At 45.1% G+C, this 66275-nt stretch overlaps 1 protein-coding gene and 1 pseudogene across 16 annotated transcripts; one reads left to right on the forward strand and one right to left on the reverse strand.

Annotated features, from left to right (window-relative positions):
- The first annotated feature begins 20822 nt into the window (after positions 1 to 20822).
- Positions 20823 to 25097, forward strand: LOC306670488 (large ribosomal subunit protein uL13-like; annotated as a pseudogene). Its single transcript has one exon. The product of its transcript is annotated as a large ribosomal subunit protein uL13-like (transcript).
- A 3787-nt stretch (positions 25098 to 28884) lies between these two features.
- DZIP1L (DAZ interacting zinc finger protein 1 like) lies at positions 28885 to 60523 on the reverse strand. 15 transcript variants are annotated; one of them, XM_079100893.1, is made up of 18 exons: positions 60201 to 60331; positions 58212 to 58348; positions 55654 to 55771; positions 52832 to 53416; positions 51054 to 51138; positions 48651 to 48772; positions 47768 to 47929; positions 46829 to 46957; positions 45347 to 45412; positions 44026 to 44166; positions 43551 to 43581; positions 42877 to 42930; positions 40272 to 40405; positions 38852 to 39041; positions 35842 to 36058; positions 35181 to 35371; positions 32369 to 32508; positions 28886 to 30763 (listed from the first exon to the last, which is right to left on the reverse strand). In XM_079100893.1, the coding sequence occupies exons 4-18, from the start codon at positions 53333 to 53335 to the stop codon at positions 30602 to 30604; spliced, it is 2328 nt and encodes a 775-aa protein (XP_078957019.1). In that variant the 5' UTR covers positions 53336 to 53416; positions 55654 to 55771; positions 58212 to 58348; positions 60201 to 60331; the 3' UTR covers positions 28886 to 30601. The 15 variants fall into 15 exon arrangements, with proteins under 15 accessions (XP_078957021.1, XP_078957028.1, XP_078957020.1 ...); XM_079100905.1 differs by lacking the exon at positions 55654 to 55771; XM_079100906.1 differs by lacking the exons at positions 55654 to 55771; positions 60201 to 60331 and adding an exon at positions 59949 to 60062.
- Positions 60524 to 66275: the final 5752 nt, after the last annotated feature.

Consider the following 66275-nt stretch of genomic DNA (forward strand, 5'->3'; position numbering starts at 1 on the left):
GGCTACCCAGACCTCACTTTCTCCCCAATTCCCAACTCCATTTCCTAGCCAGAAGAAAACTAGCTTCAAGATTGGCAGCTAGTCTGGGTCAACCAAACCCTCCTGTGTGAGGAAAGATCCAGGGCAGTTCCCAAATATTCATCAACAGGAACTCATCACCTGCCTCTTATAAAGAAGTGGCTCAGCAAGAGCTGGCATATGAAATATTCAGATCCAAGGATGACTTTGGGGATTTCAAAAGAATTTCTCAGGTTTTCTAAAAGATCATCTCAAAGTCAACTGGTGTTGCACCACTAGACTCATCAGAGACATTCACATTCAGGGGAAATTCAGCTTTTTTTTTTAATTGGATAGAGCAAAACTTCTGGAACCCAGGTTTATGTGAAAATTAGGGAAACAAACTCCACCTCCTGGAACAGACATTAGAAATGAGGAGAAAGCACTAAAAGCAGAAATGGAAGATTAGTGAAAGATTACTTTGAGCCTTTAAAAGTACTGATAACTATTAATGTTAATATTGCTATCAATATCACCAACTGAGAATCTACAAGATCCCAAACATTGTTCCAGGCCCTTTCTGTACACTCTTTCCAACCCTCAAACTAGCCCCCATTAGACAGGTATTGTTATCTCTGCTTCACAGACAAACCAAGATTCAGAAAGGTCAAGACTCTTGCCTAAGTGAGATAACAAACCATCCCAATCAAAGTCCTGTGTCCAGGAAACCTCAGAGCTCTATGCAAACCAGGACAGCAATGCCAAGCTACACAGCTGATGGACAGAGAATCCTGGATCCCAACCAGGGTTCTCGGGCTCCATCTCTCACTCTTTTCCCACAATGCAGGTGAGAATGCCAACAAATGGGCAAAATAAATTTATAAATACATACAAAGATTTAAAGAAAGGAAGAACAGAGGCAAAGAAGGAGGGGGAAAGAAAGAAGGTTGGAAGGAAGGCGTGTAAATGTACTTCAAAGAGAAGAGTTTTCCTGTGAAGCCAAGAAGCAGGATACTTAAAAAAATTTAACTAAAACTTCAGTTTTTAGATTTCTATTTTCAAAAAGTGCTAAGAGCATGTTTATTGTAAATGGTGCACTGACAGATGAAGGGAGTAGGGGAGGACTTGGGGCATTCAGCCTCCGCAAAGCTGTGCTCTGTGTCTTGTGTACTCTTAAGGGATTCCAGTTTAAAGAGAACAGTGATGTGTTGGCACACAGAAAGGCAGAGAAAGCCCCAGGACCCACAAGGGCACTGTGTTTAGGATAAGTACCTGTCTCCCCCAACAGTGCCAGCCAAAGCTCCCCCGACCCTCCTGAGGTTGAGTTTGGGATGGGGCTTCTTTCACCCCAGCAATCCCCTTAAACCAGAGCTTCCCCCACAGCATCTGGGATCTGTGTTAGTTCCATCAATACTGAGAGGTTTTCCATTCCTTTCTTGTCTTAAGTGGAGTTGAACATGACCTTCTCACTTTGGTTTCAGTCTGTGTTGGCCAGAGCAGGTTTCCCCATGATCAAAGCTGCCGCCCCAGCCCTTGCTGACAATAAAAGCTTATTTATTTTGTTCAGTGAGCCAAATTGAATTCCCCCAAGGAATTTTTTGAAAGTTTAAAATATCACACATATTAAGCATGTAGGACTTTGCCACCTGCACTTGTGGCCCAAAGGAGAGAGAGAGGTTGCCAAGGCAACACCTCTGGTGAAGAGGATGGAGTCAGCCTGAAAGGTGAAAATACCACGAAGGGGTACGAGCTGCCCAGCCAGCCAGCAGGCCTCTTATGATGCTGGGAGTGTTTGCCTAAGTCTTAGGAATTAAGGCATAATTGAAAGAAAAAAAATGTCCAATGTAAACAAACATATTAAGAAGCAGAGGTGGGGTCAGAAAGTAGATGGAGGAATTTTCAAAGTCAATAGTGAATGGATGTGACTATGTCTTCTTATGAAGGCTTTTGTGCAGAGACCAGTCCCCATCCATCAGCAGAGGGGCACAGTCAATGGAAGAGAAAAAAACTCAATAGGAAGGTCACTACAGTTCATCTGGTGTCAAATGACCCTCATTGGTAGCATGTACCAAAACCCCACCTCCCACCCATTCATCCTCTGTGATCCAGTCATCCCTTAGGATTCCTTAATAACCTGCCCACAGGAAATCCTCTTCACTCCAAAAATGAGTGTGGCAACAAAGATCAAGTGCACAATTGTTTTTAATTCCATAGAACTAAAAATACAAAGGAAAACTTTAATTCTAACAATAGAGAGGCATTAAACCATGATGCAGTCCAATAATGAAAGATAATATCGACAATAAAATCGATGGTTAAGATATCTTTACAATACGTGAAGAAAGTCTCCTCCTTTTTACATAAAGATAAAATTTATTACTGCAAATACAACATGATTTAAATCATAGTGAGAACAGAAGAGAAACTGGAAGGAAACATGTCAAACCATTAGTAGTTTTTGTCTTTTTGTCCTGAGACTGGAATGAATTTATTTTCTTCTCTTCGGTCTTTTTTAAGTTTCCATAATGGATGTGTAATTTTTATGTTTACAATGACAGTAATCTTCTTTTTACATGTCAGTTGTTTATTTAAAAAGTTTCCCAAAAATATTTAAACAATTTATTTACAAATCACAAGGATGACCCAGTAGAAAAATAAGTAAACGAAATGAAAAGGTAAGTCCTAGAAAGGGCAATAAAAACTAAATATCAAAAAATACTGAATCAATAAACTGTGACCTATCCAAACAATAGAATGTTAACAATGAATATGAACGAATCCTAGTTACATATATTCCAGTACAGATAAACCTCACAGTGGAGAGGGTTCAAGCAACTTGCAGAGGAGCCTGCAACAACGTACAGTAAGACTGCACATTAAGAATACACAATCTTAAACATTATCAAAGTAGCCAGGAGGAAGCTGATATTCCACCAGAGCAAATCCACATGGCTGGACCTGCTGTTTATGACCAGTATCTTCATGAATGGTAGACTATGAAAGTAGCAGAACTATAAAGAAATGCATGTGTATGATAAATACCAAATTAAGGACGGCAGTTACCTCTAGGGAAGAAGAGATCACAACCACATGACTAATATTTCATTTCTTAACTAGGCTGCAAAGTACTTGAGCACTTAACAGTAATCTTTTCAAAACATCTGCATGTGTTGTCCCATGCCTTATCCATTAGCCACAGGGTAGAGTTTCACTGAGCTTTTCTACCACTGTGGCCATGACACCGGGCAAGGACAACTTAGAAGAGGAAAAGTTTACCTGGGGATTACAGGTTCAGAGGTCTCAGACCACAGAAGGCTGACCCAATTGTTCCAGGCCCAAAGTGAGGCAGCTCATGATGGGGGAAGGGCCCACCACAGGAAAGTGCACAGCTGAGGGCAGCAAACAGGCAGAGGCAGAGCCAGAGCCAGAAAGAGGGTGGGGAAGGGTCACAGGGATGAAGCACCTGCCAGGGCATGACCCCAGTGACCCACCTCCTCCAGCCACGCCCCACCTCCTCCAGTGATCAGACAGTCCATCCAATTAGATGGACTGATAAGGCGACAGCTCTCCCAGTCCCACCTCACTTCTGAAGAGTCCTGCACTAGCAGAGGCGCCTGTGCGGGCACACCTCGCATCTGGTGGACAGCCATAACAGGCTGTCATGCTCTCAACGTGGGACACTGAGGCAGGAGGATCACACACTGAGGCCCAACCTGAGCAACTGAGAAAGACCCTGTCTTCCAAACAAATAAATAAACCCAACAAAAACAAAAACAGCAAGACACCAAAACCAACCCCCCAAAACACTCCAGGAATGACAGGGGGCTAGGGAAGTACTTCAGTGTAGAGTGCTTGCCTGACACCCGAGGTCCCGAGTTCAGTGGGCGGTATGTCCAAAGGACACCAAACACAAACCCAAAGAAACAACAAGCGGGGCTTGAGAGAATGTGGTCACACTCCTGCCCTCCCCATCGGGTGAGGATACGGCACCAGGGCACTTTGACCTTGGACTTGCAGGTCTCCAGAAAGGAAGGAAGTGGATCTGTATCATTAATAACCTCCCCAGTCCAAGGGTTCTGTTAAGAGTAGCAGGAAGGGGCCCGGTTGTGGGGGAACACCTCATTCCTTCCCCTGGTGGTAAGGACACTTTCGTTCTAGGATTGTTGACTTCCGTATTTGACCCCTCATCATTATGAACTTGCCAACCCTCCACCTTTTGCATTGCAGGGTTTCTAGAGAGAAATCTGATGAGGACCTTGTGGGGAAATGGTGACGAATGCTCCCTCCTCTCAACCCCATAGCGTCTGAGGGGGCAGATGGTTTTGTTAGCGCGTGCCGATGTGACTGAAGCGCTACCGTCCTGCGGACCCCATTACTGTGAGTCAGAAAAGAGGGGAATTGGATATTAAGTGTAGATATGATGAGGTCTTTCAAAGCTGACGTTTATTATGGATGTTCAGACTCCAAACGGAAAGACCACTGAAACATGCTGCCGGTTTTCATCCCTAAAACATGTAAATATCAGACTCCATAACCCACGGAAACAAAAGCTTCGGGGTCCTTACCACTTCTTATCATGAAAGTCAAAAAGGTCCTGGAGGCCCCCATTGAGATGACCCGTGGGGGCTGTGCCCAGGTGAGATTGGGTCATTTCTTGCTCTGACTTCACAGGAAGCCAGCGTGAGATCATCTCAAGCTCTATGAGAGAGAGGCTGTGGGGGGTTTGGCCCTAAGTACAGGAAGCCCTTGGTGGTGACCTGTCTGACTCTCAGATAGTTTATCTTGTTTGGTGGTTGGTGTTTGTGGTGGTTTGCTGTTGTTTTTTTAAGATATTTGTTTATTTTATGTTTTGCTTTATGGTTGTTGGTTTTGGTGTTTTTTTTTGTTGTTGTTGTTTTTTTTTGTTTTGTTTTGTTTTTTTTAAGGTAGCATCCTTAGTTGGTGTTCCAACTTAGAATGCGCAGAGAGAATAGTAAGAGTAGTGTGGTGGCTGAGGGGCCCAGCTCCTGCTACAAGGGGGGCTCTCATGGATCATTATCACATCCTGAAGACCACTGGGGAGGGGGGCTTCATGCAGGTGGTACTTGCCCACCATCTTCTGACCAGGACAGAGGTGGCGGTGGAAGTTGTGCCAAAGACAGAGGAGATGGAGCCCGTGCTGTGCGAACAGGACTGGTTGATGGCCCTGGACACCACAACATGATCCAGCTCTTCCAGGTCTTCGAGACCATGGACAGCATGTACCTGGTCATGGAGCATGAAGGTGGGAGACAGCTCTGGCATCGCATCCTGCTGGCCGGTGGCGTTCCAAAGGAGAAGGTTCCCAGAGTGTTAGGGAGATGGTGCGTGTGGCACTTTACTGCCATGAGAAGGGCATCATTCACCTGAACCTGAAGCCAGAGAACTTTGTGCTGGATGCCAGGGGCCACCTGAAGCTCATCAACTTTGGACTGACCACCAGCTTCATGCCCGGGCAGAAGCTGACCAACTTCAGGGGCACTCTCCAGTACTGTGCCCCTGAGGTCGTCCAGATTTAAGGGGCCCCCAGCAGACATCTGGAGCCTGGGTGTCACTCTGTACTTCATGCTTACAGGGAGCAGGCCATTCAGGGGAGCACCACTGAGGGGCTACAGAAGCGGATCTTGCAGGCAAGCAAGACGACATTCCCCCACACTTGTCCCAGGGAGCACACAGCCTCATCCAGCACATCCTGACGGTGGCCCGCCCTAGAGCAGGTAATGAGGCACCACCCATGGCTGAGCCAGGGCGAGGACTCTTCACCCAGCTGTCCCAAGAGACCCAACCCAACCATCATGACCATCATGTTTGACGTGGGTTACAACCCCTATAAGTGCCTGGGTGTCCCTGGCAAATCACCAATTCGATGAGGCCATGGGCATCTACCTCCCCAGGTCCTGCAGCAGATCCTCCCAGCGTCCACCCCAACAAGTGCACCAGTGAACCTGCCCTTCCCTTGTCCTGTGAGCAAGAGCAGCCTGAGGAGGCCAGGCCACCAGGGCAGAAGGGCACTGCACATGCCAGCGTGCCAGCCATTTCTCTCAGCTTCTTCCAGGTGAAGACCCCCGCTCCCAGCAGGACCTGGGTTCCAGTGGTGTGTGTACCTCAGGCCCAACCCTGGTAGGTGGGTGGCAGAAGGTGGCAGGCCAGCCTCCCAAGGTACCTCCACAGGGCCATCCCATCACCGAAGCAGCAGCTGGAGGGGGGTCACTAGGAGGATCGCAAGGTGCCTTCAGCAACTCTGCTGCTGCCTGCCCAGCTTCTGCAAACCCGCCTTCAGAAGGACAGTGGCTCCGATGGACACAGGCCACAGACCTCCTCAGTCAGGCAATACCGTGGCTCCAGAGAACATACCCAAGTGAGACAGACAGACCAACGGACAGCCCGAAGACCCCGAGCTCCCAGTATCCCAACATCACGGTGCGGGCGTCGCTCAGGAAGCAGCCTCAGCTTCAGAAGTCAGGCGTGTCAACTGGCTCAGGCTTCTCCGTGCAGATTCCAGCCAGGAGCGCATCGGACACACCAGGACTCTCCTCTGCCTCCACCTGCCAGAGACCTCACAGATCCTTTTCCCTTGGACACTTGCCCTGCCCCACTCTTCTCTGCCATAGCAGAGGTGGTTCTTAATAAATTTCTTGTTTCTAATATTGTGTGACACAGTTTATGTTCTAAAGCTTAAAAGAACAGGTTTTGGAAAACAAGGGAGATTAAAAAAAAAAAAAAAAGAGGGCAGCCTCAGGGCAAGGACAGGAGCCCAGCAACCACCCTGTCCAAGACCTGGACCACTGTCCTTTGCCCTCCAGTTCAGTGTAAATAGACTTCTGTTTCTTGAGCCAGTATAGAATGGGACTCAAAAACCTTGGGCCAGTGTAGACTGGGACTCCCGCTCCTTGGGACAGTGTAGATGGGGACTCTCTTGCCTCAATTCCATTTGAACTGATTGCTTTGACCACAAAAATCCCTGTCCCTGCGTTCGGGCCCCTCCCAGAGGTGTGTGCAGAGGGTGGGCGGCAGCCGTTGGAGAAGATGCAGGCGTCAAGGCCCTGGCGACTCCAGAGGTTCTGTGGCATCATCTCCATATTCCCATGGGCAGGCACGTGAGAGGTGGGTCAGGGACAGGGCTGGGCCTTCCAGCAGCAGAGGTTGGGTGCTTCAGCACAGCCCATACAGCCTCTGTAGCCCCAATCTCCTCTTGGTCTCTGCTAGAGGTCAGGGAGTGTGAGCACATGGGACGTGAGGTCGGGAGATGTTAAGCCATCTCAGGAGCTACTTACATCAAAGCCAAGTGAGCCCAAGTGGAATTGCTCTCCTCTGGGTTCTAGGGACACTGAATTTTGTAAAGTGAAGTGCGCGCAAACCAAGAGCAAGAAACCTTCAGGTCAGTCAAGATGGGAGGCTTCGTGCACCTTCGAGCCCTGGCATCTCCACAGGGTTGGTTCTGGCAAAGCTGCTCTGGCCGTTTCTTCCTGCCCTTCTTCCTGCCCTTGGAATCCTTACCAAAAAGAGAGAGAGAAAAAGGAAAAAAAAAAATATGTCCCATTTGTCATTTTAATCATCTGCCATTTTCTAGGAGGGCCTCTAGAATTGTAAAATTATTAGCAGCTGAGAAGCTTCTGAAAAGGAAAGTCTTTGAATATTTTTCTAAACAGAAAGAAGAGCATGGTCAAAGCCCCTTAGGGAAATCCCTTTCCCAGCTTGAAGCAGGGGCACACTGTGTGCAGCCAGGGAAGGGAAGATTTTGGATACAACCTTGTCCTAGGACTAGCTTGTCTAATAGCTGCCTGAATGTGCAGAAGATTCTGGGAGGCAAGAGAGGCATAATGAAGGGAATGGAGGAGTGTGCCCAAGGAGGAAGCCCAGGGTCAGCTGGACAACTCCAGGCCCACAGGGTGACAGCCACAGAAGATATGCAGGAAGCCTGAAGAAGGGAAAGGAGGCAATGTAGAGGAGGAACACCTTGGGTGCACCTTGTGTGCCTTTGTCTGGGGAGCTGGAAGGAAGGGATTCTTGGGCTCTGTTCCTCTAGACCTGGTGCTGGGCAGGGCTGGGACTTGTCTGATGGATACTCTCCTAGGTGCTCCTACAAGCAGAAACTGGCCTTCTCACTGTGCACACCTTAACACTTCCTGTCTGAGAGCATGAGAAAGAAGGGCTGTTTTACTTCCTCCATTACAGTTATGTGAAGGCTGAGCCCCTTCATGCTGAGGCCCCGCCGCCAAGTAGCCCTAAACCAAGGGCTCCATTTCTATATCCAACATGCCCTTTCCCACCACCGGTCCCAAATGCCTGTTCTCCCTGAGTCCTCCTTTGGTTCACCAGTTCCTAAGGCCTCTTCTTACCTGCCATTCCCAAGTGCAGCCAAAAGAGGATGGGTGTGTGGGTCAGTGGCCATCCACAAGTCACAGAAGTTTATGGGTAGTAGTCAAGAACCCCAGCAGTGACAACCATCTTCACAGACCTGAACAGAAGTAGGTCTCAATGTGCTCAGTGAGAGCAAGACCACTGTGCACAGGTCACCCAGGAGGCCCAGCGTAAGTGAACCTGAAGACCGATCAACAGAAGTTGCATGAAGTAAAAAGCAAAGAGAAGGAAGTTCGTTGTTATTGTTGCTGCTGCTGCGCGTGCCATTCTTATTTTAATGAATAGAGTTTCAGTGACCTATGAGATGGTCTAGAGATCCCATATGAGATGTGAGAGATCCCAAAGAGAGGATGCACTATGGCACAGAAAATAAGTAAGGCTCAACTTCCCAAATGTGGTGAAAGACATGAATCTACAGACTAAAACAGCTTAGCAAACTTCAGCAGGAGAAACTCAGTGAAACCCACACCCAGGCACAAGGAGAGCCCTTACCAACTTTGGGTGAAGGAGAACACTTGCAGTCCACCAGAAGAAATGAGAGCTTATTAACAGACATGGAACCACTCAAACAACTGTGGAGTTCTTATCAGAAATTATGCAAGACAAAAGGCAGCAAAAATAACATCTTTGAAGTGCCCAAAGAAAAGACAGAGTAAAAATGAAGATTTGACATTTAGAAAAGATTCTTCCAGAAGGTAAGTAAAATAAAAATAATTTCATAGAGAGACAATCTAGTGGACTAGAAAAGGGTGACAGGACAAATATATGATTGTATGGGTTGATGCAGAATAATTACAGGACCAGATTCAACACCTAATGATAAAATCTCTCAATTAAGTTGGAGCAGGAAGTGTTATGGATTAAATCATATCCCTGGAAACAGGTGTAGGCTCAAAATGCACATCTAAGGAAACATATTTTTTGTTTTGTTTTGTTTTGATGAAATGGCATTATTATGGTGTGATTACCTCGATGAGGTCATTAGGGGCTAGGTTGAGCTCATGTTCTGCCTGTCTTGCTTCCTTATAAGGAGAGCAGAGCAAGTTTTGATTCAGTGTGACCTATATCATTCTGCCACTCTTTTCTCTTCTGTTTAGTTGATGTTTGAGGTGAAACATTTAATTCTTGTACCTCTCACTTTGTCCTATAGGCATTTCTTTCTGGTTCCCACCAGGGGTTGATGGGAATCTGCAGCAGGCCAACTTCCACAGTGTAGAGGACGCTGCTGCTGTGCCTCTCCATCCCCACCCCTCAACTGCTGGTGTCACATGGCACATGGGCAGGCCCCATGTGTCCAATACCACAGAATACAGCTGGGGTTTTCTGCAACAGGAATCTCTTACATCTCGTAGAAAACGAAAGTGGCACTAGCCTTTATGATTGTCATGAACTTGCTTTGCCAGAGATCTTTCTGCCTTCGTGGAGATCTGAGTTCCTAATCGGGTGTCCTTTGGGTCAACCTGAAGGACTCCCCTCATGCAGGGCACATCTAAGGGGGAACCAACTCCCTGGGCTCTTGTTTCCCTGGTGCTGTGGCTGGAATGTGTGTGTTGCTGTTGACACTTGGGCCTCATCCTAACCACATTGAGAGATGGGCCTTGAGAAGGTGGTTAGGCCATGAGGCTCCAAGCCCAGGGATGGGATGTGCACATTAACAGTGCTTCTCCCACATGGGCACTCCCCCATACACACACACACACACACACACACACACACACACAATTATATTTGTCAAGTTAGATGTGGTGGAATATGGCAGTATTTTGTTTTGCTTTGGTTTGGGGGCCTGGGGATTGAACCCAGGGGTGCTTAACTATTGAACCACATCCCCAGACCTTTTAAAATATTTTATTAGAGACAGGGCCTCACTGAGTTGCTAAGTGCCTTGCTAAGTTGCTAAGACTGCATTTTAACTCGCAATCCTCCTGCCTCAGCCTCCTGAGCTTCTGGGATTACAGGCATGAGCCACTATGTCCAATTCTTGCCTGAAGGTAGAAGAGGAAAAGCTCAAATTGTCACCTTTTCAGCAGCTTTTGCAGATAGTGAAAGCCACAGGACACAATTCCAGCCAAGTAGATGGGTGTGAAAGTCTAAGCCCTGCCCTTTCCCCCTCCTCCTGCCTAGGAGGCAGAAGTAGTGACCTGGGCTGTGTCTGGTGATTAACTGGAAAAGCCAAAAGGATGACAGAGATGCTGTTCTTAAAGCTGTCAAAGATCTGCACCAATGCCTGCCTCAAAGCTCTTAACCGTTGTTAGAGCTTGATGAAAAGGGTCAGAGGAAGCAGCATGGCAGTAAGGCCAAGGGCAAAGGTTTTCAACCATTAGGTCCATGAGGGAAGATTTTATAACTACCAACGCCCAGGTTTTAACTCTCCAGAATGTGATATAATTGGTCTGTGATGTGTCTTGAGCATCGGAAATTTTTTTTTTATGTTCCATAAGTGATTCAGACAGATTGAAAACCAACTCCTAGGGGCATACACAAAAAAAGTCAGAGAGCAACTAGGATACCCATTATCCAGTGATTCAGATTTCTTATTATGTGCAACCAAGAAATACTACTGTCACTGTCACTGAACTTTCTCTTACTAGAAATTGGATGTATTCCTAACTGATGCAATTAAACTATGTGCATACATAGGTTTAAAAATGGTAAAATTCCACAGCCCGTAGTAGTTACATATATATTTCTATTTCTCTGAGTGGAGAAAACTTTCCCACCTTGAGATCACACCTGGTCAAAGACCAAGTTTATGTGTAAAAGTACAATTTTCTTGCAAGACAGAATCCCCAAACCTACAATTCCATACCCTTTTGTTCCTTCTATGCTTCTTTTGATATTGCCCAACTGTGGCAGAGACCATGAACTATTGCAAAACTTCCATACTATTCCCTGACCCAGATCTCAGGTTCCTCCCCTTCATGTTAACACTTGGCTGCAACTCAGAACTGTACATCTCCCTGCTTAGAGTGTGGCACATCAACCAGCACTTTGGTATTACCTCGGAGTTTGTTAGGAATGCAGAACTCTGATGCTCATCACAGGTGAAATCAATCAGAATCTGCATTTTAACATGATATTTAGACAAGATGCATGCTCATTAAAAGCTGAGAAACTCTGCTGTAAGAAACAAGAACCGACGACTGCGTTTAAAGCAGTGAGTGCTCTAACACACTCCCCTTTTGGTCCTCTTCTGCTGTTTGCAAAAAAAAGAAAAAAGGGGGGGGAGGGAAGGGAAGGGAGAAGGAAAGGGCAAGAGGGAGGCTGGGTTGCTCACAAGGGTTGTGGCCAGCAGGAAGTGGGCGTAGCAACTCCACCTGCCTTGTGTCATCAGCAGACTTTAACTTCTCCCTCCAGCAAGGGCTGAGACTGGGGATCTCGGCCCTCTCCCCATGGGTACCCCCATTCCAACCATCCCAAATACCTTCAAAACTGAAGGTCAAATACAGTTTTTCCATAAAAGGAAACCAGGAAAATTCATTGTCAGCAGATCTGCCCTATTCCTCCCCCAACACACATACACACACACACACACACACACATACACAAATTGTTAAAGGAAGTTCTTCAAACTAAAGGGAAATGGTATCTTCAGGAAGAGATGAGGGAGATCAGAAACACACCTTGTCAAAAAGCACCTTGACCGTCAACACGTAAAGCACCAGCCGAAGAACTGTAGGCTGCCAGGCGCTGGACCTCGCTTTCCCCATCACACAGTTCTGAGCCTGTCAGCATTCCCACATGCCTCATAGTTGGCCCTCCCTATCCACAGGCTGCACATGCGGGGGTTTAACCAACTATTGATCAAAAATATTCAAGAAAAAAAATGACATGTATTTTTAAACGTACAGATTTTTTTCTAGTTATCATTCCCTAAATAACAAAGTATAACAATGATTTCTGGAACATTTACATTATAGTAGGTATGAAAAGTAATACAGAGGTGACCTTGAGTATACAGGAGGATCCGAGCAGAGACTGCATGCAAGTTCTACATTTTAAGTGAAGGACTTGAGCAACCAAGCAGTTTGGTAGCTGCATGATAGAACTAAGTAAGAAGTAAGCAATAGGTAAATCTCGGCAGCCTCTAAACCCAATACAATAAAATGGCAGAATCTTAACTCAAAGAATATTTTTGAAAATATTACTTTGCACATATTCAATGTAGACGTGGAAGCTTCCAGATCAAAGTCTCCTCAGAACCCCCATATCTCAAAGGTATCTTTTAATAAGTCTCCAGATGTTAAGTAAAACCAGTACCAAGAACAAAGAAATAGTCAATGGTCATTCTCTGTATGTCTTATCCCATACTAGGAGGTACCATCACCTCATTTTTTAAAAACTACTTAAATTCATATTCCTCACCAACCTATCAATTTATTAGATATTTGTTTTTATGTTTTGATCTCCCATTTCATGTGTGCTAACACTGCATATTTCATGTGCTAATGTGTCTCTTTGTTTTATGTTAATGATGCATTGAGTGTCAGTAAGAATAAAATTAATTCCATAATCCTTACTTCTCAGAATGTGCTAAGAAATAAGAGTGCTGGACTTCCAGAAGAATAATAGCAAAAAATTAAAAACATAATGTCATGCCTAGTGCATTGAGCTGATTGAAAATCTCTGTTCAACTTTTCCACAGTATCTGGTAATGGGAGCATTGTGTGTAAATATGAGAGAGATAATAGTTTAAAGGAAGGAAACTAATACTACTGTTTGCTTTTAATCACCTAGAAACTGTTTTACAAAAGGATTGAAAAAGATCAGTTAGTCACCATTGAAGTTCAACTTTCCCCTCCCTTTAGGCATATTTTCCTCCAAAGGAAGCAGAAGGCTTTCTGAAGCAGCAGTCCTCAAGCCAGATCGCCTAGGGGATTACTGTGGTCCCTGCAGGGCAGTTTTACCCCAGAGCAGCTGGTGAGGAGTACATGGTTTGTAGAAGGAGGAGACAGGCAGCAGTGCAAAGACACCTCTGTGAAACCTTGTAGCAGGCTGCCCTCAGCTCCTGGGCTCTGCCCTGCATGATCATTTCCTTAGTGCTTAAGTGTATTTCAGTTGGGATTTATAACTACTTACGGTCAATAAACCCTAATCAAGCATAAGACACCCAGGCCAGGGCTTTATCACCTACCACGGGCGAGTATGGTTCCCTGAGAATGTGTCAATATGTTTCGTGGATTTGGGGAGCATAAGGAAAGAAGAGTGTCCTTAAAAGTCCCATCTCGAAGGAAGAAAAGTGAAAAAGAACACACTTACTTCAAGGATGAGCAGGGGCGATTTTGGATTTGATAGGATAGCCATCCTTTTAAATGTCTTCTAGTGTGCACAGACTCATGTCTGAGTTCTAGGGAAAGGCTACTACTGCAAAAAGAAGTGAAAAAAATATTAATGGTTGCTTCGCTAAAATCTCCATTGCTTATTAAAAGGTGCCAGTGCTGTGATCTGGTCATTTTAGGAGAATAAACTAAAGCTTCATGAGGAGGAAGGGGGTCTTTGAATCTTGAGGATAAAATGGGCACAAAAATGTCCTTTTTGTTTTGAAGCAAGGGATAACAAGTAGTCAAACCGTAAGTGCCAAGGACTCAGGCATAAAAGAATGTCACAGTCAGTTAGCCATATCTGACATGGAACTGGCAGGGGACCAGCAGTACACATCACACACACATCCTGAATCCCTGCCTGCATGGACCTCTACCAACCATTCCTGAATCACAGAGAACACATTCTCTCCAACACCCATGTTACACATTCAAAAGGCATTTTTCTCTATTCTCAAGCAAAGGTACCCTTACAAAAGTGCACTGTCTCTAACCAATCCAGTCATTGTTGAACAATCCACCAAACCTCAGAGCTGTTCTTGTCATATTTATTGTCCCTTGTGCTTCAGGACACTTGACAGTCCTCAACTACTACTGCTTTTTGAAGAGCAACAGCACTCCACCTAGTGAATCTTACTTCAGAATTTTAGTGCTATTGTTAATTTTTAGCATTATTCTTGTCTCTCTGCTTCATCCTAAAGATTATAACCATGAGTAGCTTTGACATGCTTCAAAACTTTTGTTCTTCCGGGGAGGTTCTGAAGAGGGTCCAACTTCAGGCTGTCCTTCTAAAACAAGGCCATGGAGAATCCTTTGAATTTACTTCCACGGATATTTCTCAAGTGCCTACTCTATGCCAGATGCCACAGAAAGTACAAGGAAGAATGAGGAAGAAAGGGGAAGTAGCATTTGTTGAAACTACGACTGCTATGCAGCGTGCCAGTACCACACTGGGGACTTTGAAGTGTTCAGCTTATTCCAATCCCATAAAAACCTCTCAGGGCATCATTACCACAATAACAGCTGAGGAAACTGAGGTTCAGAGTTACATGACTTGCCCAATCACTCAGCTAGTGATTAATGAAAATGAGAGTTGAATCATATCTGGCTGACTCAAAACCCATGATGTTTTAATTCACTATGATAGGACCAAATGAAAAGTATGTTTTTCAGGAAATGGCGGCGAGGATAAGAGATTCTGGGAAATTTGGAGTCCAGGCACTTCCTAGGAAGCTGTAGAAATATGAGCCAGGTACCAACCTCCCTTAGTCTCAGCAGTCCAATCGACATGGGCTAATCTAGGCCCAAGGTTGTCAAAAGGATTGCAGGTGATGGTGTAAACTTCCTCCTACATAGTAAGTGCTCTATGAAGAATGGACGTTGCTATTCAGAGCTACATAAATTATCATTTCTCAAAGACAAGGCAGCCATTTTCCTATGCATCAAATCTTGGATATGAGGTGTAAAATCTAGGATCTACACTAACAAGATTTTGCTATATGGCTTTGAGAAAGCATGTGGTTGTCTCAAAAGTCTCAGGAAAGTGTGCAAGAAAATTTCGAATCAAAGGCAAGTTCAGAGACTTGCTTTCCTCCTCCCAAACCCTCATTCAGCTGAGCTACTGGCCAGGAATGACAAGAGGACTTGCCTTTGTTTGAGACTGTTAGTGAATTTGCATAAAAAGTGATAAACAACATAACCACTAGATCTGGCCCCCTGGAATAGCCATGGTATCTGCAGCTAGTGGAAGGCCATTATCTAAAGTGCCTGGAATCCCACCGCAAATCTTTATAGAAAGGCACAACTCACATTGGATCAGGCTTTTGTTGGCCTCTGGGGAATGCTGACTTTGTTTGTTAATGCTACAACAAATGTGTCTCTGAATAAAGGAATTGACAGGACACCTGTCTCTGCATTGAAACCTGATTAAAAGCGAGGCCAACCCCTTCTATTCTCTCAGGAGTCTTCACAGTTTCTAAGCTGTTTAGTCCTTTGTGATTCAGTAATTTCTATGGCAGGAAGACTCCATCCTCCTTTCATAATCCACACAGTACAGCATGAATATTCAAGCTTCACACTAAGCAACAGTCCACCTCCCAAATGGAAAGGACAGTTGCCTAAGAAAGAAGGAGTGCAGACACAGTCCCATGACACCCAATCCACCCCCAACTTTTGGGGCATCCTAAGGTGATAGGCTGGCAGCACTTCCTGAAGTTTTTCATGAAAGGACCCCTTAAAAATGGGAATAGTAGAAATGGTTGACAACACCGTGAAGACACCGAAACCATGGACTTCCACACTTTAAAGTGCTGAAGTTGTTGCAGGGCAGAGGCCTTTGAGGCAGCATGGAGACCCTCCCTCTCTTCAAACCCAGATTCTTGGGTTTTGAAAGATTTCAGAAATGTTGCTCAGAGTAAGAGGCACACATTTATCAGAAGGGATAGGAAAGGAGAAAAGGGACACTCTCAAGGGAGAAAGTGAGCCCTCTCAGAGAGGAGAGGGGCAGCATACCCCTCCAGTTTTATTAGGAGTCCCAGGGAAGTTTCCAGAGAGTCCCGCCCAAGTCCACCTCTTGACTTTTGACTGACAGCAGAATGACATCAGACTTTCAAGTCCCCACTGCACATGACAACTCTAGGTCATTTTAGCTATGTTGACTGGTTCTAATTAGAACCATTCTTACAGATTTTATGATAGGAGAAATTATCCTTTCTCCCCAAGTTCTGGAATATGGTCTGTGTGAGGGTCACAGAGCCTCAGCCGTCAGTGTAACTTGGGTTCTTTTTTTAACAGCATTTGAGCCTGCATTTCTCCTGCAGATAACAGGTGGTCTGCTGAGGAATGTAACATACCCTGTCAACTTAAGCCAGGCAGGGCTACAGGTACATTGCTTTTTAAAAGAGAAAGTCTGTAGGGGGTCAGCACAGTGGGCCCGGTTTATAGAGTTATTCCCTTAACCTCATGTTCCCACTGCTGCATCTGTTCCTTATCAAAGTTACATTGCATGAATTATAGCTCCATACTAATAATAAAGAGATAATTCAACCTGTGTTCTCAGGAGGCCTACAGGTCCCAGACGAAATTGAACAGTGCTAATTATGAATTCTCTGTAAATGTTACCTTCTGCTCCACAATATAGCTCTATTTATTTTTGCAATCTTTTAAGGTTAAAGATATTTACCAGTTAAAATTTTGGTCCTCACAGATATTAAAATAAAAATCAATACCCCAGGAAGATGTACCTTGGTTATTGGTAACCCATCCCAGGGAGCCTGCCTGGATTCCAGCTGGCTGAATTTGGCCACCCACACATAAGATGGAAAACTGAATAGTGAACTTTATGCAGCCTGTGCAAACTGGGGAGAAGCAGCTAGATTGCTTTGACAAGTGACTATATGTGATTTCCCCCTAATCAGCTTCCTTTCTCAGCAGAATGTGTTCCCAATTCATGCGGGAGGGGGTACAAAGTCAGTCTGTTTCAGTTTCTACAGGGGTTCTGAGAGAATCCTGTAGCAGCAATACCCTCTACAGACTTGAGAAACATGGAGAGGAGCAAGGCTTAGCAGGTGGCATCCCAGGGTACTGATCCCAGGGTGTGGGCCCTAAAATGGTATTAACATGCTAATTTAAGGCGACTCTTACATTTTTCCCAGAATAAGTTCAGGGCCCTGGCTACCAAGGGCCCATATTGCCATGTGTGCAGGCCCATGTATCAACTTTCACCCCACCGTGTCCCGTTCACAGTGCTGCCTCAGGTCTATAACATCAAATGGCAGCAGTAAAGTACCCTATGGGGCAGTCTCCCAACCCCTTAGGCTCGGTGCCACAGAATACCAGCAGTCCTTGGAAGGTGGTCTCACCTATATTCTCTGAGCAGGGATGTAACCAGCATTACATGAGAAAGCCAAGTGTCCATGGATCATGGGTAAGGCCTGTTTTTTCCCAGTGTGCCCCACATATAAACATAACTACCACCTGCACCCTCTGCTTTCATCTGTTCTATGCTCAGGGACCTGCTGCCCCTGATGGCCTCACTAGATGCACCTCATTCACCTCCTCTCTGGGGTCCAGACTACCATTTTCTGGCTCCCACCAGGCCACCTTCAAGTCACCGTCTACACCACTGTAGATCTGCCACACAGCACCTGCACTGACCTCGGTTGCTCCTTTCTCTGGCTCCCAAGAATGGGGCTGCTTCCCCTTCCAAGACCCAGTTCTGTCACAGAACCATGTGGATCCTAATGATACACCTGCGAGCCCCATAATTCCTAAAGGGCTTTTTCAAAAATCATTTGTTTCTGCTATACATTAACCACAAAAGAACTAATTCTAAAGCAAAAAGGAAAAAAAGACAATTATGTGAAAACGGTTCAGAACCATGAAATAGATGCTGATTATAAATATAGGCTTCAGGCATTATGAAATGAAGCAGCTCTAAACTTTCAAAGAACAAAGAAAAAGCAAAAGACTTTTTTAAATATCAAAAGGACTTTCAGGTTATAATTAGTAAATTGACTAACCTTTTTAAAAGTAAAAGTGAATTTCTAAAGCCTGCAGCATTCGTGGAATTACAGAATACTATAAATCTAGGGGACTTTCTCTGCCAACCTCCTCACCTCACAGTTGTGAAAACTAAAGTTTCCCTGACTTTCCCAAGGTCACAAAACATGATCATAAAACTGATGAACTTCCTCAGGTTCTTTCCTCTCACTCAACAGTGGGAGCTGCTTTGACAAGTGGCAACATCCTCAAATTATTTGGATAAATATACAGCGATGGTGATCATGGAGGTGGTGGTAATGCTGGTTACTATGGTTTGAACTTGATTTGTCCCCCAAGGGTCTATGTGTTAGAGGCTTGGTCCTCAGTGTGGCAGAGTCAAGGTGGTGGACCTTTAAAGGGCACAGTCTCATAGGAGGTGGTGGTGAAGGTGGCAAAACACTGGTAGTGCTGGTGGTGGTAATGATGGTGGTAGAGGTGGTAATGATGGTGGAGGTGGAGGCAGTAGTGGTGCTGGTTGTGGAAGTGGTAATGATGTGGTTGTGGTGGAGGTGGTGGTAGAGCTGGTGATAGTGGTGGTGGCAGAGGTGACAGTGTGCAGGTGGTGGTGGTAGTGGTGGCGGAGATGATAATGATGGAGGTGGAGGTAGTAGTAGTGTTAGCCGCGGAAGTGGTAATGGTAGTGGTAGAGGTGGTAATGATAGATGTGGAAGTGATAACGTTGATCATGGTAGAGACAGCGCTGGCAATAGTAAAGGTAGCCATGGCAGCAGAGATAATGGAGATAGTGATGTGTATGTACTTGGAAGTTGAAGAGTGGGTGGTAGTTCAAGGGCAACTTAAGGGCCCATCAATCAAAATTAAAATTTCAGTTAGGACTGGATAAGGCCTAAGAAATTGTTGTTTCCTCTACACAGCAGTAGAGGAAAAATTAATTAGATCTATAAACACAATGGAACAGTACACTAAGGAAACAACAGGGTCAGAAGGATTTTTCAGTGTGGGATTGCCATGCATGTGTGATATTTCCAGGCCAGAAAAAAGCCCTGACAGTGAGGCTCCCTGAATGAAGGCACAGGTTGAAATACCCATCAGCACTTTGTTTTGGGTTTTGTGCATTTGTTTTGTGGTGCTGGGATTGAACTAGGGCCTCAAGTATACTGGGCAGGTGCTGTCCCCCAGCCCTGACGTAAGTTGGTTGCTTTTTCTATGCAATAACCTCAGCTAAGCCTTGGCAACACAGGGTGAGCAAGAAAACCACAATCTGTCTGTTCTGTTCCTTATCTTTAAAGGTTTGGGGGATTTGAATTGTTTTGTTAGTCACAGTAGAGTTGCCTGACTGAATAAGACAGTTTGCCACATGCTGCCCATCCAGCCCAATCAAAGGTGGTTATGTAGCTGGTAAAGCCCAGCTTATCTCTTGCTGTGAAGTCCACGTCATTAAAAAGCACTCATGAATTGAGCAGCTATGAACATTGAGGTGGCTGTATCTCTGTAGTATGCTGATTTTAAGTCCTTTGGGTATAGGCCGAGGAGTGGGATAGCTGGGTCAAATGGTGGTTCCGAATGATCTCGCTGATAAGCAGATGATGACATATAATGGGGGGTGGGAGGGGTTAGTGTTAGGGTTAGGGTTAGGGTTAGGGTTAGGGTTAGGATTAGGGTTAGGGAGGGGAGCAAGAATGGAGGAAGGAAGGACTGTATAGAGGGAAAAGAGGGGTGGGAGGGATGGGGGGAAGGGAAAAAATAACAGAATGAATCAAACAGCATTACCCTATGTAAATTTATGATTACACAAATGGTATGCCTTGACTCCATGTACAAACAGAGAAACAACATGTATCCCATAAAAAATTTTTTTAAAAAAAAGCACTCATATAGCTTTGTGGCCCACAGTGCCACCATGTGGGAGGCACGTGTCGGCTGGTCCTGCACAAAATAAAACTGAAGTTGTAGAAGCTTTTAAGCCAACCTATCACCTCTGATCAGAGAGTCAAAGTACTTCCTTTACAAGGCTATTGCACTCAACTAATGCAAAGAAAGGGATGTTCAGGCTGAGGGTTCAACAGACTCTAGTGTTACGTTTAAATCTGAGTTGTCCCCGAAAAGATCACATGTAATTTAATGCAAGAAGATTCAGAGGTGGAATGATTACATTATGAGAACTATGACTTAATCAGTGGATTAATCCATTGGTGGATTAGCTGGGTGGTAACTGTAGGCAGGTGTGGTGTGACTGGACAAAGTCAATCACTGGAGGTGTGCCTTTGAGGCTTATATTTTGTCTCTGCTCAGTAAAGCTAGCCCTCTCATGCTCTCACATTCTCTCTCTCCCTCTCCTTCCCTTCACGCCCCCTTCTCCTTTGCCTTACCTTTTCCTACACCACACCCCTCTGCCATGATGTTCTGCCTCAGAGCAACGGAGTCAGCTGACCAAGGACTGAACCTCTGAAACTCTGAGCCAAAATAAACTTTTCCTCTAATTTTCCTTGTCAGGTATTTTAGAGTGATGCAAAACTTACTAAAACACTTAGTGATACATTATCAGGCAAATGTCAGCCAGGATGTGAAGCAGGCACCATCCGTAGTACAATGTTGGTGAGAATGCAAAGTTGTGTAGCCACTATAGAAAACAGTATGGTTTCCTTAGAAAATGAAAAATAGAATTGCCATATGATTCATCAATTCCAATTCTGGATACATAACCCAAAAAATTAAAAGTAGAATCTCAAAGAGATATTCGCATATCCATATAATTACCGCAACACTATTCACAACAGCCAAGACTTGAAAGCAACCCAAGTATACATGACAGATGAATGGATGAAGAAAATGTGATACACTCATACAAAGAAATACTACTCAGTCTTAACAAGGAAGGGAATTCTGACACACACTACAACAAAGATGAACCTTGAGAATGTTATGTTAAATCTTAAGCCAGTCACATAAAGACATACAGAAGTACCCAAAATAGTCAAATTTACGGAGATAGAAGGTACAAGCTTGGCTACCAAGGGCTGAGGAGAGTGGGGAATTGGGTAATATTGTTTTTAACGGGTACAGAGTTTTCAGTTTAGGATGATTTTTTTTTTTTCTTAATGTCTGGATAAGGATGGTAGTTTCGATTTAACACTGGTGTGAATATCCAGAATTATAGACTTTAAAATGGTGAAAATGGTAAATTTTATGTCATATATATTTTGTTATAATTTAAAAAAAAAAACCTAAAAAGACAAGTGCAATACAAGACCCAAAATAGTTAGATTAATGGAATAAATAGAAAGTATGGAAACATACTAATCACATGTAACTTATACTTCAGAAGGTAGATTTTCAAAGTGAACAGAGGATAGATTGTCACATAATGCAGTTGAGATAACTGCTGACTGTAAAAACATATCCCTAATTAATAGTTAATATACACCCCCAAAAAATACAGACATGTTAAACATTCAATTTTTTAAAACATTTTAGCTAGGAAAATAAAATGTAGATGAATGTGTGTAAGTCTTGAAGTTGAGGCATCAGAAGCAGAAATTAACATGACAGATTCATTCTACTGTCTTTCCTTTTCCCATACCCCCTTCCCTTCATTCCCCTTTATCTGCTCCACTGAACTTCTCAATAAAAAAAGAAAAGAAACAGCTAAAAGGGGGGGGGGGGGAGGTGTGAAGATGACACCAAAAGCAGAAATTATGATGTAAAACTGATTAATTGGATCCCTCTATAGCAAAGAAACCCGTGAACAAAATTAAAAGACAAATAACCAACCAAAAACGAGAAAAATAACATACCTGGCAAAGGATCAAGATTTTCAATCCATAAAGAACTCTGGAGGCAGCTGCCCAAGATGGCGGAGGGGCAGGTTCTGGTGCTGGATGCTGAAGCCTTCCCGCAGGCCGCCTGGTGGCCATCATGGCCAAACAGCTACTGCTGGGCCTCCAGGTGGTGGCTATGCCGCCTGGAGGGCATCAACATTTCTGGAAATTTCTACAGAAACAAGTTGAAGTACCTGGCCTTCCTCCGAAGCAAATGCACACCAACCCGTACTGGGCCTCACCACTTCCATTCCACCACTTCCGGCCCACCACTTCCGGCCCTCCACTTCCGGGCCCCCAAGGACACCTTCCTGCAGACTGTGCAAGGCGTGCTGCCCACGAAAGACAGATGGAAGCCAGGCTGCCCTGGACCACCTCCCGCTGTTTGATGGGATTCCACTACCCTTCGACAAGAAAAAGCTGATGGTGGTGCCTGCTGAGCTCAAGGTTGTACATCTGAAGCCTCCAGAAAAGTTTGCCTGCCTGCGTTGCATGGCTGAGGTGGGCTGAAAGTCCGAGGAAGTGACAGCCATCCTGGAGGAGAAGGGGGCGGAGAAAACCAAGATCCATTACCGGAAGATAAAACAGCTGATGAGGCTGCAGAAACAGGCAGGAAAGAACATGGAGAAGAAAATGAACAAGCTCATAGAGGTCCTCAGGACCCATGGACTCTGGTCCGAGCCCAATAAGGATTGTTTATGCTTCATGTGTGGCCTGGCCTGCCCTTCCCTATCGCCACCCTGGGATATGGGGGACCCAAGACAGCTCTCCAGGTGCCACAGGCAACCTGGGACCTGGAAAGCTGGGGCAGAGAAGGGCCTACTCTTGGTCTCTGCTTCAGTTTTAGGAAGGTCTTTCAGTGAGGTTTCTAAGAAAGACTTGTACAGTCAGAATTTATGACCTGCTCATTCATGAGTCTTAGAAAATTGATAGACCCACCAGTTACTTGCAGTATTCAAAAAAATGAGCTGGAACACTAAGAGGGGTTGCCCTGACTGCAGAGAGGCGTCCGTCTGTTTTCCCGCGTGGCCATCCTATACTCTGTAGCTGACAGAATGTGAGAGCACCTGCTGAATTGACCCAAGTTTTAGAAGAGCAAAAACTGGAAGATGTGACCAAGCGATTACAGCATGGCCCTTGTTCCTTCCCTTTGTTTTGTGGTTAAATTATTTTTGAAGGAAAAAAAAAAGAACTCTTAAAAGCAATAAGACACAAACTAAATAATAACACTGAAGTCTCTAAAAATCAAAAATTAAATAAGGCATTCAGTAGCAAAACCACAGACAGGGACTATGCCAAGTGACATTAAAATGCAGTCATTTAACTGAGCATCCCTAGTGGGATAAATCCTAAGGAAAAGAAGAACTCCAAAGTTTATTAATAAATTTTAAATTGTTTTCAGTGTTCATACTGTTGGCAATAAGATTGTGGTTTTGGTATTCTGACTGTGACTGTGATGTTAAGAGCCAGAACTTTCGTTGGGGAAGAGAAAGAGATAGCAATGTTAAATCAATGAGATAAACTAAAAATCCTGTAATCAAGAAATTGAATAGGAACTGCAAATGCACACAGTATGAATTCATAATGTCTTCTTTATGTATTTCCTATCTCTGTGCACTGGAAAGACTGAGAAACAATGGTTAAGTCCAGTAGCAATGGGCACCCCTACCACCTGGATTGTGTCTATAATATTCTTCCAAAAGAAACCAGGATCCCTCAGATAAATCACTAATTTCACATCTGGGGCAAGAAATGTATGGGAGGAACCTGAAAGATCTTTCATACAAGATAGCAAAGAAGTTATGAGATGGCTAAGGTCATGTCAGAAAGATCTGGGATCCAACTCCCACTGACCAGAGACAGGATAATTTTGACATCAGCAAAGATAACAGCAATAATGGATTTAAACAAGTCAAATATATTTAAGTATGTGAGGTCATGCAGTACATATAGAGGAGTCTAGGAAACTGACTCATTATTCAAAAGGAAAAATAATCAAGCCCTGAACTGTCTTTCCTTTGGGAACTGTAGCTTCTCAGATAGCAAATGTCAAAAGACTTAGAAATTCCCAAGTTTAGAGATCCCTAATCTACAGATGGATTTAAACAATGCTCATCAATGTCAATCACCAATGCTATCATCAACAACTTAAGAGAACTGTTGTATGTCTCCTGATAGGGCACACCACCACCTGTGAAGAGTCTTGCAAAAGAAAAAATAAAAACTGAATCTGATGAAATATTTAGATGTAACAACAAATTTACAGATAGTTCAGGGAAAAAGGAGACTACGTTAAACCCCACCACAGTAATCAATCAGCAAAATCCAGACAAAGGGGAATTCCACAAGACAAACAATCTGACTTCTTCAGCAACAACAAAAACAACATGAAATGTGGAGGGGGAAAGAGGAATTAGGAAGGGAAGGAAGCAAGAAGAAAAATGGAAAGGAATACTTATTCTTAAATATATATAGAAAATAGAGAAATCAAGGATACTGAATATTTGATGATTTTTAGAAAATCATACTGATTTTTGTTGTATAGTCATGGTGGTATAGGGTTTGTATAAAGGGAGTATCTTTTATAGATACATAAAGAAGTGTTTATAGACATAAATGATATGATTATTTGGGAGGAAGTTGGTGAGAGGCATACAAGAAACAAGACATTGTTGACATTTGTTAAAGCTAAGTAATAGGGACAGTAAGGTCATTATATAATTCTATTTTTATGTATACTTGAAACTTTCCATAATAAAAAGATGAAGAAAACAGCAACAAAGAAAAATGAACATCAACTAAAAAAAGGTGAGGTTAGGAATATGATCAGGTGATTCATAAAAGAAGAAACAGAAATGATCAATGTGAAAAAGAAAGAAAATTCCACTTTACAAGAAATCTTTTTTAAAAAGGCAGATTTTTTTATTTTTTATTATTATTTTCTTGATTCATTATACACAAATGGGGTACAACTTTTATTTCTCTAGTTGTACACTACATAGAGTTACACCATTTGTGTACTCACCCATGTACATAGGATAGTGATGTTTGTCTCATTCTACTATCTCTCCTTCCCCCTGCCCCCTTCCCACCCCTCATTTCCCTCTACACAATCCATCCTTCCTCCATTCTTCTTTTACCCCTTCCCTGCCTTTATGTACCATTATCCACTTTTCAGAGGAAATCATTCAGCCTTTGGTTTTTTGGAATTGGCTTATTTCACTTAGCATAATATTCTCCAACTCCATCCATTTACCTGCAAATGCCAATTTTATTCTTCTTTATGGCTGAATAATATTCTATTGAGTATATATACCACATTTTCTTTATCCATTCATCTATTGAAGGGCAACTAGGTTGGTTCCACAATCTAGCAATTATGAATTGAGCTGCTATAAACATTGATGTGGCTGCAGCACTGTAGTATGCTGATTTTAAGTCCTTTGGGTATGGGCCAAGGAGTGGGATAGCTGGATCAAATGGTGGTTCCATTCCAAGTTTTCTAAGGAGTCTCCACACTGCTTTCCAGAGTGGCTGCACCAGTTTGCAACTCCACAGCCATGTATGAGTGTACCTTTTCCCCACATTCTCACCAACACATATTGTTGCTTATGTTCTTGATAATAGCCATTCTAATTGGGGTGAGATGGAACCTTAGGGTAGTTTTGATTTGCATTTCTCTTATTACAGAGATGTTGAACATTTTTTCATATATCTGTTGATTTTCATATATCTTCTGTGGAGTATCTACTCATTTCCTTAGCCCATTTATTGATTGAGTTATTTGTATTCTTGGTGTAAATTTTTTTGAGTTCTTTATAAATTCTGGAGATTAGTGCTCTATCTGAAGTATGTGTGGCAAAGATTTCCTCCCACTCTGTAGGCTCTCTCTTCACATCGTTGATTGTTTCTTTTGCTAAGAAAAAGATTTTTATTTGAGTCTATCCTATTTATTGATTCCTTCTTCTACTTCTTATGCTTTGGGAGTCATGTTAAGGAAGTCTGGTTCTAAGCCAACATGATGAAGATTTGGGCCTACTTTTTCTTCTATTTGATGCAGGGTCTCTTGTCTAATTCCTGTGTTCTTGATCCATTTTAAGTTGAGTTTTGGACAGGGTGAGCGATAGGAGTTTAATTTCATTTTGCTGCATATGGATTTCCAGTTTTCCCAGCTCCATTTGTTGAAGAGGCTACCTTTTCTCCATTGTATATTTTTGGCACCTTTGTCTAGTATGAGGTAACTGTATTTATGTGGGTTTGTCTCTGTGTCCTCTATTCTGTACCATTGGTCTACCTGTCTATTTTGGTGTCAGTACTATGCCATTATTGTTATTATTGCTCTGTAAGTATAGTTGAAATTCTGGTATTGTGATACCTTCTGCTTCACTCTTCCTGCTAAGGATTCAAAAGGCAGATATTTTAAAAGACGAGGCTTCATTCTTTTTGTGTATCACATTGTCAAACATGGTGGCAAGAGAATGCAAAAATGATCTCCCTAGGGCAATGAGGACACTAAATTGGCTCAAGTTTTCTAGAGAGCATTTGGTAGTATGTAACAAAGTACCAGGGGGCTCCAGTCCAGAGCTCCAGGACCATTTCCCAAGTCAAATCTCAGTGGCACCACTCATAAGAGGCAGGACTCAAACCAAGTTCCTTAACAGTCACACGTCTCCATTCCTAGACTGTAAAATGCAAGTTAAGTGGCTTGACCTTGAAGGATTGCTGTGAGATTCTATCAGTTAAATATTTGTGAGGAACTTGGACCAGAACCTGGCATAGACTGCTGACTTTTCTTATGTTGGCCCAATGACCTGATATCTAAAAAAAAATCTCAATCAAGTGCACAAAGATATATATATATACACATTTTAAAATCACTTTATGATTTATAAAAGGAAACAGATGGAAATGATTGGTTAAATAAACTTTGGTAATCTTTGCCTTGAATTAGCATGTGACCATTAAACATAATATGCTGATCTGTCTGTATTAATATAAGGACTTTTCTAATCTATTTTTGAAGAGGAAAATCAAGCTAGAGAAGAACACATATAGTTGAACTCTGGAAGATTCTTTTTTTTTATATCAGTGCATGTACATCTAAACGTTAATAATAGTTGAACTCTGAATTGGAGGATTATTTGAATTTATTTTCTTTTTGGTTATCTGTAGTTTCTAATTTCTCTGCATCCATTTAATTGTTTGTATAATTTTAAAATAATTATTGTATATTTTCCTTAGTTCTTACAAATCTTTCTTCAATTATTAATTTTAGGAGTCACTTTGATGTTCTTAAGGGATACTCAGGAAGTTGGAAAAGCATTATTTTGGGGGTATAGCTGTAAGACTATTTCCAGAGAAAAATAGCATTTCAACCCATCCTCACCCAATTTGAAATGTGTTCTCTCTCTCTCTCTCTCTCTCTCTCTCTCTCTCTCTCTCTCTCTCTCTCTCTCTCTCCCCTTGGATATCAGAACTCCAGGTTTTCTGACTTGGATTCTGGGAGGCGCACCATCAAATCCCCAGGTTCTCAGGCCTTTGGCCTTTGACAGTTTAAGGATCAGAAAGGATCAGCTCCCCTAGTTCTCATGCCTTTGGGTTTGGAATGAGACACACTATTGTCTTCCCTAGGTCTCCAACTTTCAGATAGACTATCCTGGGACTTCTCATTTTCCATAATTTTTTTAGACAATTCCCCTAACAAATCCTCTCACATATATCTACATCTAAATCCATATCTAGATCTAGATCTTGTTGGTTCCATTTCTCTAAAGAACCTAAATTAATTCCCTTTCCAAAGAATTTTAAAATGTATTTGAAAATGAAGAAGAATGAATAGCATAGAAATGCCAAAGTAATATGTTAATCAAAGTCTCCAAAGTGGATAGAAAACTCCACTTGGAAGCATGTAACATAATAACGAGCATTCAAGAACAATCATCCATGTTGGTACTTATCAACACACGCACACACACACACACACATACACACACTCTGTTTTCATTTGAGTTCCCCCTGGAAGCAGAGCCATAGACAGGAGTTGGGTGCAGGTTCATTTATCACAGGAGGCAGAAGTGAGAGAGTGAGAAAGAATGAAAGAGAAGGGAGAAAGGCCAGTCAAAGGTGCATTGGTAAACAGCAACGGCTAGGCAAAGTACGGTTCAATCCCACAGGAACTCTGAGAAACTACACAAAGTTCAGGATCATCCCACAGATGAATGGGAACCTACAGTGATGGCTCACCAACTCCCATTCCACTGTGACTGTGGACTGCCTGGGAGCAGCTCTCCCTCACTTCCAGGTTGTACCTCCAAGAGGCCTGTGTGACCTTCCACAGCTTCAGAGATAACCCTAAGTCCAAAAAGCAGAGTCCCCCAGGGAACATGTGTGATGCAGGAGACTGGCAATGGAGGTGTGCTCGGAGTCATGTGGAATCAGCATGTGATGGGAGAAACAAGCATCTTCTTGCCCAAACACAGTAAATACAACACTGTGACTTTGTTGGCAGAATTCTAAGACAGCAACAAACCCCACCATCACTCCCCACTTGCTGCCCCATCTTCCTCCTCACATAGCTACTGGGATCATCCATCATGCATTTTCAGCTTGTTGGTGGTGTGAGATACACAAGGGAATTTCCTCAGTGTCCATATGGAGGCGCCACATAACCTATGGCCTCACTGAACAGTTTCCTTCATATCATGACACCCCCAAACCCCACCTACCCCTGCAATGCCTTCCTCCACTCACCCCTCCCCTGACTCCTCCAACAAGGGCTTCTGGGTCTAGCCCAGATGTTAGGACCACCCAAAGGTCAAAAGAAGCCAGGATGGGCTGAGGGCTGGTAATGGATGAAACAGGACTGGCCACAAGTAGAGTTGATAATGGCTGAAACTTGGTGATGCAGACATGGGCTCAACATGTTGTTCCCTCTACTTGTACATATGTTTGAAATTTTCCATAACTGAAAGTTAAAAATAGAACTTGCTGTGCCAGACATAAAGTTACTAACTGGGTCTCCTTTAAGAAAAATAAATGCTGTTCATTTTGAAGAATGAAACTGGCTGACAGGGTTCACCTCTGCATTCAGGCAGAGGTCTCACTCACCTGAACTACCTCAGCCAATGGACAAGCACAGTGCAGGTAGGAGAGCCCAGCAGGTTCTGCCACTGGGGACTCCCCTACCAAGTGGTTCTTGCTCTGGAGCTTCCCCTGTGTTGGCGGAGACCTTGTCACCTGCATTGCATGCAGGGGCCCTCCTTGCTCCTTTCTGCCTCTTCCTCTCTTTCCATTCTGCATTGCACTCCACAGCCTTTCCCTATCCAATCCCACTTCTGACACCTTTACCTTTCCCAGGTGTGACTCCTGGATAAAACTGTTGCCCTCTGGGCTGGGGTTGCAGCTCAGTGTCAGAACGCTCCCCTAGCATGTGTGAGACACTGAGTTTGATTCTCAGTAGCACATGTAAGTAAATAAATCAGTTCAATAAAGGTCTATCAAAAACTAAAAATTTTTTTAAAAATAAAAAATTTTTGCCCTCTAAAAGTAATGACATCCAAAAAGACTTAACTTGACACAACAGAGGCACAGATTGTTTTATTCACTCTTCATGAACCCCTGTAAATCTCAAAAAATAATGAAGAAATAACAATTACATACATCATGTTATATATAAATGTTTGCATATAATAAACTAATGTTTTCACACTAAAAAAATACAGTGGCTATGTATATAATGTGATTTTGGAAATGTTATTAAAAATTTAATTTCTGGAGCTAAGGTTGTGGCTCAGTGGTAGAGTGCCTGCCTAGCACGTGTGAGGCACTGGGTTCAATTCTCAGCACCACATATAGATAATAAAATAAAGATTCATCAACATCTAAAACAATATATTTTAAAAATTTAATTTCTGGTCCTTTGGTGAGATGAAGCCCCAAACAGGGCTCTCCTTTCTTCCCACCCAAGTACAGTCCTACCAGATATCATAATCCTGGGAAGTTCTCCAAGTTAACCCCAGGATGGGTCAGGTGGCCTCTTCTATGCTCCCATAACACCCTAATCTCTGCTACTAGATTACCACGCCATGCTGGTATTCTGTCCACCCACTTCTGCCTGTACCCCAACTCAGCAGTGGGCAGTTAGAAAACCTAGCATACAGTAGGTACTCAATAAGTGACTTTGGATCAATCATTGACAAGCCTTAGGACCCCACATAGGACCCATCACCACAGTGATCCTGCAGATTTACAAAAGGCTCAGGAAGAGTGACTGGATGATCCCTTTCAGTTTGGAGTTGACATGAAAATGGAAGAAACTACCTTGAGGCCTTGTTATAACCAGTTCTCAAGTCGTGGGACCCAGAGAACCCTACCAAGCCCCCATGGCCCTCCAGGGCAGAGCCCCTCACAGGTAGAGAAGAGATGATCATATTTGTCCCCTGCTCTATTTCCCTCTGAGGAAAAGACCTCTTAGTCGTAAGTAAAGGCAAGAGGCCTAGCAGCCTCTTTTGTTGAGGTGAGATGCAAGCTGGCTTCAGCCAGGTGACAAGGCTGGCTTTCTTGTCAGTCAGGCTCTGTCCAGGATCACCAGCCAGAAACCCTGGGTCTGCCAGAGCTCCAAGGACTGGCATCAGACTTCTCTGGTGGCTTTGAGCAGGACAAGGGCTTTGGTTTCTCTCTTTGGTTCAGGTCCTGGGGAAGATCTTCCAAGGAAGAGATCTCCAAGTCACTCTCATCTTCAGAAAGCTGTAGGGCATAAGGGGAGAAGAAAATGTATTTTGATAAATGCAGGAGGACAATAGAAAGGTAACCATCATGTGGGATGGCAAGGGGGACAAATGCAGAGAGAGCCTGCTCCAGAGACCTAAGGCCACAGAGATTTCCAATAGCCCTGGAACTCTACTAACTAAACCTTGGAAAGACCTGTGTATAGATCTGGTTGCTCCTGCTTTCATTCAAACTGAGCAGATTTTTAACTCCCCACATGGACAGAACTGAAAATCAGAGCCTCAACCTCTGCAAGTTCTAGAGCTGAATGCACCATGGGAAGCTCAGGGGTACAGGACCCTTCAGTTTGGAAGGGGTTGAGCTTCAGCCAATGAGAGAGCTCAGAGGAATCGGGCAACACCCAGACCACAGGAACAGCCCAGGCCAGGCCTTCCCTCTTGGTGCCCCTGCTGGTCACCTGGGCTTTGATATAAGCCACTGTAAGCATTTTCTCCTGGCACCTAAGGCCAACCAATCAGAAACCACCTGAGACCTCACTCTGCAAGCATGCTCTGATCAGTGCCTCCATCTGTTTTGGGCAGTTGGTACTCTCAGCTCAGTAGTAGAGCACTTGCCTAGCATGCATGAAGCCTTGGGTTCAATCCCCAGCATGGTAAAAAGAAAGAAAAAAAACAAAAAACAAAAAACAGTGTAGGTTGTCCACTACTATTAGTTTCAGGGCAATAGAACTGAACATCCCAAAATGCACCTCTTTGAGAAGGTGAGAAAGGAACATGGAGTAAGCAAGGTCTGAGTCTTCCTACCTAAGGAAATAACAGGAGTATGAAAGGTGATGAGGGGCTGGTAATGGTGGGGGAGGGGCCGATCTGAGTTCTAAGTCCGATGGCATCTAGACCCTGAGGGAAGTAAGGCCATCAGGACCCATAGTGATGAGCCATGGCCCTGAATATTTAGAACGAATTTATCTAAATATTGCCATTTTACATTGTTGCCTATGATGGTACCACTCCAATGCCCACCCCTGCAGGGAAGGGGTCTGCTCTGTCCACAGCCATGAGGTGTGATAAAGTGAGGAGCCCATCGTGGAAAAGATGATGCAGGAAGAAAGCCACCACAACAGAGGCCACACCCAGTCAGTTCCCAGGCTGTTGGAGGCAGGGAACTGAGAACTAAACCTTCTGAGCAGCTGCTTGTATAATGAACCAAAAGGACTTTTTTGTCTATGAGGTACTAGGAACTGAACTCAGGAGTGCTCTACCACTGTGCTACATTCCCAGCCCTTTCTGTATTTTATTTAAAGAGAGGGTCTCACTAAGTTGCCCAGGTTGACCTTGAACTTGTGATACTCCAACCTCAGCCTCCGAAGTCACTGAAATTACAGGCATGTGCCATTGCAGCTGGCTCAAAATGATTTTAATGTTAACCTGGGTACAAAAAGAATTCCATAGTGGGCATCTCTCCACATGTGTAGGGGTAAAAAGAGACAATGTCATCTTCAATTTCCTGCAAAGGTCAAAGCTGACACTTGGGGACCCTCCCCCTAATTCTCACCCCAGGCTTTTTGAACTTGGAGCTAGCTCCGTGGGTAACAGCAGGGCTACCTCCAAGCATCCCACATCCTACCTGAGGCTTCCCTCTTGGCGTGGAAGCCCTCTGCGGCCCTGTGTTGGACCTCAAGAACACACTGACTCCTCCAGCAGGCTTCTTTGCTGGAGTCTCAAGCTGCTTCTCGAGGTTTTTGACCATTGACTGCACCAGTGTTCCTGGAAGGGAGACAAGTGACTTGTCACTGGAAAGAGCAGGAGAATGAATGCTTCATTCCATGGGTCATGTCCAGACTACAGTGTGATAGAGGTAGAGGGGAGAGGGTCAGGAAGAAGAAGGTAGGGCAGCCACAAAGAAAAGAGGTAAGGAGACAGAAGGCCCAGGTCCGCATGTGCCCAGTTTCAAGGAATATTCTTGGAATATTCTGAATGTGTCACATGGCAGCTATGGTGGCTCATGGGAGGCTGAGGTGGACCCCTGCGTGGTGTGATGCAAGAGCTAACATGCAGATGGGCTCTTCTTCAATGTTTTCACACAGAGACAAGAATAAACTTTAAATATAAATTAGCACAGGAGGACTGAAGAAGAAAATGGCTTTCTGTGAACTCAGTGCAGGAAACGGGATCTGAACAGAGATGGAGATCATCATCAGACCCTGGTGCCTGAAACCAAGGTGATGTCTAGACTGAGGGCTGACCAGGAGGCAGGGACCTAACTCCACACAGCCCTCTAGGGTTTGAATGCCTGGGGCCTGAGAAGATTTGTTCGAGCTACAAGAACTGCTGGCTCATTGATTCATTCAAGAAATGCTTATTAAGAGCCTACTGTGTTCCTTGCCCTCTTATTAATCATCTTGTCCAAATATCTCGTTTTATAACAAAGAAATCAAAATCTTTGCACCAGGACCAGCAGGTAGCAAGTGACAGAGCCAGAACTGCCTCAGAAGACTCCTGACTCCTTGCCAGACTATGGACCTGCCTGGTAGGACAGCAAGACTTCTCCAGGGATCCAGTTCTGCTGGATTCTCATGGGCTTGGCTTATGCTGTGGACATGATGAAGTACTGCAAAGTCCATTAAGGACCAGAGACTTGCAGATTGCAAACCTAGGTGTATGGGTTAATCAGCTCTGCATTGCTGTGACCAAAATTCCTGAAAAGCACAACTTAGAGGAGGAAAGTTTATTTTGAGTTCATGGTTTCAAAGATTCAGTCCATGGTTTACCAGCAACATTGCTTTGGACCCAAGATGAGACAGAACATCAAGATGAAAGGGTATGGTGGAGGGAAGCTGCTCAGCTCATGGTGGTCAGCAAGAAGCAGGTAGAGGGACTGTCCCAGGGAAGATGAACTCTTACAGGACACACCCCCAGGAACCCACCTCCTCCAGCCACACGCCACCTGCCTACAGGTACCATTCAGTCCATCCATTCAAATTAGGATGGACCAATGAGTTTACAGCCCTCAAATTCCAATCATTTCACCTCTGCATTAACACAGGAGCTTCAGGAGGACATCTCATATCCAAACCATAACAACATAAATCCAAAACTTTTCTTGCTGACTTTGCAAATGTAAAATTTGATACTCTTCAGCTCAGCCTTGGCTAGAAAATGCAACTGAAGCTACAGGCCTCTGTTAGCAGTTTTGTAAGAAAAACTTGAAAGAATGGAAAGGATGCAGGTGTTCTGAGAAGAAAAATGCTCAACTAGTCATCATAGCTTATTAGAATGGTAAGTTTAAGGAATAGTTAAGCATTCTAATCACCATATTATTTAACTTATATCTGTATGATTCCCTCTTCACCAACAAGCTGAATTCCTGTTTCTTTGCTGTAAAGGGCAAAGAACCTTCTGTATGATGGAAGGGCTGCTGTGCACCCCAGGCTGATGGTAGAGACTGAGACAGTCTGTTGAAAAGACTTCCTGTTAGTTTCTGTGGCCAAAGTTTCCCCATCTCTGCTTGAGAGTTGGGTTGGACCCTGCCTGAGGCAACTCCTGTTCACATCTGTCTTTGCCCCCTGCTTTTCTGCAGAGCCTGTAGGCCCAGGACGGCACTGCCTGAGGCCATGGTAAGTCAGGGTCACATCTTTCCCTTGTCAGTGCTATGAGGAGTGAACGAGAACATTCTACAGAGAGATCCTGAGCACTTGGTGAGTACCCAGTAATAAATGTGGAGAGAAACCTTTTCTCTCTGCCTCAAACTTCCACAGAAGAACTTCTCCACCCACCAGGATGGGGAAGAATGGAAGAGGTACCCACTCAAGTTTCTCCCCCACACCCTGTTCTCTCCTACACACAGAAGCAGAAGGCAGGAACTCTAAAATCCCCTGGGCCATGACAGTGCCAACTCTTTGTGTCTGACCTTCTCCCTGTGACTGGGAGGCCAGCTGGAACATTGCCCACAGCTCCTGTTTAAGATTCTGCCTCACAGGTCTGCTTTACCAACCCAACCCTGGGCACAGGTACAGTCAGGATCTGCATATGGAGAGCTTGGAGGGGACCCCACTTAGGCCTCAGATGCTGGATGTTTCTCCAATCCAGCCCTAATGGAAGCTATGCCTTAGATATTCCTGGGCCCTGTCGCTCTTAGTAGAATGGGACTTTGATCTCGATGTATCTAGTGAAAGTATTTACTCTCTACCTTACAGAGTGTGGAGGAGAAAAGAGGTGAGTGGGTGCCCCCAACATCCAACAGTTAAACAACTCCACAACAACACAAGGAACCACATAAACCTCACTCACGTTCTAGCTTTCTCCTGCGATCTCTGCTATCTCAGAAAATTATGTGAGGGGAAGGACAACCATGCTTTTCAAGTTAAAGAAAGAAATACCAAGTCAGAAAGCCCAGGAAACCTGTGCTGGAGAAGGGCCACCCCAGGGGTGCCACTCACCCGAGGAAGCCAGCCCACCTGAGCCCTTGCCAGGGGACTGAGCGTTCTCCTCCGAGGTCTCCGTGTCAGACCAGTCCCAGGCATCCTCTGGCTTGGGCCCTGTCCTGGAAGGAGTTTGCAGGGGCTGGAGGGACACGTGATGCCCAGTGTCCCCCTCTGAGTCCTCTTCAGAACTGAATGGGGGCGTGCTGCTGTGTGAAGGAGAGGTAAAGAGGGGAACATGAAAGAAAACTTTAAAAGCCAAAGTTCACCACCTGACTAGCTGGTTTGGTCTTCCCAGAGCCAGAGCCAGCCCTGCTTCATCCCGTGGGCTCTGATAACAGCCAAGAGCCGTATGTGAGGGGAGCCGTCACACCAGCTTTTCCCTCAGAAGGGGCTCAGAAGGAGACAGCCCTGCCAGCCTGAGGACCCCACCTTCCAATGTGGCAGCTGGGGTTGGAGGAAGAGCTGGGGAAGGGGAGGGGAGGCCTGTCTGGTCTGGGAGCAAAGGATTCCCAGTCTCTCTTGGGAGCTTGGGTTGGACCCCACCTGAGGCACTCTTATTCACATCTGTCCCCCCTACCCATCCACCCATTTTCTGCAGAAGCCTGTAGGGAGCCCAGGATGGGGCTGCCTGAGGCCAGGGACACCACCTCAGGCTCAGGAAGAGCCCAGGACTCACCTCAACCCAGGCCCTGGGGAAGTGGGGATGCTGGAAGGTTTATGCATCCTGGGGCGTGGAGTCGGGGTGGACCCTCGGGCCAGGCCAAGGCCATGGTTGCTTCGGTTCTGAAGGGTTGGTGTGGATGGCTCTGCTGGCTTGGATGGCAACACCACATGCAGGGTCCTGGTCTTTGGCAGGGCCTCTCTGGTGTCCAATGGGCTCTGCTGGCTTTTGACTAGAAATACAGAAAAGAACAACTTTTAGTGCATGCCCACACTGGGGTCTCAAGCCTGAGAGGATGTAAAAAGAGGGTCTACCACACTGGAGATGGACAAGCCACTCTGTCCTGGTAGGCAATAATAACCACAGCAGATTTAAAAATTACCCCACCTCAGGAGTCCCTCGATGGGAGTACAGTTCCACAGCTTCATCAGACTGAGAGAGAAGCAGGGTATCATTACAGAACACCAACAGGAGTCAGCAGGTCTGAGGACCCTGAGCTGTCCTAGATTTGGACCTTGGTCTTGGCAATGTCCCCTCCCTACTTGCCCAAAAAGTTGGCTACTGGAATATAGGCACCTTGCAGGAAGGCCCTGGTGCCACCAGAGGTCGCTGCAGGACTACATGGGCCATCAAGAACCACATGCAACCTCCTCCCACATGCAGCCTGGGGCCACCAGTCGCCTGGCAATTAGATAAACCCCTCTGTTTTCCAAATTGCATCAGGATTCACTTGGGGGGGGGGGGCAACAATTGTTCACGGAAAGTGAATAGAAGAGAAAGTGCACCACAGAGAGTCCAAGTGTTCTCCATAAAACTTATGTGTTTGAATAGTTTCTTACTGCAGTAACTCAAGGTCAAAAAATTGGAAATATGCTGCTTTCAGAGAATGCATTTACTAAGAAGTAGACCTAGGAAAGAGTGAACTAAAGAAAGGGGAAAGGTATAAACAAACTTGCTGAAGGAAAATAACAATTGCTTACAATTGCTGGGTACCAGACACCAAGCAAAGCACTTTATACAACATCTATTTGGCACCCAGAGCATCTTCAGACAGCATCGGTCTCCTGCCTTACAGGACTTTGAGAGAATAAGGAACTTGCCCACAGTTCCATGAAAGAAAGTGATAAATGCAAACCCTGGTAGTCTGTCTGCCCCAAATCTCAACTCCTGAGGCCAACTTTGCTGCATCTCATAGTCCTGCTCCCAAGCAAGAGAAGAGGCATGGTCTGATCAGGGACAGGAAGTGAGCATTAGCAGAGCATCTGTGGGGCCTGGGAGGAGAATGTGGGCTCAGAGCTCGGAGGAAAGGTCTACGCAGCATCTTGACCCAGTGCTCTCCTCTCACACCTTAGTAGCCTGGACCCTGGGGCCAGGGAGGGGGAGAAAAGACAAGAGAAAGCTCTCCTGACTCTGATGACAGTACCAGGGACTGGAGGTTAGGGTGACACCTGGAAGGAGCAAAATACCTCTCCCTTCTCTTGGAAGCTGGCACTCTGAGGATGCTTCCATTCATCTTCCCTGAGTTGCTGTCCTTCCCTCCTCCGAGGTCCTACCACCTCTGTGCCTGGCTCCATTGTGTCATCTAGTCCTCTCTAGTTTCCCAAGGAAGGGGACCGGCCCTGGCACAAAGACAACCCCAGCAAATATTGTGCTAAAATGAAAGTGGGAGATGAATTAATGAATGGACATTTACTCAAATGAGCCAACCCAAGCATGAAAGGCAAGTCAGTAACCAGGACAAATACCCTGTTTCAGAGATGTCTGTGTTCAGCAAGACCTGTCCTTTCCTTAGAGATTTGAAGATCAGAAGTTTAAACTAAATAGGGTAAGTTCCCAGATCATCACACAATTTTTATCACATTCTCATAACAACTATCCTGCTTATTTAACAATTTTATATAAAATGACAGCACTTGTAAACATAAAACACCTGTTTTATACTTGTCCAAATAATAATTTCCATGAACTCACAGAATTGCTATATTGGAAATATTTTTTTCTAATTCATGTGCAGAAAAATAAAGATTAAATTTTAAAATGATTGGTGCATGTACTACTAAAATCTCTGTCACGTCCCCAGAAATATACAGACCACACTTTATAAAATCTCTTTGCATGAAGAACTCAGATTGGATCTGTCCAGACGTGAGATCCAGAATGAGCCTTCTTCTGGGCCACATGTGCCCACACCTGAGGAGATGATATGAAGGAAGCTGGGCATCGTCTCCATGAGGAGACCCAGACCCATAGAAACCCTCCACAGAGCCTCCGGGTCAGCATCCCAGTGGACCAGGGAATCCTCTAGAAATGCAGCCTTTCAAATTTAGAAAGGAAAAGTCCCCTAGTCCACAAGGTCTTTGAGGGAAGAGACCTGAGGGTCCTTGTCCATATACTTTAATCTTCCATCAAAACACAGAGCCTCTCCTTGTCAACCCATGGGAACAGAGACAAGTAGCAAAGCAATAACTTTGGCCTGAGCAGGGAACCAAGCCTGAGCCCTGAAGATTTGTCCCAAAGTAGAACCAGACCAGCTTCTGCTGTGCCACAACTCAGAGCAGAGAATAGCTGCACTAGAGGAAGCCATTCTTGAATTGACACTTGCTCTACTCTGCAGCCATGATGCTTCCAGACCTTGGGCTTGTCTCCCACAATGACATGGCTGGCATGCAGAGCCAGATACTGACGGGCTGCTGTCTGTTGGAGCAAATTTAACCTGTGATCAAAGCAAGTCAAGCAAGGCTGATGCAGCTGCGAGTGAGGTCTCCTGTCTGAACAGGGAGAAGTCAAGCTGACCACAAGCTCTATAGCTGTGCATCTCCTCCAGCTCCAGTGGCATGGACAAGTGGCCCCCCAACCCAGCTCCTAATTCTGTTTTCCCAGAATAAAACTTTCGGACTTATTCACCCCTGAGGGCCCTTCAGCTCAGGCTTCATAGCAATGCCCATGTCTGTGTGTGCAAAAAGCCTTAGTGAGAACAGGATCCTCCCAGGTCATTGTCCCAAAGCAAGCCCTGTCCCCAACATACCTGGAGGCTGCCCATCCTGCTGGAACACCATGGCCTCGTTCTGTCTCTCCTTCACTCTGTGGATGGCTTCCTTGACAAGTTTTTCCCTCAGACTCAGAAATTCAGAAAACTTCCTGGCCCTCTGCTCCCGCTGGGCTCTCAGCAGGGTCTCCAGGTGTTTGAAAGTCTGAACGGAGATTCCCTTTGCATCCTAGAGGAGACAGAAGTTCACCTTTGCAGACAGAAGCTGCCATTCTTCTTCCCTATTCTCACACCTGTGGCTGCTGACCTGGGAGTCCCTGTGATTGGTGCCTGGTATATTTTAGGTGGCAGAGGGACAATGAAATGAGGATCAGAGGAGGGAGAGTAGTGTCTTCACAGTTGCTCCAAGGATGATGATTCAGGGTTTGGGAACCCCACCAAAATGTGTCTGGTAGCATAATGCAAAGGGTTGTGTCACAATTCCATTTACATCATAGCATAAGGGGCTTAGTTGGGACAAGCTTTTCCACTACCCACCGAATCTTAGGATGAGACCGGTCACTTGCTCTTTTTTATACCCCCAAGCACTATCACCATTCCAACACGCTGTCACCAGATAAAGATGTTTGAATAACTAACCTGCAAAAAAACAAAACTTCTGGAAGTTTCCAGAGTTTTTGGCATCCACCCACTAGCCCACAAGAACATCTTGGGAGACTTCAGAATCCAAGACAGGGGTTCATCCAAGTTTAGAAATATTTTAAGTCTGAACATAGGACCAAGGTTAGATTAAGCAGTAGTTGAAAACAGTCCAAAAATTAGAGAGCATCCTTCCTAAATTAAACCTAGGTGTCTATTTTTTTCTCTAATCTCACTCATTGAAATACGAATGGCATTTTCAATGATGTGATGCTCAGTTACCTTAACAAGATGTTTTATTTAATAATAGATTTCATTGGTGCAATGATAACGTGCATGGCTGGCTAAACACAATGGCATTCAAATAGTATCTGGCAGCAAACACAGCTTTTAGTGCTTGCCCCTCCCATAGGCACTAGCTGAGTGGGCATAGTATGTTTGTCACAGGTGATAGACTCACAGATGGACATCTATCCAAAGGGGACCAATCCATAGACCAAACTGAGCAAATAAAATTCCCTCTGTCAGAAAATTTGGAGACCCAGAAGTTATCCATGAGTGGAGAACACTAAGCGTCAAGATGTGGGGGCCACAACAGCCAAGTAAGACATTGGAGGAAACAGAGAAGACTGCATTGCTGCTAGGAGGTGCAGGGAGAAGACACATGGATTTCCCTTCCTGGACATCAAAGGAACCCAGGTCAGAACAAATGAATGGATGAGCTTACAAAGAAAAGAACAATTGATCACTTTTCATTTTGGTAACACTTTGTGACTCAGTGGTAGGTCTGGGCCCTTTAAATGGTGGTCCTAGAACCCACCCGCTTTATTCCCATGCCTTCCAGCTTCTCTTGCAGGGTATCCTCCAGGATGGGCCGGAACTGCCTCAGCAAGGTGGGGTTTTGCCTCAGAGCTGCCAGCACCTTCTGCTGCTCACCCTGGGAGTCTTCCAGCTCTGTAGCACAAAATAATCACCAGGTCAGCGTGCCCACCTGAGACCTCCATTCACAGAGCCCCACTGCACCTGCCAGGCCCTCATGCTGCCAGTGATTCTGGTCTCCAGCCTGAGAGCCCAGGGCCACTGACTCCTCCTCCCAAGTGTCCACCTGGGCCAGAAGCTGGGGTGTTTCTGCTCCTGGTTACCACTGTCCCAGACCCTTCAGCAGTCTCATTCTCTCTCTGTCTGGACCTCCCAGATGTAGGCTCAGTCAGTCCTGCCACAGGTTAACTCTTTTGAACTTGCACTTGAGCCCTGAAAGCAGCTTGTTCCTGAGCTCCATCCTGGTTCCGAATTCTGGGCCCTCATGCTGCCAGCTCCATCCTCCCCCAACTGCCATCCTCACCCAATGTCCAGTTCTGTCCTGGTACAGAAGACAAATTGTGAACAAGAGAGACAGATCAAGTTTGCTATCTAGATCAGGGGTTCTCCCTCCAGCTGCCACATGGATCAGAATCACCTGGGTTAAAAATTAAAAATGCCCATTCCCTGGTCACACTCTGCCCAGAGTCTGATTGCATATGTCAGGGGAAGGGCCCTTAAATCTGCATTTTCACAGGTCCTGATTCTGATGGAGATAACCCATGGACTGCACATTAATAATTACGAATCCACAGGGTAACAAAATAGGCAACTGCAATAAAACATGCCAACTGCTACAAAGGGGCAGTGTGGGCTGAGTCAGGAAGGCTCAGTGCTTAGAACTGGATGACGCCCGGCAATTCACTCAACAGACATTAACTGAACAGGTAGAACAAAGGTGTGAGCCAGCCAGAGTAAATGCTGGGGACACAAAAGAAACCCCTCTCTCTTCCCTAACAGAGCTCAAGATCAGGGCTAGTGAACCAACTGCACATTGAAACCACTCCAGGCTAATTACATCAGAATTTCAAAGCGTGGGTCCCCACCCTTGATGTTACTTTTTTAAACTTCCTGAACATTCTGACAAACACCATCACCCAGTAACTTGTGAGATATGCAGATTCTCAGCTCCCACCCCAAACCTACTGAATCAAAAATTCTGCAGGTGGGGTCCAGCAATCTGCATGGAAACAACTGCCACCCCATGACCACTACCACCCCAGCCCATCCCAGCCCTCCTCAGGTGATTCTGCTCAATAAGATTTGCACTGGGATAGGCACCTGTACCATGGTTGTATACTGGTATCGCCTGGGCAGCTTTAAATGCTTCTGATGCCTGGAGCCAATCTCCTACATGGTCTGATTCAGGAAGAAGGGGACCAAAAGCTACAAGTTAACTGTGGCAGGACTTACTGAGCTCAGATCTGGGACAGTGGTACCCAGGAGCAGAAACATCCCAGCTTCCAGCCCAGGTGGATGCTTAGGAGGAAGAGTCAGTGGCCCTGGGTTCTCAGGCTGGAGACCAGGTCAGGGTGATTCTCAATGTGCAGCCAGTTGTAGAGAGTCACTGGTCTCATGTGACTCCCAAACAGAAGCAGGAATCAGGATGCCCTAGGACATGTGAAAACATAGACTGCCAGGCCCTGCCTGCCCTTAAGAGCTCTGCAGTTTGTCTAGGATGGGGTCTGAGAACTTGCAAATTTGCATTTTTAACAAGTTCCCAAGTCAGGCTGCTCCTGCTGGTCTGCAGAGGAACTTCCTTTCACACTATTTTTTCCCATGTGCATCTACCATCTCAAACATAAAAAATATATTAAAATAAAATAAGCTGTGACGAACTCTGGTGGCCAAGTATAACCCTTCCTGGGGTACATCTGTTGGGTAACTTTGGAGTTGCCCTATGACAGTCTCACTGAGAGCCCAGGCCCTGGTCAGCAGGTTGTCCTGAGAGCACACCCTTGTTTCTCCTGGGAGCTTCCTCTCTCTGCTATCCCGGAAGCTCCTTTCGGTCAGGGAGCATGTCTATTTTCTCATCTCTCTTATGTATCCCCCTCATAACATCTGGTTGAGAGCTCTACAAATCAGAACCTGTTAGTAAATGAGGTGAGTGAAAACAGCAGGTACTCAGTGCTCTAAACAGATGCACGTGGATTCCTGCAGTTAGTCAGGCCCTGTGGGAGCCATCTGCAGCACACTCGTGATGCAGAATAAAACAGCAAAGGTGGTTTTTAAGCCACCAGAGCAAATTCTCCATTGCTCTGGATAGAACCAGGTGAGAAGCAGTGAGGCAGGTGCAAGGAGTAGATTGAATCAGATGTCCTCCTACTCCTAGCTCTGCCATCACCAGCTTTGGAACTCTGGGCAAGTCACCAACTTTCTCTGAGCCTGGGTTTCCCCATTAGCAAACCAGAAGATTGCATGTGAGGACAGGCATGTGACATACCTGGCACACACGAGGTGCTAAAGACATTACTTCATATTCTTAGCTCCTTCCACCCCAGCTTCAGGTGTCCAGAGACAGCTAAGTAGAAACAAACTAAATGACAAAGACAGCAGCAAAGCCCCACCTTCCTCAGGAGAGTCCTCCTCTGTGTCCACAGCCTTTGGCACCTCTTGGGTCCCTGAAAAGAGCAGATATAGTTAGTGGTCCAGTACCCCACACCCCATCTCAGATGTAGACAAAGGGAAGGATCCCAGGAGAGTACTGGCCAGAAGGAGCAAGCCCTCCAGTCAGTTCATCTTTAGAGAGGCAGGATGGACAGTGGTCACAATCACGGACAATGGAGGGAGAAAGTTTAGAGTTCACATGCCAGCTCTGCCCTTCACTAGCTCTGCACAAGATAGAAAGGCCTTGAACCTTCATAAGCCTCAGTTTCCTCATCTAGAAAAGGAAGATAATGCCCACCCTACTCTAAATTGTGGGGATAATATAATTCAGACATGGTGAGCTAAAAAGTCCACTCAAGAATCCTGATCTCCCAATCACTGCCCCCAAGGTCCTCACTCCTCCCCTCTGACCCATCCCCTTACAGAAAAAGAGAAAGGTAGGCAGGAACCCCTGCCAGCTGAGGGAAAGCCTTCAGCACAGTGTCAACTGCCCCAGGAGCTCCCTCCCTAGCCCAACGGGAGAGCCCGACACCACATGTCCCATGGACTGCTATTACCAGTCCTCCACCTATAGATTGACTGGGGGTGGGAGGAAGAACCCAAGACTGCTGCAAACCGTTCCCTGAAGACTTACTCTCCACCTTCTTGAGGGATAAGGTCTGGATCTGTAAGAGGTAGAACAGAGCAGATTATAGTTTGCTGACATGTGGAGACTGCTCTGAGCAGCAGATCTGCCTAGTGTGTTGAAGAGGGGACTGCCACTGTTGCCAGGCCCCCAGGTGGAACTGGAAGGTGCTCGAGGCACTGCCCCAGCCTCCAGCACGTCTCCTGCAGGCCATATGTGAAAAGGGATGGAGCCAAGGTGGGACAGGGACAATCCAGAATGACAGCCCACTCCATTTCCCCAAGCTGGGGAGGGAAGGGTGACCCCTCTTCAGAGAAGGGACACTTCTTCAGCCTGCGGGGAGGCAGCTGCATCCTTTATTCTTTGTGCCCCTCATGCCAGAGAACTCTTCTCTCCCCTCCAGGAAACTAAAGAGCCCAGAGCAATCCTTGCAGAAAAGAGGCCTAGGGGCAGCAAGGCCTGGCTGGGAGGAGGAGCGACCTACCATCTCCTCCTGGGAGGCAATGAGCCTGGCTTGTTCCTGCAGCTGGGCACGGAGGGCATTGATCTGGCGCTGGGACTGGGCGGTTGCCTTCCTCTGGTCCTGAGTCAGGGAGGCCTGGAGCCTCTCATTCTCCTTCTGCAGCTGGTGGGCACAGGATGGCTGGTGGGTCAAATGTCTGCAGAGACCTCAGAGTGCCTGGTGCCTATGGACTCTGCCCCTGGAGACAAATACTGGTGGAGGGATTCACTTGAAGCAAGGTAGAGGATTTCTAGAGCTGCACAGGTGGCTTTCTAATAAGACTGTTCCAGGTCAGGCACATTTATGGGCTGTGCCTAAGGAGTAAGAATGAAATGCAGGTCCCTAAGATCAGGAGAGAAAGTGCCCTCTGTCAGATGCCACCATCCATTGAGGGATGTTCAGGAATTGAGACTATTAAAAAATCATCCAATGCCATGTTTTTAGGTGAAGACAAGAGGTGAAGAAAATGTGTTAACATGTTACTTTTAATATAAGAGCTGAAGCAAAATAAGTCTATTGATTAACATTTGCATAAAGAAACTCTAGAAGAATACACAAGAAAGCAATAGAAGTCATCACCTGCGAGAGGGGGACACATGGGAATGACTTCTCGGTGTTTCTTAGTATGTTTCTTCTGCTTTTGGAACAAATTTGAATGTCTTTCCTATTTGAAAATGTTTCACATAAAATAAAACCATCACATGGTAAACACGCCCCTAAGATGAAATGGGGAGCACACGTCAATCATGGACCAGGCTCTGACCTAAACCTTGTCATCTCCTGAGTTTTCTGAAGGCAAGGTCTGGGGCCCTTTGCTAACCAGCTTCCTCCTCAACTGGCCTCCTCCTCATGGATGTTGTACAGAAGCAGTTTTCTTTGCCCTGAGGCCTGCACTGGGCTCAGGATCTGAACCCTTCATTTGGACACCCCCCCACCAACTGCAATATCACTGAGGTCTGTTGTCACCTGGATCTCTGGTTTTCAAGGAAAACCCCACACATGGAATGACCAGGTGACCCATCTGAGGTTTATAGGACAGGAGGGCCTCACCACTGAATAAAGGACTTGTTAGGCTCAGAAGACAAGGCCAGGAGGCCCCAGCCCCTAAGCCAAGAAAACCACTGGCCCCTCAGCTGACCATTTCTAAGTATTGATGGCAACCAGCAGCCAGAAACAATATAATCAAGAAAACAGGTGCCAGCCAATTGCAGGCGGGGTGGGGTGGGAGAGGCGGGGTGGAAAGGATGCTGAATCATGAGAGGAGGTCATGGGAAGCCAAGCCCCCAGACTGCCCAGGAACAACTACCTCTCTCCTCTCAGCCACACGCTCTTCCTGCAGTGTCTTCATTTTTCTCTTCCACTCTGTTTTCTGAAAAAGATTAAAAGTTTATTAAATGGACCCCTCTGGATATTAATACATATCATAAAACTACAGAAATTAAAAAGTACTGGCTCATGATTAGACAGACAGACTAGTGGAATAGAATAGAAAGCCTGGACAAAGATGGTAAAAAAATGGAAACTTAGTTGGTGAGGGAATGGGGAGATGGTTTACTGACTAATGATGTTCAAATAAGTGCCTTCTGTCTAGAAAAATACAAACGTGGGTCCATATTTAATATTTTAAACCGAAATAAATTCTAGATGGGTCAAAGAATTAAATGTAAACATTAAGGCTATAAAAAGTACTGAAAGAAAACCCAGACATAATTTCTTTTTAAATTTCAGAGTAGGAAAAGCCATAAAGAAAAGATTGACAATTTGATCATAAACATTTTTTTTCCCGACCAAACCACAATAAATGAAGTTGAAGAACAAATGGAAAATAGCCACAACCAGAACAACAAAGGGCTGGGCTAATTTGCACACATTACCCACAAATGGGCAAGAAAAACATCAATAATAGAAAAACTGGCAAAGAAGATGGTAGAAAAAGAACAGCTGGGCTGGGGAGATAGCTCAGTTGGTAGAGTGCTTGCCTCGCGAGCACAAGGCCCTGAGTTCGATCCCCAGTACCGCAAAAAAAGAAAAAGAACAGCTGCTTTATGATGTGTGTGACTGAAGTATCAACAGGTGGAAACACAGCATTGCTGAGAGTTAGACTTGAAGCTTTCTCTCAACCCCCCTGGAGAGCAGAAACAGAGGCACAAGTGACTTCATGACTATCAACTGCCCTTCCTTGCCATGGAATTATCAATGACACAGACCACCTGTAACTGAACTAGAGTAAGATTCACCCAAGTGGTGGCCAGAGCCACCTCCTATCAGCTGGGTGAGAGCAGATCGTATATAAGTTTTCCCAGCTTCACTCAGTGACCTCACCTCACATTGCTACCACAAAATCAGCCATAGTGGGAATATTTACACCCCAGCAAATGGCCAATACTACAAATCAAAGCTTTATTTTAGCTCCAGAGATCGAGTTTAGTTGCTCATTTACCACCACATCACTGGGTCCATCCTAAATATCTTCAAATCCAGGAGACCATCACACTTTCTGAATTGTTTTCAACTGGTTAGGATAAAAATGGGGACAAAAGTGTCAAATAAGAACCCAACCCATATATGTTGGTATATATTTTGAAAAGATGTCAGCCAAGTCAGACCTTGTACTCTGAGCACCAGCCTTGTCTGGGAACCTTATGCATTGGCACAAGGTCTGAAAATACAGACCTTTGATGTCTTTCAATTCCCCTAAATCGGTACAGCAAAAATGAGAGGCTTCGTTGGGGATAACAAGGTTTGGGGTTTGCTCTGGAACCTTGAAAGCACAGAGCATGATCACCTGAATCTCCATCTTCTCTCTCAGGGCCTGGAGCTCCTGCGCCTGCCTGAGTTGCTCCTCTGACTCTTCATCCCGCAGCGATCCAAGGTGGGACTCTGTTGCACTGTGGGACCGCAGTGCCTGCAGTTTCTGAAAAGGCCAGGTCATCATTTAGTTTAGAAGAAAATCTAGTCATCATGTTGACTTTTATACCTTACCCCAACTGCAAACCCCCAACCAGTCCTACTAAACACCCACATGCCTACAAATGTTCACATGAATCAGCATTCCCCTGCATGAGGGTTGTCCTGAGGGCTCAGCCCTGGCACAGGAGAAGCAAGCTCCCAGAGAAAGACAGAACCCAAGAGAATTCTTTCGATTCCACTAAAATTCTGCTATTCTCAAAATCCTGAGCTTGCCTGATGGCTGCCCCATTTCTTCCTCAGTCTGGAATGTGCTGTGGAGAAGCAGACTTTCAGAGTCCATGGGAAGGGCTCAGGCACCTCAGGCCACCCCCTGAGGCCTCCTGCCCCTCTTCCACAAAACAAAAAGTCCTGGCTATCACCTGAACGGCTGGCTTTGCACATTGGAGCCCAGTAACCAATACCTGGTGATTCCAGAGCTAGCAGAGTATGAGAAGGAAAAGGCACAGAAAATTGGATCAAAGAGGAAATACCAAGGGCTGGGTGTTTAGCTCAGTGGTAGAGCACTTGCTTAGCACATATGAAGCTCTGGTTCAAACCCCAGCACCAAATGAAAAACAGCAAAGAGACAGAACTGTCTTTCCACCCACCTGTGGTTATTTTAAAAAACATATCACTATTGCGCTAACAAAAGCAACACATATGCATCCATATACTGCATAAAAATAAATAAAATTAATGTAAACAAAGAAATGAAGTCTTGAGAATAAGCAGGTTTTCAAAAAAAGAACCTTGAAATGCTCTTTATGTTGGGTACCTCTTCTAACGTAGAGTTCTGGTTGGCAACGATTTTAAATTCATCCCAAAATAACTGTTTTAACTTGTCTATTTCCCCATAGAGCTTGGTCTGCTCTTTTTCTTTCCATTCATCGAATTGCTTCTTAGCTTCTATTTCCCTCTGACGAGTAAACTCTGCTTCCTACCAAAAAGAAAGAAAGAAAAAAAAAAAAAAAAAAAAAAAAGCAAGAACAATCGTTAATTCCACAGTACAGCATATATTTGCTGAGGACCTGCAAAGGACCCCATTCAAGCAAGTCACCATGGCACCATGGAGATCCAAAGGGTATTTGTCCCACTGTCCCTGTTGTTTGGACCTACAACTAGCCATTCTAAATCAGCCTTACCTAAATTGTGAAGTCCCTTGAGGATAGGACTTGTCTTCTCTTTCTTTATAGTCCTGACAATGCCTGGCATAATTGGTGCTCAATAAATGCATGCAGAGAAGATGAATGATGAATGAATACACGAAACAAGTTTGTCTTTTCATTCAGCAAATATTTACTAAGCGTTTCTCCCAGGCTGGGTTCTGGAGCTTTCGGAATCAAACCAAGTCTTTGTCCTCAGAAAACCAACTAATAGGGTAATGTACGGAGTTAAAATTCAAGTTCAAATGGCTTCAGGGGGTGCCGACTAATGCAGGAATCTCCAACTCTCCACTCTACTTCTGGCTACACAGGTCTGGCAAAATAATTTGATTTTCCATCCCAGACTACCTAACATAATTTGCCACATCCAAGAAGTCTCCATTGTAGCTCTACCTCCCAGCTCTGGTAACCTGGAATTTCAGCCCCGGGGGATTCATGTGCATCAGAGGTCTGGGTAGCCAGTGATCTGAGTCTCCCTGGGTCCTCTGTGCCCACCTGGAGCTGCCGCTGCCTCTCGGCTTCCCTCTGGGCTTCCAGCTCCCCTTGGGTCCACTTTAGCTTGGCCCGTAGCTCTTCCAACACCTCCTCCACAGGCTGCTCCTGCTGCTTCTGCTTTCCTGGGGGTCCACAGCAAGAGAGGGTGGAAAGGCAATGGAGGGTAGTCTCTTGCCTCTGCAGTCACATCTCAGTCTGAGACCAGCTTTGCTCCCTAGTTTATTGACCTTGGGCAAAGCACATAACCTTCCCGACCCTCTGTTTCCCCAAACTGCAAAACGGAAATCACAGTTCAGAGGGTATAGTGAGGATGAAATGTGATAATGCAAAGTGCTCAGCATAGTGCCTGCATGACAGCTCAATAAATGTGAATTATTATTGGACTGTCACTTCAAATAAGCATTCTGACAGTACTGTCACATGGAAATAGGAAATTACTAGAGTACCAGAAATAGAATTCCAGTGTGCACACGCCGTTTGTTGACATAAAGAACTTATCTATGTATCATCACAACAGAGAGAAATGTAAAGAAATGAAAATAATTATAGTTTTAAGGCCTTTATTCAGTAACATAATTTAAATGCACAGTTTTAAATTTCAAGTGGAAAAAAAGGCAGCATGAAAAAAATTTTAACCAAGGTTGCTTTAAGTGTCTACTTTAAATTTTGTAATCGACAGATAAAATAATATGTATTTATCATGCACAATGTGATGCTTTGAAGTATGTACACACTTTAAAATGATTAAATCTAGCTAATTTAACTATGCATTATCTCATTGGGGCAGTATTTTTGTGCGAGAACATATAACAGTCTCTCTCTGAACATTACTTCCAATTTTTTAAGTTAAACAATGATCCAGAATGAATTATAAAAACTGCAATACATATAAGTAAAAGTAAGAGTAAAGGATTAAAGAAAAAGACACCAATTATTTCTAAATGTTTATTAGTTTTTAAAGTATTATTTAGTGATTTCTAGATAGAGGCTACTATTATTAAAGTTCTAATCTTTTTCTTTGAAAAGAGGTGGTTTTATCAGTTTGAATTTTTTTGGAAACAAGTGATTTTTAAGAGTATAAGTTGTTTTGGTTTAGTAAAGAGATTTCTGGCAAGTACAGAACAGGAGAGCTAGGCCTCTGGGAAGCCCACTGTCAGAGAATAAGATGTCAAGAACACTCACGTAGCAAAAGTGGCCTTTAGAACTTATTTCCCTACTCCTTAGGTTAAGGAAATATTAAGAAATATGCATGAAGATTTACATATGAGAATGTCAATCATCCTGTGATATATAACAGGGAAAAGTTTGAATAACCCATATATTCAGTGGGAGAATATTATGAAATAAATTATGATAGCCACATAATATAATATAATTCAGTCATAAAAAATTCTATTTTCAAAGATAATTTAGTATAGAAAATATAATATATTCTTAAGTGAAAAGAAGCAATAGTCAAAATTGCATCTTATGATTACATATGTACACAGAAAAAACTGACAGTACACCAAAATATTAACTGCTGGTGATCTTGTCCATGATTTTTATTTTCTCTTTCCTATTTTCTTGTTTTTAAAGTGTCTATATCAAAGACATATACTTTTACCAACAAACCAGTATTTAAGAAACGGAAATCTGTTTTTCTTTTGCAGCCTCCAATACAGGCTCAAGAACTAGATACAGAATAAAGGAATAGAGGCTAGGTATGCCAAACTGTTTTAAAAAGAGAATTCAAGTGATTGAAAATAGAAAAAAAAAGTTCTCTTTAATGAGATTTTTATATTTATATCATATATTTAGATTTATCTTACTGTACAGCTGTTTCTGTTGAACCTCAAAGAGTAGACATAAAGCATGAAGATCTCTCTATGGGAACAACATTCAGCCTTGGTACTCATTTTGGAGTTCAAAATGGTAAAATGTTTAAGTGATTAAGTCATGGTAAAATGTTTAAGTGATTAAGCTCAAGTACATAGAAAAGTCAAAGAACTGGTCTGACTGCTCCTTTATCCCACAGTCAGCCTCACAAAATTGCATATTCACAGATAGCTGGGAGGCAAGGGTCCTCACAAGCCACCTATCTGCCTGTCCCATTCACAGGGAAGTCCATGGAAATCCAGAGCAGGAGCAATGACTAAGGTGACATCACAGACAGGGACAAAGCTAAGACTGGAACCCACCTGTCCCACACCCGGCTCCTCTTCCCCATTCAGGCAGTGGACAACTCATCCAGCCCCCTGTGGGGTCCCCCTCTGTGCACAATGGATCACCCCATCCTTACCTGGATGATGAGACTGTAGAGTACAGTTGGGTGTATAGGTGCCCCCGGTCCACTGAATGCCAGTCCATGCCCTTACACAGTCCCAGGGCCCACCCCCTGACCCTGAATGCTACCTGACTCACCTCCTTCTGCCATTCCTGCATGCCTGCGCTGGATATGGCCCCGGAGGAAGGTGGCATTCATGAATGTCTTGTCACATAAGTGGCACTACACAGAAGGGAAGCAATTGGGAGTGCAGCATTAGATCCCCTTAGATGGGCTGGAATCTTTCATATATCAAAACATCCTTCCCTTGGGACCCCTGGGCTGCTTCAGAAACAAAGAAGTTGAGGAGCTGGGAATGCAGCTCAATGGTAGAGAACATGCTTAACTGAAGGGCCCTGGAGTCGATCTCCAGCACTACCGAAAAAAATAAATAAATAAATAAAAGAGAAAAGAAATTAAGAAGGTTTGATTGAGTGGTAGTGGGTGACATCTGCCTGATATTACCAGTACTCTGGGGAACTCTGAACAATGACTGAGTGTTTGATGATACTGAGGAATTTCTGTTGATTTTTCAGGGTGTGATGATGGTGGTGTGTTTATGTTTCAAAATGGGATTCCTTGCCCTTTAGAGATACATATTGAAACATTACAGACACAAGCATAGGACCAAGACACTTCAAGGTGGTCCAGCAGTGGGGAAATGGGAAGGGAAACACATGGCATGGAGCTGGCCACAAGATGAGAACTGCTGGGCTGGACAGTGCATAGATGAAGGTTCATTATATTATCCTCTCTGCTTTGGTATATGTTTCAAATTTTTCATAATAAAAAGTCTTCATTAAAAACACCAGTGCCAGACTACGGGTATGGCTCAGTGGTACAGTACTTGCCTAGCATGCTCAACGTCCTGAGTTTGACTCCCCACCACAACCCGAAAATAGAAAAAAGACTCTCAGCTGGTGTTGAAGAATTGATGTGGGGTGAAAATCTAGTATCCGAGTATTGTGAAGGGGTAAAAATACAGGTCACCCATTAGCCCCCAATTTATGAGTTTCTAGAAACCTAAACCAGCATGACCTGTGCCCATACCCTCAGGGCCTGGCCACTGTGACAATTTATTAAAGGGCAAATGTCTCCAGTCCCCACTTTCCATGGAGATAAATTCCAATGCTCAAATGCTGCCCACGGTAATGAACCATCTGAGTGAACAGTGGAGCCCCTTTCCAAAAATGGGGCCTGCTATTCTCATGCCACACACCAATTCTACACACCCACATCTTTACACAGCACGCTCTATACACACACTCTCCATGCACATTCACACCCTCCATAAAGACACACATGCTTAGATACATACACTTCATGTCCTTCATTTCTTCACATACACATCTATACACACACCCTCCATAAGCACAAACACACTTTCCTTACACACTTATACACCACGCTTTGCTGTACCCTTCATAATAAGCCAGTCTAAGCATATGTGACAAGCCACTACTCTCCATAAACACAAACATCATTTGCTGAGGGACCTCCAAGATTCACACGCATTAAATACACATATTCATACCATCCACACACATATACATACTCTCCATTCATTCACAAATACACACACTAGACAAGCACCCTATCCATAAACACATACCTACTCCATGCACACCACCCTGCATACATATCTCTCACACGTATACAGCTACATGCACATATATAAACATAAACACATAGAGTAGAACCTGATCAGACGTGCCCAGTATTTCAGACCATCATTAACAACTCTAAAATCTACTCCTAAAAGTGAGAATGACCTGCAGTGGCCTTTTGGCCCAGAACTGTGCTGGCCAGGTGGTCTGGTGGCTGGGGCACACAGCCCCCGACTCTCCCCACCTTGTGCGCCACAGTAGTTCCTCACCGTGTGGTAGCTGTGGACGCCTGTCTGCATCAGCAGCTGCTGCAGGGTGCTGATCATCTTGCGACGTCGGCGACTCTCTTCCCGCACACCCTTGAGCTCATTGGCCTGGCGGCCCAGCTCCTGCTGGCCCTGCTGCTGCTGGCCCAGGCTGGCCTGCAGCCGTGCCTCCAGCTGGGCAACACTAGCAGTCAGGCAATCCTGGCAGTGCAGCAGGTACTCTATGATGAGTTGTGCCAGGCGTAGCACCTTGAGCAGCACCGGGTCCACGGGGTGCCCACAGCGGCTGCACACCTCCCGGTCCAAGTTGCAGAAGGTGACGCCTGCAATGTTCTCCTGCAGAGTAGCCACATCCAGCTCCCGAGCCACGCGGTCCACATCCAGGGCACTAATACGTCTCCAGTCTATGCTCTCATTACGAGGCTGGAACTTGAAAGTGGGGAGTGTGTAGGCCCCAAAGTGGGGGCTGCTAATACCACCCTCAGCAGTGGCAGCTGGGGACTGCATGGAGGGGAAAAGCACCGGGCTGTCCACTGGGCTGTGGTGCCACCAAGCCCACGGCAGCTGACCAAGGAGCTGAAAGAGAGCCTGAAAAATGAGAAGAGAGTCCAAGTTAAGCAAGGAGTGTGTGGCTGCATGTACTGTCCAGCTGGTCAACAAGAGCCCAAGCGGGTCAAGTGGTTGCAGTGTGAGTGGTACACACTGACGTGGCCAGAGTCGTGGAAAGGAAGGATGTGGGCTTTGTAATTAATTGCACAGGTAGAGATTTGAATCCTCTGCCTTGGGCAAGTCCCTTCCCTTTAAGCCTCCTGAACATCTGAGGGATCAGAAGACCCATTTATCAGAATCATGAGGAATGAGGCAGGTGAAGCACCCAGTCTAGTGCCTGGCACAGAGTAGGTCCTCAGTAAACCCTTCCAGACCCACTGCAGGAGTCCCTGGCAGAGAACTTTGTCAGAGGGAGCTGTCAACTGTACATGTGCCTCAGGACAACGTCCAACCACTTGCCATGGGTGGCAGAACCACCTGATAACCACCCCATCCTTGCCTTCTCCTGTCACTACAGGATTCCAGTAGAGCCCAAGTGGATGACATTTCCCAGTTTCCCCTGCAGTAAGGTGTGATCATGTAGCTAAATTCTCTCCCGTTGAATGTGAAGATGTCTAACCCTGCCAGGAAGGGCTCGAGACAGCTGCCATGTCTCTGCTCTGATTACACTCAGTCCAGAACGAGCTTTTTCCCTTCAGTGCTGGAAATTGAGCTGAATAGTAGTTTGATGATATCAATGGGCATTTAAAATGAATATTCCACTACTAAGAATTATGATTTGGGCTGGGGATGTAGCTCAGAGGTAGAACACTCGCCCAGCACTCACGAGGCCCTGGGTTCTACCCCCAGCACTGAAAAAAAAAAAAAAAAAGTAATTTAAGTTAAAGTAAAAAAAAAATAAGTTCTTAAAAAAAAAAAAAGAACTACAATTTACTCTATAGACAAACTCACATGTGTAAATGTACTTGAGAAAAAATTGTCATTGTAGTACTGTTTATAAAACTGAAGTGCATGGGCTGGGGATATAGCTCAGTTGGTAGAGTGCTTGCCTTGCCTCAAGCACAAGGCCTTGGGTTCAATCCCCAGCACCACACACACACACACACACACACACAAAAAGTGAAGTACAAGGGGAAAAAAGAAAAGGGACACAATGGAATTGCTATAAAATAAAACACAGGAAAGCTATTGATAAGTATAAGCTTTACAGTAAGAATTCATATATTAATATACATATATAGACTTTCATTTGTTTTAATGATATAGTAATATAATCACATTTACTAGTTCAAAAATTATGTATTATTAATTATTAATAGTATTTATAAATATTAATTATTTATATATGCACTCTGGAATGATCACCTATGAGAGGAGGGCAATGGGAGTATAATATAATAAATGAATGAATTGATAGATGTTATATGGATGGTCAGATAGATAGGCCTTACACAGACCAATGATAATCTGAATAGTCTATATCTATTATAAATATATAAAAATGTATAATTATTATTCATGCATACAATTCATTTATCCATAGGATTTCACAAACTTGGGCAATTCTTGAAAGATGGACAAAACACTGTCAGCAATGGATACTTCCAGGCAATAGAAAGAGAAGCTAGAGGACTTCTATTTTTCCTTCTCCACCTCTCTATACTATTTGAAGTTCCCTCGAGGTACTTTACCCCATTTAATCAAGGTACATGTTACCCCATTTAATCAAGTTCTTTCTGGATTAAGTGATTCAGACATGTAAATGTAGTTGAAAGAGAAGAAAGACCATTGACCTCAGGAAGGAGAAAGGCCTTGAGGAGAGGGGAGGCTGAGCTGGCAGAGGGGACGGCCTCCAGGAAAGCACCTGGCCTTCCTGAGCTGTCCTACCTGTGACTGGCAGTGACAGGCCACTGTATGAAGTAGAAGAGAAGCATGGCACTTACAACTCAGGAAGTCCACATGCAAACTTACAAACAGGCACGAGATTATCATTCCCAGTTCACAAATCAAGAAATGGTATCTGGAGAGGTTGAGTGTCTCGCCCTAGCAAGGAGACCAGGGTTGAAGTGCCAGTACACATGCCCCTGGCTCCAAAGCTTGTGAACTTTGAACTACCAATGCTGATTCTTGGGGTAATTGTTCCCAAAACTGTACTCTGACTAGAGTCTCATTCCTCTTCCCTCAAACTTTTAACTCATTCATTCATTGAAGGTACACCTCCTTGGGCCCTGGCCTGTGCCTGGCACTAGGGCTTCCCAGGTATATTAACCACACACCTGCTCCCCACTCTCTAGCTCAGTGTGGCTCCTTGTCACAGCACCAAGTGCCTCTTTGCCTGGTCTTGAGACTGCCCACAGGATGCTGCTGACCCACCTTTCCAGTTTCAGCTTCCTTCTTTTTTTAAAAAATATTTTTATTAGTTGTTGATGAACCTTTATTTATTTGTTTGTATGTGGTGCTGAGAATCAAACCCAGTGCCTCACACTTAGTAGGCAAGCGCTCCACCACTGAGCCGCAAGCCCAGCCTCAGCTTCCTTCTTTTCTCAGCTCCTCTTCCCTAACATACTCCAAAAACATAACCATCCAGAATAAGCACGCCCCCCAGGGCTATGAGAAGACCAGCACATTTCTACCCTACTAACAAGCCAGATTATGGGTGAGCGGGGGAGAAAGGAGCTGGGTGACATGGTACTCACCATGCTTAGCTCCAAGCTAGCTGCACCACTGGGGCCTCAGAGACAACTGCTCACAACAAGCGGTGCCTCAGAGCAACAGCAGGTTACCAGGCAGGCTGTGGGCAAGGGTAACAGGACACCTGCTTCCTGTCCTCCATAGACCATGAGCTCACCTGAGAACTTCACTCTTTAACTATTTAAGCTTTGGCCTCAGCTGCTTGCCAGCAGTCCTCTACAAGAACAAGGCCAAGAACTGCCCAGCACCAACTCTCTCAGCTCTCCTTCCACCTCTCTGCCTGCTCCCTCCAGCCTCCTCTGTAAACAGTGACTGTCCTTTCACCTTTCATTTAAAGCAGGACTGCCAGTGACCCTCAAGATTTTTCTGTTCACCCATGACCCATTCTCCCTGCAAACTGTCCTGGGGATGAGCTCACACATACCACAGCTTCAATGACCTGCTTTAGCCTGAGCCTTGGACACCCCCAAATCTCTTTCTCTCTGGCCTTCCTCTCTTATGACACTTAGGCCCAACCCTTCTAAACTGATGACACCAGAAGTTGCAAACCCAAATTCTACCAACACCAGGAAAAGATCCCTGACCAAGGTCCAGAGGGTGGATTCAAATACAGGCAGTCCAATTCCAGTCTGGCCAGTTGGCCACTATTGAGTGCCACCTCTTGGTATAGGCCTTCGGTCACCTCCTTCTTATCCTACTGAGGGTGGATGCATGCTTCAAGGCCCTGCTTGTCATGATTACCACCATAAAGCCCTTCAGGCCCACAGTCAAAATGCCCTGGCCCTCCTGGTGTTCCAGAGCAGCAAGTGTACACTCTAGTCTGTGTGGAGTGGCTGTTTACCCATCCATCAGCACATCCATCAACACACGATTCCTGAGCCCCTGCTAAGTGCCAGGCTCCAGGACTCACACTCAGAATTGGTGATGACCTAAGCGACAGTCCCTGCCATTGTTGGTAAAAAGAGTTAACATCTGTGGAATCTGACTATGTTCCACATACAGTACTAAAGTTTTATGTGTATTATCCCATTCAATTCTCACAACAACCCATTATACAGATGAAGAAACTGAGAGAGGAAACAGAGAGAGGAAATGACTGTCACACAATTATATAACTGCAGTGTCTAGCTCCAGAGTTTGTTCTCCAAACAGGCAGAAAAACACAGAAATTACTGCAGAGTGGTAGGTGCCAGAAGAAGAACTAGAAGAGGGTGCTGTGAGAGCACCAAGGAAGGTCCCATACTGGAATATTTCTGTGTTTCTCCTCCCCAGCTCCCAGCTTTCCAGGCCTTCACCAAGGCTCATTCACATCTGTTGTATTCCAGCCCCCGACCCATTTTCCTGAGATCAGATTGCTATAGAACTGAGCAAAATTGTCCAAATCTTGGAATAGCTGCCTACATTCTTGGGGTCTTGAAGAAATAAGGCTATGGACCACCAAGAATTAGTGTAAAGAGCAAAAACAGAGTTAGGAGTCCTTCATTTGAACTCACTGGAGGGAAATGCCACTCAAGACATAGAAAAATGCTAGATTTGTTGACCATCTGTGTCCACAGGTTGAATTCACTGGCTACTAATAGAAGCAGAGTGTGCAGGAGCCCTGTGGGTGGGCTCTGGCCCACCAGTGAGGCATCCCAGTACCCACACTGACTGTCACTATGTGGCCTTGGTGTTATAGCTTGCATCCTGAGCCACCCTTAAACCTTTGCCTTCACACTCTGAGCATATTCCTTGAATACAGGAAGCAGACCCACTCACAGTTATACAGGTTTTTGAATTAGGTTTTACTGTACCCTAAAAGTACCATGTCTATCTTCCTCTAGAACCCCAACAGTCTAATTCCCAGAAGTCCTAGGGCCCTGGCATCAAAAGGTAATGCAGAACTGTGGGAATTTGAAGATGATGATGATATCATAATAGCCTACACATAGCCTTGTTAAGTAGCTATGATTTGCCTCATCTGACATGCGTAGAAACCAAGGTTCAGAGAGGCGAAGAAACCTGCCCCAAGTTGCTACTAAGCAACCAAGTTCTGTCTGACTTCACAGCTTTAGAATTATGCCAAACTAACTCCCAATAATGATATGGGGGGGCGGGTGATGATGAAGACATAAATTATTTCCCATTAAGAAAATTACAGTACCTGAGACTTTCTGACAGAAGTGCAAGGGCTGACAAGGGTTTATAGCAAATCACAACAGGGTCAGTGCTGGAGATCTTAAAATCTCTCTGTGTCTTGCAGGACTAGGCTGAACACGACTCAACTCCACAGCTTGCTTTCTGGTTAGGGTAGGCAGAAGACAAAGCCAAGTGAGTGTGACAGGTTACCTGGAAACCACATGCTCCAGGGGCAAGGACAGGTTCTCTCTTGACTGAATTATCAGAACATTGCTTTCAGCACATCTGGGAATAGACACTTGAGGTAGAGATGACTAACTGTCATTAGGAAATCTGAAGCTGTGTTATCCACCTCTTCACGTTTTAATGGGACCCTTGGAAACTTCCCTTCCCCATCCCAGTTCGATATGATGAATTAATAACAGAAAAAGAATATTTGTGCTAGCACTTCATTATGGGAGAGTTGGCATCTAACAATGGCACTCCCATACCAATAGAGATAACCCATCTACCACCCTTGCTTTGCCCATGCCCAGGGAAAGGGTGGTCACCACCCATAAGGCAGTCATCCCACTATGGAACAGTTCCTGGAGAACCTGCATCTCTTCTGAAATCTCCCCACCTAAAATCAATCAAAGATAACTTCCACAAAATTGGCCAAATGCATGATTTTTAATTTAACTTGACAGCTGGACAACAACAAAGTACTATCTTTTTTCTCCCTCAAGAAAGCCCCCAAGAGGAGATTCTGAAGGGTGCCAAGCTTCTAAGGGGCTGCCAAGCAGTCATTTACAAACCTGCCCTGGCTTCCAAACCTGCCCCTGGGGAACTGGGGTACATCATTAGTGCTAATTGCTATGGCTGCCAAGGAAACCTTCCCACAGTTTGCAAACAGGCTCTGTACACAGCACAGGCAAGGGAGTGCAGGAGACTCTGGTGGAGATCAGAGGGACCCAGGGGCTTTCCTGGATTCTGTGGTTTTCTAAAGAAAGGAGTCCCCCTTTTTCCTCTTCCCTGTCTCTCACAGGGCCTGCATCCACTGTCACAACCTTCAAATAGCAAGGGAGAGATCCAGTCCACCAGGCATGGTGGCTCTCTCCCTTACAGCTGGTCTCCTATTCACAGCAACTTTAAGGAGGTAGTTTAATTTTATTTATTAACTTCCAGGAGGTAGTTTAATTTTATTTATTAACTTTCAGGAGGTAGTTTAATTTTATTTATTTACTTTTGTGTGAAAGGAATGAACCCAGGGAGGGCTTAGCACATGCTAATCTCCAAATCTACCACTGAGCTACTGGAAGTTTTTGCCACAAAAGGATTCTCTATAAAATAAAAGTAGGGGTGGAGATTTGACTGATGCCCCTTGGAAGTATTTTAGAGGTGAGGACGGAATGATCTACCTTCGGAGATGCAGAATTGCCAAAAACAAACCAAACAACAAGCTTTCCACGCCCTCGCCCGATACTAAGCAAGTCTCCCGTGGACTTCTATCCACGACCACCTCAAATCGACAATGCTATTGCTGCCGCCTGCTAAACTCCAGTCCAGGAGTGGAACCAGTAAACAGAGATGCCAACATGTTTGTTTACAAAGTCGTCTAACTAAAAGATCTCCCTTTATCATCAAGCCCCCTAAATCACATTTTTTTTTCCCCCAAAAAAAAGTAAAAACGCAAGGCCTCCCGGGAAGCCGAGGCCCGGGAGATCAGTGGTTCCGGCAGCGCGCCTCCGTCGCCCGGGTGAGTCCTTCCCTCCCGGGGTACCTCGGTCCCGAGCAGGCCAAAGGGGCTGGCGCGGAGTGCCCAGCGGAGCCCAGGGAGCGGCTGGTCGGGAGGCAGAGCTGGCGGGCCACTCAGTCCGGGCGCGGGGCTGGGCCCCTGCGGGACGCGCAGGGCCGCTAAGGTTGAACGGCCCGCCGCCCACGGTCGGGATCGCTCGGACTGCAGCCACGCTGCCTTCCCGCTCCCCTCCTGGGCTGAATTCCTGGCATAGTTTTCCCAGGCGGCCCGGCTCACCAGGGGGTTCCCCCGGAGCTGGGGCAACGGGAAGAGGTCTTCTCGCCCCACGTCCGCCTCCCGACTCACCCCACCGCCCCAGACAGCCCAGCCCGGAATCCTCGCCAGGCGTGGCCGGGGATGCTTCTTCCCAGCCACCAGCGAGGCTGCGCGCACTCCGCGGCCGGGAGGAGAGGGCGCGCCGCGGCAGCCCCAGGGCGGTCCTCCCGCGGTGGTCGGAGGCGAGAGCGCCTCCTGACGCTGGCAGCTCTTAGCCGGGGTCTCTGGCGCCTCCTGCTCCCACCGCTGCGTCCCAGCGACTCCAAGGAGAGGCGGAGCCTGTCCCCAGCGTCCCGGGAGGAGCTATTTTTAGATCTGCAACGGATGGGAGGACGCAGGGAATGCCACGTTTAATCCGTTAAGAAAATCCAAGATCCAAGGGAATAGTTCCCTTGCCTGGCTGAAAGCTGGGCGGGGTGAAGCCCAGGGAGGCCGGAGTGCTCCAGCCTCTCCTCCTTTCTCTCCTCCCCCTGGTCCCCACCCCGCCACACGCTCCCTCCCTCCCTCTCCAGGCCCAGAGCGGTCTGCCCACTGTAAACCCGGGCAACTGCAGCCCCGCCCGGCCTCCGCTGACGACTCTGCCCACCCGCCCAAAACTAAAGGGAACCTCCTAGATTTTGATCATAACCCAGTTTAGGAAAATCCTTTGAGTATATGCTCTAGGTTGATCAGAGAGCAACTACCTTCCTCACCCCCCCCCCCCCCAGGCCTTTGCCATGCCAGGAAAACCAGGACTAAACACATACACATACACACACACACACACAAATACACACCTCATTTTCCCTCCTGAATTAGTCCCTGATCCCTTCCCATTCCCACTTTATGCTTTGCCAAGACTCAGAAATTTGGGCACTTGTTTTGTCTTGCTTTGCTTTGCTGTTTTGGTTTTTGCTTTGTTTAGTTTTGTTAACGTCTTCCTTCCAACACACCCTCCGTCTCCCAAACTCTGCACCTTGGGGCAGTCAAAGCAAAAGTACATGGGAATACGTGTTGGCGAGTATGTAGAGAAACTGGAACCTCCGTGCATTGCTGATAGAAATACAAGATGGTAGAGTCACTGTGGAGAACCAAATGGTGGTCCCTCAAAAATATTAAACATAGAATTGCCATAGGATCCAGCAATCCCACTTCCAGGTATATACCCAAAAGAATTGAGAGCAAGGAACTGAACCGATATTTGCACACTCATATTTATAATAACATTATTCACGATAGCTAGAAGGTAGAAACAACCCAAATATACACTGGTAGATGGATAGATAAACAAATGTGGTATAAATACAATGAAATATTATTCAACCTTGAAAAGGAAAATAATTTTGACATATGTTACACCATAAAAGAACTTGGAAAACTGTTTCATTCATTCAGGCTGTTATAACCAAACACCATAGTCTGGGAAACTTATAGACAACAGATTCATCTCTCACAGTTCTGGAGGCTGGGAAGTCCAAACAGCATATTTGGTGCCTGGTAAGAGCCCATTTCCTGGTTGATAGGCTGTTGTCTAGCAGTGTCATCACGGGAAGGGTCTGGGTAGCTCTCTGGAGTCCTTTTTATAAAGACACAGAAGCCAGTCGTGAGGGTTCCACCCTCACGGCCTCATGACATGCCAAAGGTCCCACTCCCAATACCATCATGGTGGGAGTCAGGGTTTCAATTCCATTGTGAGGGGACAAAACATTCAGACAAAAGCAAAATATCATGCTACTGTGGTTTGGATATGTGTCCCCCAAAGGTCCCTGTAGTAGAGGGCTGGTCACCAATGTGATGCTGTGGGGAGGTAGTGGAACCTTAAAGATTGTGGCCAAGTAGGAAGTCTTTAGGTCATTGGGGTTGTGCCCTTGAAGGGATGATGAGACACCAGTCCCTTCTTTCCTGTTTTTCTCCCCTGCTATGAGGTGAGCACTTTTGCTCTGCCACATGCTTCTGCTGGGATGTGTTACCATATGCCCAAAGCAAGGGGGCCAACCACACATGGACTGAAACTTGAAACTGAGAGTCAAAATAAACCTTTTTTCTCTGTAAGTTGATTATCTCAGGTATTTGATATAGTGACAGAAAACAGACTAACAGACTAAGTGAAATAAGCCAATCGCAAAGAAAAAAAATATTGTTTGATTTCACTCATACAAAGTAACTAGAAATGGTCACATTCATACAGACAGAAAGTAGAACGGTGGCTACCCAGGACTGGGGAAAGGGATAAGGAGCTATTATTTAATATGGTTGCACAACCATGTGAATGTTCTTAATGCCACTGAATTGTACATTTACAAATCATTAAAATGACAAACTTTGTGCCAGGAATGGGAGCACACGCCTGTAATTCCAGCTGTTCAGGAGGCTGAGACGGAGGATCACAAATTCAAAGCCAACCTCAGCAATTTAAGCAAGGCCGTGTCTCAAAATTTTAAAAAGGCTAGGGATATGGCTCAATGGTTAAGCATCCCTGGGTTCGATCCCTGGCACCAAAAACCTAAATTAAAAAGGCAAACTTATGTTATGTATATTTTACACAAATCTTAAAATGTAAAATAATAATAATAATAATAAAGTGTATTGAGCAGAGATCAGGACCAAGTAAGGATGCCTGTAGCCATCTGCTCCGATGGAGAATCTTGTTCTTTCCCTCTTCCCTGGTCAGGACATCCTTTTCACTGGATGGAAGAAAAGTATTCAGACTTTTCAGTCAAACACACATCTATATTCCCACGTCCCAAGACGTGTAAGCCTGAGAAAGTCTCTTAACCCCTCTGACCTTCCCTTTTCCCATCTGTAAGATGGAAAAAATAAACTCTACCTAGCAAGGTCATCATGAGAAAAGAATCGGCTAATGTGTCTCTAGGCCCAGTGGGGCTGGACAGTCGGTGGGGATCCTCCAGAATTCGCACCGTGAAATTTCTCGGACACTTGCTTCTCAGCTCTCTTCACACTGTATCCCTGAAGTTCACAGAAAGCAGCTCTCAAAACTGTTGGGGGGGGGGGAGTGTTCTTTCCACCAGCCTCGACTTCCCCATGAGGTGCCCTCCTTTGCAGGGCTGTTGTAACAAAGCCTGTTTAACATGCACCCTGTCTGCCTTAGCCAACATCCAAAGCCCTCATCTTGGCTGATCAAGACTTCCCACATGTGCAACCCCCACATCTTTCCCTTACTGGGCCTCAGATCAGCATTCAGTACAGGGAAGTTTTGAGTGCCTACTATGTTCTAAGGTCTGTTTTTGGTCCTGAGGACATCAAGAGTTTATAGAGGACTAGACTGCTTAGCACGGGGCAGTTGTCACCCTCTGCTGCCACGGCACATGCAAAATTTGGTGACACCAGAAGAGACCCTGTATAGTCCATGATCTAGGAACAGGCCAGAGACTGGCCCCAGATGGCTGGACCAGGAGACAGTCCTGCCACCCGGAGCAGGTGGGTGGCAACTGTTGAGCAAGAGGACAGTAGGGTGGGTCTTCCATACAGTTTCCATCTTGCCCTCTTCAGCCCGGTGCCAGACACTGGCCCTCTGATCCAGTTCAGCCTGTCAAGAGTGTTCGCCTTCCTATACCTCAGGACGTGTTGGGAAATAGCGGTTCATGTCTCAGCAGCCCACAAGAGCAGTGCACTGTCTGCCACCAACTGCTGACATCACACCTCAGAAGCCGGCTCAGATTCCAGGCTCCTGAAGGGCAGTTCAGGAAAACCGAGGTCTCCCGGGGCTGAGACACCAGCCATCACTGTGACTGTAGGTCAAAGGTACATTGTTGAGTTTTCACGGTGCGGATATATAGACAGCCAGGCATACGATGCAGAGTGCGGGATACGTAAAAGTCTGGTTTGCAGGTTGCTCTTGAAAAGTGTGAGGATCTGGCAACAAAACACATGTCTAGAGCTGACTGGAGCCCATTCCCTAAAGAGATGACTTTGAAGAAGTCTGTGCACATCCAGAAGAGAGCTTTCTCAGGAAAACGTTCTCTTCTGCACAAAAAGAAAAGCAGGGCCATAACAAGGCTAACCAGGACCCGCCGGCTGGAGAAACAAACCTAAGGCCGGCCGGCTGTAATCTGGCCACTCACTGGCTGGAGGAAAGGCTGGCTGGCTGTAATCTAGCCGCCCATTGGCTGGCATTGAGGGGGGCGGGATCTGGAAGGAGCTAGTCCCCACCTCCCTTACTGCCTGGAGCACTTTTCCATTTGGGGGCAGGATTCCCGTTTGTCAGTTGAAGGAGCCAGTATATTGAAAGTAATAGATATGAAAACATTAGAAAACAACTTTGTGGTGTAATAAAAATCTTGTTTATTTTTAAATGCATTAAATGGCAAAATCTAGCATCTGATCTAAAAGGAGTGGGAGTGTAAATATTTCAAGATGTCTGCAACAACCTAAATGTGACATGAAAATGCCTGGAATGTTTAATGACAAAGTCACAAGCACTACGAATGCTACTGTTGATTGTGGCCAACAGTAAAAATAAATATGTAAATTCACAAATCCCCTTCTTCCCCCCAATTTTATTCACAGACTCCCAAGGTAAGAATCCCTGTCCCAGAATCACCAGGGAGAGCACATTCACCTTGAAATTTAGTTTAGAAGTTACAACTGATACCCTAGGGCCCTGTCAATTCCCCAGGGAAGCAGCTGAACTTTTGTTTATTGAAAGGATAAGTGGATAGTGGAAGAATATGGAAGCTGGCATGAAACCCAAAAGACATGAACGAAAAAACATGACAAGTTGAATTTACATATATGGTGAAAACCTAATAAATGAGGTTAAAAACAAAGCACAGTCTGAATACACTGCAACATAATAATAAAGTACTGATGCTTTATTATTATGTTACAAGTTAACACAAAATAGAACAATAACCCAATAGGAAAGTGGACAAAAGATATTACATAATTCATAGAGTAAGAAAATATAGATTGTCAATGAAACATGTGAAACACTAACCTCACCAAAATAAAACATGAGAATTGCACTGTCCAGTTCTCCCCACCACCATCATTACTGTGATTTGAATTATTCTTTTTCTACTATAAAATTGCATTTATTACATAACACATTAATTTATTTCCCACATTTTATTAATCAGAAACTTATTTTACTGTCAGGAAAATGTCACTATACACATCAAATTATCATTATTGTCACAGTAAATTCAAACAATCACAGCCCAGCATAAAGAAACATGACACTCAGGTTGACCTATTTGGTCTCATTGCAAGACACTTTATACATTTTTGAAATATTGAAAATATTTCTAATTGAGTTCCCTCAAAACCCTGGTAGTTGGGCGTGTTAATTGAAGAACCATTTGTCATGCACTCTTCAGACGTGGATGTGAAAGCCAATGTGTTTGACCCTGCTCTTCCCTGAGAGGGTGAACACCAGGAATTCTTCCCTGTGGAAAACTAAAAAACAGCTGGAGTTCCAGGGACAAGACTCCAAGGTCAGCCATGAAGGTGGGGGTCCTCTGAGCCTGCCCGAGATATCAGAGTAAAGAGCAAGAAGCTGGAAATAAATAAACCTGGGGCAGCAGACATGACTAGTGAATACTTTTCAATAAGACTATCAGAGCAGTGATTCTCAAAGGGGTAAATACTAGAATGAAGGGAAACAGATGAATATAGTTTAATAAAGCATAACTTTGTATTTTGGGAAAAAAAACTAAATTTTGTCCTATCAAGCAAACTACCAAAAGGAAGGTTCTAGAAAATCTTGACCAATGAGAGTTTACCCAAGAAATATTAATTTTCATGCCTCCTGAAAAGAGGAGGTAAATTCATTTTTATTTTTTAATTTAAAAATATATTTATGGTGCATTACATGATGTTTTGAAATGGAGGAGGTAAATGTTTATAGGAATCTAAAAGGGGCAGAAGTTTTAAATAGTTTGAGTTTTCAACTTGCTTTTATGAGCCATTTGGTAGGATAAATGTGTATAATGGGAAAGGGTAGTATAGGGAATGGCAGATGCAAGAGGGATGGAGACTATCCCAAGGACAAGTGGCCAGTGATGATTAGGATGTAAGTTTTGGCAACCTTGTCTG

This window comes from Sciurus vulgaris, assembly GCF_902686455.1.
Source record: "Sciurus vulgaris genome assembly, chromosome: 10".
NCBI lineage: Eukaryota > Metazoa > Chordata > Mammalia > Rodentia > Sciuridae > Sciurus > Sciurus vulgaris.

Coding starts and splice junctions, on each gene's coding strand:
- DZIP1L (XM_079100899.1), bottom strand. Junction 48,773..51,053: donor TGCAGGAATGGCAGAAGGAG/GTGAGTCAGGTA, acceptor GTGGACCCCCAG/GAAAGCAGAAGCAGCAGGAG. Junction 43,582..44,025: donor TTGCCTCCCAGGAGGAGATG/GTAGGTCGCTCC, acceptor TACCTCTTACAG/ATCCAGACCTTATCCCTCAA.